The 72,089-nt window shown below is 34.9% G+C and overlaps 4 protein-coding genes across 4 annotated transcripts in view; 3 read left to right on the top strand and 1 right to left on the bottom strand.

Moving 5' to 3' along the window:
* The window catches only part of LOC132563285 (uncharacterized), a 16,331-nt gene extending 3,863 nt beyond the window's left edge, over window positions 1–12,468 (top strand). The window contains exons 4-12 of the mRNA XM_060228045.1: window positions 1–3,837; window positions 4,116–4,304; window positions 4,783–4,832; window positions 4,987–5,124; window positions 5,632–5,732; window positions 8,126–9,194; window positions 9,246–9,460; window positions 9,873–9,980; window positions 10,930–12,468. The exon at window positions 1–3,837 is cut by the window's left edge and continues 1,147 nt beyond it. Of these exons, the coding sequence (XP_060084028.1) occupies window positions 1–3,837; window positions 4,116–4,304; window positions 4,783–4,832; window positions 4,987–5,124; window positions 5,632–5,732; window positions 8,126–9,194; window positions 9,246–9,460; window positions 9,873–9,980; window positions 10,930–12,468 (7,246 nt within the window). The remainder of the gene's footprint in view (window positions 3,838–4,115; window positions 4,305–4,782; window positions 4,833–4,986; window positions 5,125–5,631; window positions 5,733–8,125; window positions 9,195–9,245; window positions 9,461–9,872; window positions 9,981–10,929) is intronic.
* A 20,402-nt stretch (window positions 12,469–32,870) lies between these two features.
* On the top strand, window positions 32,871–44,425 carry LOC132563292 (translation initiation factor eIF-2B subunit delta-like). The gene is made up of 12 exons (XM_060228051.1): window positions 32,871–32,943; window positions 33,670–34,011; window positions 34,491–34,566; window positions 35,116–35,314; window positions 36,148–36,265; window positions 37,608–37,684; window positions 38,157–38,259; window positions 39,991–40,124; window positions 40,995–41,086; window positions 41,474–41,559; window positions 42,799–42,979; window positions 43,879–44,425. Exons 2-12 carry the CDS (start codon window positions 33,682–33,684, stop codon window positions 44,085–44,087), a joined length of 1,605 nt encoding a protein of 534 aa, XP_060084034.1. The 5' UTR covers window positions 32,871–32,943; window positions 33,670–33,681; the 3' UTR covers window positions 44,088–44,425.
* A 3,376-nt stretch (window positions 44,426–47,801) lies between these two features.
* Window positions 47,802–54,163, bottom strand: LOC132563294 (adenylate kinase 2, mitochondrial-like). The gene is made up of 5 exons (XM_060228055.1): window positions 54,010–54,163; window positions 50,618–50,663; window positions 49,535–49,725; window positions 48,701–48,868; window positions 47,802–48,163 (listed from the first exon to the last, which is right to left on the bottom strand). The coding sequence occupies exons 1-5, from the start codon at window positions 54,097–54,099 to the stop codon at window positions 47,936–47,938; spliced, it is 723 nt and encodes a 240-aa protein (XP_060084038.1). The 5' UTR covers window positions 54,100–54,163; the 3' UTR covers window positions 47,802–47,935.
* A 283-nt stretch (window positions 54,164–54,446) lies between these two features.
* Window positions 54,447–68,592, top strand: LOC132563298 (sorting nexin-17-like). Its single transcript, XM_060228059.1, has 15 exons — window positions 54,447–54,549; window positions 55,721–55,795; window positions 57,150–57,267; window positions 57,736–57,800; window positions 58,580–58,690; window positions 59,229–59,319; window positions 59,615–59,705; window positions 60,319–60,388; window positions 63,961–64,053; window positions 64,656–64,796; window positions 65,429–65,491; window positions 65,897–66,010; window positions 66,430–66,507; window positions 67,277–67,381; window positions 68,501–68,592. Exons 1-15 carry the CDS (start codon window positions 54,490–54,492, stop codon window positions 68,573–68,575), a joined length of 1,350 nt encoding a protein of 449 aa, XP_060084042.1. The 5' UTR covers window positions 54,447–54,489; the 3' UTR covers window positions 68,576–68,592.
* The last annotated feature ends 3,497 nt before the right edge of the window (window positions 68,593–72,089 follow it).

Genomic DNA, 72,089 nt, shown 5'->3' with positions numbered 1-72,089 from the left:
GACAGAGAAAGCAAAACAAGGACTAGTTTCTCCTATTATAATTCAGACTCCAAGTCCTGTGACGGCCCCCACCAGTGTTTCAATGAAAAGAACAGTGATACCACAATCCATAACCCAATTTTCTGGCAAGAAAGAAGACATATCGGGTGTTACAGGACCAAGCAGCGGTGTTGGTGAACATAAGAATTCTCGCCTCCATGCTCTGTCTTTGGGACTTCCACACCTTACAGGAACTCCCACATGTCAGGTACCAGTAAAAGACTACTCCGGACCTTTAGAGACAGTAAAACTACCACAACCTAATGCTAACCCTGCTGTCGCGACAAAAGCTTTGCGAGATCTTGAAGCATTAAGTGAAAGCTTTAAGAATGCATCACGTGCAGGATTGAAACTTTACACTTCTGTTAATAACCTCCCTGATCGCTCTTGTCAAATCACCATTGAGGTCCTACCATCAAATTCAACAGGCAGCCAGGTAATGGCCTCCAGTGTACCATCACAGACTTCCATTAGTGCAGTAAAGCCAATGACACCAGTCACAGGGGATCTGGAGCCACGGAGTGCTGGTGTTGAGTCCAAAGGATTCACATCTGAGATGCTTAGTGAAAGAATACAGAAATTGATTTCAGCGAATGCCGCTATTGTAAGTACTCCAATGGCGGACCCTCCTCGCCACAAAAGGATCTCGCGTCAAAACAGTGAGGTTTCCACACCAGGAATTAAAGTAGAATTCGGTCAACTCGGTACCCCTTCATCCCCTCGAGTTTTTGCCCCTGTTACAGCAAACACACCACTGCGGTCACAGAGTTTAGACACAGAGGCCAACTCTATACAAATAACACAAGATCAAGTTACTGCTAGTCCTTCTTCTGAACCCACACTGAGTAAAACCCTAAGTAATGAAGGACAAGTTTTACCAGACTTTGGGGCGCTAGGTCATAGAAATAAATCACAGGAAAAAAATACATTGAGGGAAATTCAGGAAACTGAGGAAGTGATGAAAAATGATGGATCAGAATATCAGAAAGATATCCCACAGGCAGTTGTACAAGATTTCAAAGATTCTGATATTGCAACTCATGAAATACATGTTGTTAGCTCTGATGGACAAACTAGGAAAATGGAATTAAAGTCTCGACCACCTTTAGTCAGACAGAACTCTGTGTCCAGTTGTCCACTCTCTACACAGTCTTCCGTACTGTCGGATAATGGTGGAAATCTGCAGCAAACTCAAAATGTGTCTGTAGCTAACAGCTCTCCTGATCATCATACCAAGACAATGGTAGGCAAGAACCAGCAAGGCCAGGAAATTACAATAAAAATACAGCTGTCAAAACCAACAGAAGGTAATGACAACAAGAAAGTTGATAACATTGTGAAGGAAACCAAAGAAGGAGATAGTTACGGTCCTCATTGTTGCCCTAAATGCTATGTTTCTTTCAAGAAAGAACAGACACTGGAGTTACATAAGTTGTATTACTGTAAGCCGTCAGGAACAGCCTCTGTGACCAAACCTGTTCAGTCCCTTACATCAGCTCGTAGTTTGGAGATGATTGATCAGGAAAAGGTTGTACGTCTTTTCACTCATGGAGAGAATGTCATCAGAAAAGTGATTCCTCAGGGCACTGTAAGCTTAGCAAGTACTATAGCTGGAATACAGGCAGGTGTTAGGCCAGAGGTCAGCACTTCTCAACCCAAACCAAGTGATCAAGGTCAAGTTACCATGGCAACACCTATGGCAACACCAACTACACCAATACAAGTCATGATGCCATCTTCATCACCTTCTGCATTTGCAATCACCATGCCAATGACCCCAACGACCCCACAGACTGCAGATAATCAGGAACTTAGTATATTTCCACGTAAGAAAGGTAGGCCAAAAGGTTCTAAAAACCGTCCAAAAGACATGACAGATTTTGATCTTCAGGGGTATGTCCCTGTTCAGATTATTGGCCCTGTGGCAGCACCCAGTACTGCTGGAACTACATCTACGCAAGGCTCTGTCCCAATTCTTATCAATTTAGGAACACAAAGCAGTGTCGCCCGCATGTTGGTGCCCGCTTCTCCCGTCATTCTGTCAGAATCAGGTTTAAAATTGTCAGATGTCCACTTTCCTCAAACGCCATCTGTAACAATTGCCTCGTCTCTGCCAAAGGAGCTTGTGACTGGTACAATGGTACAGACGGGAAGTCCACTGACTTCTGTAACTCCTATTACCCCAGTGACACCAGGAATCCCCTCAGGGTTTGACCAAGGGGATTCACAGTCTCATCTCAAACAGAGGCTCAAAGGTAAACTTTTGATGAAGAGATCATTAAGTATCGATAAAGGATTTTCACCAGATGGCACCAAAGCTGATGCCTCACCTTTAATTGAGCTAGTTTCTAGTCCGGATATTCCTCTCTCCATGGCAACAGACTCAGAAGAAATGCTAAATAGAAAGAGGAAATTATCAGAATCTCAATTAATAGCAGGATCCACATTACTAAGGTCCTACTCGGAGCCGGTAGCAAAGATTAAAAGGTTTACAAGTCTGTCTGTGTATGATCCAGCCCAGGTTTCCTGTGTCAGTGTGGAGCAAATACTGGCAGAAAAAACTGATATGTTAGTTGTACCAACAGCAAGAGAGCAGTACATTTTCCACCCCTCTCAGATATTCAGCCATCTTATGTTTTCTTCAAATATTTGTAACTCCAAACAAAGCAGTCCAAAATTAGCAGCAAGTATTAATGATCAAAATTCAAAAATCCTTCGCAGTCCATCCAAATCAAAACTCAAGGCAGCTCTTCTTGGAGAAATGGCTGGAGATTTGTCCTCAAAATCTTGCATAGCAGCAGTAAACAGCAAAACTGAACTTACCTCACCATCACAAAGTGACAAGAACTTGGCATCTCTGACGTTACTTGGTCATTCCTTCCCCTCCCTCAAAGTCAATACTCATACAACGTTTTGCTGTGTACAACGGCCACAGCCTATGTACGTGTTACAGGGCATCAACAAGAAAACATCCATGTACTCAAACTGGAAGCTGTCACAACACGATCCCAACCCTGCTGGCCTCAGCTGTAAAATGCTGCTTGAGCTGTACGATTCCCGCTACACCAGTAATCCTGTGTGTGCTGTTCCTAACTCAGGTATATCAAAGGGAGGTGTACTCACTCACAGCAGTTATTGGTCATACAAACAAAACCAACGCCATAATGATACGATGGTTACCAAGGCGACAGTCACACAGACTCCAGAGTCCACTACAGCTGAAAAAACTGAAAAATCTGACCAGAATGTGTGTAAGATATCTGCATTCAAAGGTGGATATAAAAGTATGGACGATTACACCTACATTAGAGGGAGAGGACGCGGCAAGTATGTGTGTGAAAAATGTGGAATTCGGTGCAAGAAACCAAGTATGTTGAAAAAACACATTCGTAGTCACACTGACCTTCGGCCATACCATTGTAAACATTGCCGATTCTCATTTAAAACCAAAGGAAATTTGACCAAACACATGAAGTCAAAGGCCCACCATAAAAAGTGTGTGGAGCTGGGCATAATCCCCATACCTACTCAAGTGGATGACTCACAGATAGATAGCAATGCATTGGCAGCACAGTGTGCTCTCTCACAGGTCGCACGTATCGTCAATGACCGTGAGGGTAAGGTCAATCTAGGCATTGATGATTCTGATGATGAGGAGGACAACATGGATATGTCTGAAGACGATGAGGATGTGGAGGAAGGTGATGATTCAGGGGAGGTTACTCTGATTGAGGTAGAAGAGGATGCAAGACCTGGCAGCGTTGGGGCTGAAGAAATCATCGATGATACTACAGATAGGTATGTTTGAATATAATATAAGATAAGATAATCCTACAATCACAGCTACTGATGAATTATTCCTAATATTGATCCTTTATATTTGTGGTGTTTACTGCAGCCAACCCATCATAATTTTAGTTGGGAGCCACGATAGTTCAATCAAATATAATTTGTCAATTTGTATTTTGTTTGCTGTTTTACCTATGAATTATATTTATGTTCCAGCATATGTCTTGAGGGGTAATCTATTAAGTTCATTTGTAAAATTTTGACAATGTTTCTCTGATCCATGACAGCAGTTCAGCACCGCCCCTTCCTTCAGTGGAACAAGGTCTGCTTGGCTTGGTGCCAGTCATTTGCTCAACAATACAGCCCATCCTGCAAACATCTGAAAAGACAGTTGTCTCCAAAGCTACGGATAAAGGTGACGAGTCGATGGTAGGCAGGGAAACTGTTACTACTAGCAACCAGAGTGGAACCACGAGGTGTGTAGATATTTTGTTAGCAGATAAACAATGGAGGTGTTGCATAGGGGTTGCCTGGGAACATCTCCTTTATACAATTTATTTACAACCATTGTTGTCTGTAAGAATTCAGTATTGATAAAAGATTGACTTTCTGATTTTTATTTGCATATTTAGTTGATTCTACATATTTTCCATTCATTTGGGCATGAATTTTGACTAAAGAGATACTTGCATGATTTTAAGTGTTCCATCCATTTGATGAATTAAGTGCCTGATAAATACTTAATGGTATATAACAATTTTATACTTTAGATTAATTAATCCATAGTCTTGAAATGCATACAGAAATAGCAAAAAGCTTAATGAGCCAAAGTGCCCTGTTAATATAAAGTAATACTGAAGTAGGTTTGTCGCAGGCTTATCTTCATTCAACATTAAAAGAAATTTTCTTGAAAAAGGCCAGGAAATTGTTGAAACATGATTTTTGTGTTTTCAGATTAGGAACTGTGTATGGATTTGAGCAGAAAGTTTCAAGTACTAGTCAAGGTATGAAAAATAAGTTACTTTGTGGCTCACATTTGTTTCTGAGACAGGAAACTTTATGATAAAATCTGTTGAAAAGGATATGAAAATGTTGTAAAATATTCTTTTTGAAATGAGATGAAAATTTTCATTAATCTTTTTTTGTCTGTCTTGTAAGGAGTGACATTAGGAGATGGTGTGGATTCAGAAATTGCCTGCAGTCTGCTTGCATTGTCTAAACAGAGTCAGCCAAGTGCCACCTCTCTCACTGAAACACCGACAACTGATACCAGTAGTGGCACTGCTAAAAATATAGGTATAATTACAAAGCAGTCCTTGTTAGCCTATTAGGATATGACAACCATGTACATCAGTATCTTTTTAAAATATTTCAGATTTTATATTCTAAGCTTCAACAAGATAGTAGAATGAAAGGAAAAAGATTTAACTAGATATCAGGAAACTCAGGGATAAGGGTATAGACAGGAAGTCAGGGGTAAATCAGTACACATGAGGGTCAGATTGTAGACTGGAAATCAGGACACTCAGGGATAAGATTAGACAGGAAATCGGGACACTCAGGGTTAAAACATGGTAGGAAGTCTGGACACTCAGGGATAAGATTAGACAGGAAATCGGGACACTCAGGGTTAAAACATGGTAGGAAGTGTGGACACTCCAGGTAATACTAGATAGGAGGTCAGAGCACTAAGGGGTAACAGTAGACAACAGATATAAGACTGAAAAAAATATTATATAGGGATTCGATTGACAGCTAGGTTACATTCTATTCACACCTTCATTAAACTTGTGTTGATTACAGAGACTCGTTTGGGAAATCTGATCAGTGAACTGATTATGAGAACTATGACTGATGAGGGTAAACGGATTCTCCTTCCCTTGGGCTCGAATCAAAGTGACAAGGTAAGTTACCTGTAATTGCTCTATAGTAAAAGTAATTTTATGAATATAATTTACTTAAATAGCTACAGAAATGATCTTAATGAACAATGAACAACCATATCACTATCATTGGTAAATTGTTGACTTTAAAAAATAATTTTTTGTTCTCCTGACCTGAAGGGTCATGTGATCTGATACTGTGAAACAGCATTCATCGTCTTTCCGCATCAACTTTTTCATTGAAATGACTGCTTCTCAATAACCAACAGACCAAATACCATCACATTTGGCTGATAGGTTACTGGGATTGCTTGGAAGAAGCCTGACAATTATTGTGAAAAGAAATTACCTTGACCTATGTTCAAGGTCACAGGGGTCTTTTTTGTTAAAACCTTTTAAACAACACCTTCTGACTAACCAGAGGCACAGAAGTGTTAAGCCCGATGAAATGCAAAAAAAAATGACCTTGACCTTTATTCAAAGTCACAGAATTTTTGTTTTGTTTATTTTTTTGTTTTTGTTAAAACCTTTAAACAACATCTTCTGACCAAACAAGAGGTACAGAAGCATGATATTTGACTGACTGGTTCCTAAGTTAAAGCCCAGTGAAATTTGCCTTGACCCTTAATCAAATTGATTAAACCTTAAAAACAACTTCTTCTGACTAATGAAAAGCGTTAGTATTTGGCTGATAGGTTCCTAGGATGAAACTTCACAAAGTGTGCCAAAAAATGAGACCTTGATTCCCCATTGAAGGTCACTGGGACAAATTTGTTGAAACCTGTAAAAAACTTCTTCTGGTTAACCAAAAGTCCAAGATGCAGAATATTTGGTTGGAAGGTATTTCTAGGTCAAAGCCTAACAAATTTCAAGAAAAAGACATTTACCTATAATCCAAGTCACTGTTTAGAGGTGAATATTAGAAGCTCTTTGTTATGGACATTGATTGAGATTGATTGGATAAGCCCACTTTGAATGCCAGTGTCCGTATATTTGATATAAATGCTGAATCTTGTTGTACATGTTCTGTTTCGTAAGGTAATTATGCGCTGTATATATAAGCTACATATGGCAGTGCTAGGACTGGAGCTTTAAAACTTGAGGTCACAGCAAAACCAGATTTTGGTGCCATTCACTAAATACCATAAAAAAATTAGGTTGGTGTATGATAATGTCCTTTTAAGAGCGAGGAGGTGTTCAGATTGAGGAGATGTTACACCCAAACCAAGCTTGAAAGATCAGAGAGGTGTTACACCTAAACCAAGCTTGAAAGATTGGGGAGGTGATACACCCAAACCAAGCTTGAAAGATTGGGGAGGTGATACACCCAAACCAAGCTTGAAAGATTGGGGAGGTGATACACCCAAACCAAGCTTGAAAGATTGGGGAGGTGATACACCAAAACCAAGCTTTAAAGATTGGGGAGGTGTTACACCCAAATCAAGCTTTAAAGATAGGAGAGGTGATATACCCAAACCAAGCTTTAAAGATAGGAGAGGTGATACACCCAAACCAAGCTTGAAAGATTGGGGAGGTGTTACACCCAAATCAAGCTTGAAAGATTGGAGAGGTGATACACCCAAACCAAGCCTCTGCTCTGTGTTTGACCTTTGTCTTCAATGATCATAGTGCACTGGATTTTGTATCTCAAAATCTGTTATTCAGTGAATGTACCCATGTCATGCTCTTGGTATTTCATGTATCATGTAAAACATATTGTGATGTAACTTAAGGTAATGAAATAGCATCTCACATTCACAGATAGCAGTGCGACCTAACAATTTAGATCATAGATATAAATAGACCTAACTTCAAGTTTGATGATGAGATGTCCATTTCAGAAATTTACATATCAAATGAAAACTTAATTAAGATCCTATATACCAAGGTATGTTGAGAGCAAAAATTAATTCTTTTTTTTTAAACTCTTGGACTTCGAAAATGGTTTGTTCATGCGCCTTATTATTAACATGTACTTTGATAAATGAAATACATGTATTTGATTTCAAATATTTGTGTATTTATGAAATATTTTCAATAACAGTTCTGAAACCGAAGTAGCTTTCTGCATTGAATAAAATAACAAAGAAGAAAAATAATAAATCAGGATTGAAATATATAATATATTGGCACATAAAAATCTTGTAAAAGAAAAAAAAAATATGAAATAGAAAAATTTTCTACTGTCAATCCGTCAATAGTATCCATTTCTTTGAAAAGCTGTTTTTCCTTTTCTTATATTAACAGTATTCTTAACAGCTTGTCTTCAGTCTCCTGTTCCAAGAAATCTTTTTCTCCATCGCTTTATTCATGATGATTTTTTTTCAATTTTAACTTGGAAATTTGAATTACTTACGATTCTGTGTTTGCCTTTCTCTTTTGTAAATAAAATTAAGATTATTGTGAAATTTCAGAATACAGATGAGAAATTATGTAGCAGTGAACCTTCAAAGGATGAAAACACTCAACCAGATTCATCTAGTCATGATCAGTCAGACTTTAACCCTAAAACGTCAGAATCCCAGAAAGGGTTCCTAGTTACAGTGCCATTGGGAGGCTTCATGCCTCCAATGTTATCCTCATCCACACCTACCACCAGCAGCGAGATATCTGTTGAACTTGCAAAACTTTTCAATATTGGTTTCAAAGAACCAATCAGATTGCATGTTACAAGTCCCGATCAACCTTCATCAGAAATAAGCCAATCATCAACCTCGTACTTGCCATTTCAGTTTAGTCATCCGTTCCATAGTTACTTAACTCAAGCCTCGGGCTCTGAAGGTTTTGAGAAGCTGATTACTCATTTGAATGATCAAGCTAGAAAGCTCAGCTCTGGGTCAGTGGAATCCATCAAAGTCACAGATACTGAAAACTTGACTTCTGTGTCTGTAGATGCAGGAGATCAGGACTGTGTTTTCATTCGTTCTGAAGTTACATCACCAAAGAAAGAAGAAAACTCTGGAGCTTGTAATTATGTCATTCTAGGTGAGAATTCTTTTGGCAGAGGAGGAAAATTTGTCTGTGATATATGTTCAAAAACATTCCAGGAAAACCAACAGTTGGTACTCCATAGAAATATTCATTTTATTGAGAAACCTTTCAAATGTGACACCTGTCATCAGGCATTTAAAACACATAGCGTCTTCATGAAGCATCAACAGTCTGAATCGCATCAGACTCTAATCCGTGGCGATTTGTCATCCTCTGATAATCCACGTCCATTCCGTTGTGATGACTGCAACATTGCATTCCGCATGAAAGGACATCTTGCAAAACATCTGAGGTCTAAAAACCATGTACAAAAATGGGAGCAATTAGGAAGACTTCCAGTTGGTACGTACAACAAGTATGAGACAGCAATTGCGGGGTTAGAAGCATCTGATATTTCTGTATTTCTACAAACATTACTACAGTTTACAAGAACTGAGGGAACAGTCTTAGTTACTTCAGGGTCAGTAGAACATAGTTCTACCCCAGAACCTAGTGAATCGTCGGGAAAAGTCATTGATTCATTCCAATCTCATCGGAAAGCAGCCTATGAACGACACGAACATGCTTCCAATGAACGTGTGACAGTGGAACTGATAAAACAGGAACCAATCGACATTGGGAACATCGGAAAAGACGAAGATGAGGAGGAGAAGGAAACAGCACGAGGATGTCGTACAGGGGAGGAAAAAGGATTGGTAGAGGGTCCTCATATGTGTGGGATCTGTCGGAAGGGCTTCCGAAACTTGGAACATCTCAAGGTTAGTCAGATCATTTACAACAAATATACCAATATCTTTTATATAAATAACCAACCTCATAAAACTTAAACCCATAATTATGATATTGATCTTTGATAGAATATTTTATGTCAATATTTCCTTCTTTTAATTTTTTGTCTGTGTCTTACTTTTGCTAATTTTACCATAAAATTGTCTTAGAAATGTTGAATTGATGAATTTTAATTGACGTAGTCACATTATATATTTTTCGTTCCTTTGAGTCAAGTGGTTTTTGTAAGAGCAAGCAATATGTTTAATGTATAGGAATACAGGTAACATGTTAGAGAAATCTGTGAATTGTGAGAAAAACTCACCTGTAGAATTAACAGTGTATATCTATAAATTCTTTGTATAAAACAAGAGTTAAATCTAGCACTCTTTATTTCAACAGAGTCACTTGATCACACATGCAGAACTGCGACCTTATGTTTGTGAGTACTGCGATGCAGGGTTCACCAATGCTCAATCTCTGAAGATTCACCTTCAAACTCATGCTCAGGTAAGGACAAATATATCTGTAGACACTGTTCAGGTAAGGAAAAATCCACATACATTTTAAACTTAAAGTTTGGTAAGAAAAAAACCTAGATGTATCTTAAGACACATATTAAGGTAAACAGATGCATCTTAAGACATATGTTAAGGTAAACAGATGCATCTTAAGACACATGTTAAGGTAAACAGATGCGTCTTAAGACACATGTTAAGGTAAACAGATGCATCTTAAGACATATGTTAAGGTAAACAGATGCATCTTAAGACACATGTTAAGGTAAACAGATGCATCTTAAGACACATGTTAAGGTAAGGACAAATAGTCAGATACATGTTCAGACATATGCTCAGGTAATGGGGTTCAGGAAACTCCCATATATATATCTCAGTAACTGAAAACATGTCAACATACACATGCCCAGGTAAAGGAAAACCCCAGATATATATCTCAGTAACTAAAAACATGTCAACAGACACATGCCCAGGTAAAGGAAAACCCCAGATATATATCTCAGTAATGCAAAACATGTCAACATACACATGCTCAGGTAAAGGAAAACCCCAGATATATATCTCAGTAACTGAAAACATGTCAACATACACATGCTCATGTATAGAAATATTGCATGTACATTTCTACATGTTCAGATACTCATTCAGACAAAAAGATCAAAACAGCAAAAAAATAAATAAATCTTAATTAAAAAATTGTAACAGTTGCTACTGCGAAAAAAGGAGGACTGAAACACAAAACTGACATTAAAAAATGTCACTCTGTCCTGTCTGAAAAAAGCTACGACTGTGAATAATGAAGAATGTCCACAATTTTGTTTTATTTACGTTTGAAAGTTTTTACATACATCTGTTATCTCTAACCAGCCTTCAAACAACTGGGGCTAGATTTTGACTGTAGGTACAACATTTGAAATGGCTGAATTTCACTTCTGTTTCAGGAGCGACCATATGTTTGTGGTATCTGTGGAAACACGTTCGCCAAGGCGGAGAACCTCAAAATACATGTGGAGGAACACAACAAAGTGATGTCATCATGGGGCTCTGTTACCATAGAAACCAATTATCAAGGGGAGGTGAAGGTCACTACCGAACAGCAACCGGGGAAAGAGGAGTCTGGGTCTGTAGATGAGGAAATGCATGAAACATCGGTACAGTCAGTCCCTCCATTAACAGTTGAAAAAGGTGATAGTGAAGTGAGTGGTGATGTTGTTGAAGATGCTGGTGTAGCTGAGATTGTTTATGTGAACATGAGCTCTGACACGACTGGAGACTTTGTTGTGGTACAGGATACTGATAATTGTAATACTGAAGAAAATTTTGGTGATGTTGAAAAAAGCACAGTCACTACAGCTGTCACCATGGTTACAAAAAACATTGCTGATAACATTAAGATTTTACAGGATCCCTCTGATATGGAAAACATTTTAATCATAAGTGAAGATGTTGATGGGCATGAGGATGGTTTTGTTATTTACACTGATGAAGCAAACTCTGATGTAAAACAAGCTGTGATTGGACAAAATTTTCTAGCCAATCACAGGGAGGATAAGAAAGTTGAAGCAGATAAACTACTTGAAAAAGAAAGTGCTGAAACAGATTGTAGTGCTATAACTGATGTTACGACTAATCCTATAGATTCTGATAATGCCAATAATGAAACAGTGCTTAACAACAATGTCCTTGAGTCAGAGGTCAAAGCAGTAAGGTCAAATATTGAAGCAGATGTAAGCAAAGCTTCAGCATGTGTTGACCTTCACATTGACGGTTCAGAGATGACTAACACAGATCAAGAGAGTGAAAAAATGGAATGTAGTGCTAGTCAAACCAAGGAAAATACAAATTTTAAAACAGAACATACAGTTTTAAAAGCAGAAAAAAGGAACTTTGAATCAGAACAAACAATTCTTGAAACAGGACAAAGGGACATGGAAACTGAACATACAAAATTTGAAAAAGGACATAATGATTTTGAAACAGAGCAAAAGGACATTGAAACAGAACATACAGATCTTGTAGCAAAACATGACAATATTGAATCAGAATATTTGGATGCTGTTGAAGCATCTGATTCTGGTGTAGAAGATAGGGATCTTTTAGTCAAACCTGTGGATACATCGCCAAAATTTGTTTTAACTGGGAAGGTTACAGACCATGACTGGTCCCAAGTTTCAGGTAATCTCTCTGGCAATGCATCAAATTCAAACGACCAAAATCCAAACAAAGTTACAGTCTCGGACAAACCGTGCTTTGGCAAAATTACAGAAACTGGTGACAATATCAACCAAACATTTTGTGCAACATCTGATTTGACAGGTGGTACCTTTGGAAAAGTTCCATCAGAGAAGGGAGATAACTCTGACATAAGCAATATGCCAGGGCCTGTCAGTCACGAGGCAATTGTTGTGAAAGACAACAATGGAAAAATAATGCACATGGCTGCGATAGAGACTGAGAACTGTGCCACTGACAGTGGTTAATGATTGTCATGAAACAGGTTTGTTGGTGGAATTGTCTGATACATATTGGCTATAATTACAGCCAATTTTGTAGACAAAGATCTTTGAGGACTGTTATAAGATTATGTGAGAACATACAGATGATTCCCTTACTAGGTGATATAGTGAAAGAGAGTTTTACAACATTTCCTATTCTCTAAGTAGAAATACTTAATATCTTGTTATGTAGACTTGTATGTACAATCACATCTGCAGGTCGTAAAAACTACACCGTCACTTATCCTGATAAAGGATAGTGTGATTTTCACCTGGGGCCAAGGATGATGCTATCACAGTCTTATATATTACATCATAGATCTTGCTTCAAAATCAAGTTACATTTGACAGACATTTTCAATATCAAAGCCACTGGTGCATCAGTGCTTGTATCAATTGATAAATATTGTAGGGATTTATAGAGATACAGATATATATGACTTTACATAACATATTTGGTATTTATCTATTGTTTCTATGCCTGGAGATTTTCTGTTGGGGGTTAGAGCAATATCCTCCATGTAAATATTATATCTACAACAAGAAAGAGTTCTAATATATTTGACATTCTGGAGCTGAAAGTGCTGCTACTTGCCTGTTTATAAAACAAAGTTTTGAAAGAAATATATCAAGTGTTTATTTTTAGCCCACCATCTGACGATTCAAATCGTTCTGCGCCCATGGTCGTCCTTTGTCTGTAAACAATTTTTGTTGTTGCTATTTCTTGAGAAGCACTGGATGGATCTTTCTTAGATTGTATATGTAGGTTCCCCTTGGTCCCTGATTCTGCCTGTTTGATTTTGGGACCGATAAAGAAAACAAAATGGCCGACAGACAAGCATCTTGGATTTTTTCAATGAAGTTTGTTATCGCTATTTCTTGAAAAGAAGAGATGGATCTCTCTCAAATTACATATGTAGATTCCCCTTGGTCTCTAGTGGTGCCCATGTTATTTTGGGACTGATCAGTAAAATTAAATTGGCCATAAGGAGGATATCTTGGAGTCTTGCTTTGAAAGTTTGTTATCGCTATTTCTTGAGAAGTATTGGATGTACCTTTCTTAAATTTCGTATGTAGGTTCCCCACGCACCCTAGTTGTGACTGATTGATCTTGGTACTGATCAGAAAAAAAACCAGCGGCCATCTTGAATTTTGACTTCGAAAGTTTTATATCACTATTTCTTGAGAAATACTCTTCAGATCTTTCGCAAATTTCATGTATATGTTCCTTTAGGTCCCAAGTTATGCCTGTTTGAGTTAGGGACTGATCATGAAAACAATAGTGGCCAAGAGGCAGCCATGTTGAATTTTGCCTAGTAAAGATATTTATTGCCATTTCTTAAGGAGTACTGAATGGATATCTCTCAAATTTCATTTGTACATTCCCTTTGGTCTCTCGGTGTGCTTTTTTGATTTTGGGACTGATCATAAGAAACAAAATGGCTTCCAGGATGCCATTTTGGATTTAGCAGGTAAAGATTATCATTACTATTTCTGCAAAGGAATGTTCAAATGCCTTATTATCAAGAGCAAAAACAGAGAAGAGAAGAGAAAAGAATGGAAATGATCCAACTTTCAAAGAGCATATAAAGATCAAACAATGGTGGGTGCCAGGATCCCTCTGGGATGCCTTTTTTTTTTGTTTTTGCCTGTTTACAATTATAGATGTTTTAACTGTAGCATTGGTGGTGCATTTTGCATCGTTTCTGATATTAGAGGTAATTTCAAATAAAACTAACTTTAAACTTGCTTCCCCCATCCATCTTTTTATGTATACTGTAAACCTTTTAGGCAATTTTTGAGAGAAATACTGATTGAGTCATACTACTTAACATTTTTTCTACCTAATCAAAACCATAGAACAAAATTTGTTACCTAGCTACCAATAGATTTTCCAATGCAACATGAAAACAGTACATATGAGGTAAAAAAACCCAACTTATTCATTTTGAAGTGCAAAGTAACAAATATACCATACACTTAAAACATTTCATTGAATATACATGTATTTAGTTAATTAAAAAATTGTGTTTTTATTTGACATTTTGAGTTTAAACCGTTTTTTTATATTTATCAACATCTTTATCAACAGCAGAATATGATATCTTTGTGGTATTGTCTTAATTATTAAAAGAAAGAAGTATGTTTTTGATACTATTTATGGATGTGTCACATTGGAATTTAGTAAAGACTGTTAAATCAACCTTGTAGATATAAGTCCATTTTAAATTAATGTCTTATAGGGCCACACTATCTCATTCCATGGTAAACAAATAACATAAATAGTGTCATTTTCTCAAAGTATAGGAAAATTTGAAATGCAACTGAAATGTGTTTGGAAAAATGTGTTGTTTCCATATTCAGTTTGACACAGAAAAGGATTGATTTAAAACCAGGTAGGAAAATATATGAGTTGCTTCCCTTTGCTTTAGTACTGCAATAAACTCTGCAGCCGTTGGAGGTTGGGAATGCCCACCAGTAGAATGCATGATTTTCTTTTGTATCCAGTTTACCACAGATTAATGTTACCCTTCTGATATGAGATATTGTTTACTTTATTTTGATGCATCTCTCTCTTCAGTGACCTATTTTTGTGGTATTACTATCATGTGGTGTTACTAGAGGTTGTGTTTACGAGATCACAGAGTAATCAAACATTGGATGAGATGAATTCTATATATCTATGTAAATGTTTTTGATATAAACTTCTCCGACGACAATTTGTTCTGTGGCAATTTCGGTGCGATATCTATTTATTCAAAGTTAAAACTGTTTGACTTGAAATCTGTATTTTTTAACATTTCTGACTATTTCAAAGATTCGAGCTCGATTTAAAATGCTATCTTGTTGCCTTTCAAGAAAAAAAATCTGAAGTCACTTATTCTTTTTTCTTTTTTTTTCTCAAGATCAAGACTTTCAAATTGTACACTAACAAAATTTATTCTACTGCTGAATGCCTGAATGGTGCCTAGATATTGTAAAAAGTTAGGTGTTACACCTTTTGTATTTACAGATGAAGCTTAAAGTTTCATATTTTTCTTGTAACAATATCAAAGTAAATATTCTAATATCTGATATTGAAATATATGAATACCTCCATACAATCAGACACCTTAACTAGAGTTAGCCAACAAACTTTAGCTAGAGTTAGCATTAATGCTGATATAAATCTTAACTAGTGTTAGCATTTATGCTGATATAAACCTTAACTAGAGTTAGCATTTATGCTGATATAAACCTTAGCTAGAGTTAGCATTTATGCAGACAACCCTTAACTAGGGTTAGCATTTATGCAGACAAACCTTAACTAGAGTTAGCATTTATGCTAACACGAACCTTAACTATAACTAGCATTTAAGCTGACACAAACTTTAACTATAGTAAGCATTTAAATGCTGATCAAAACTTAATTACAGTTAGCATCAATTCATGCTAATACAAACCTAGCTAGAGTTAGCATTTGTACTGATACAAGAGAAAGTGTCACAAAATCAAAAACATGTCTTACCCCAACAATCTATGTGAACATAAGAGTTTTGTCTTACTGCGGCAATCTATATGAACATTAGAGCTTTTATGTAAAGCAAACACATTTGAAGAATTGAACGTCGTTGTTTAGAAATATTACGGCAGTATCATTTATGTATAATTAGTTTTTTTATAATTGGCAGCATGTGAACTTTGTGTTTTAATGATATGACAATTATTGTTTGAAAAATGATTCTCTTATCAATTTCTTTGTTAATTAGTATGTAAACCTTGGTGACTGCTTGCCAAAAATTTTACATAAATCTATCAATGCCTGAAAAAAAATAAGTTGATTTCTAATGTTCATAATGTTAAAATTTCTAGATATGAATAATATTGGATATATATAATGATGTGTGTATTTCATAGTCAGAAATATTCGTCATATCTGTATAACTATCAGAACCAGTGTTCAAACAAATACTGTTTGAAATCTGGATGATGAATACGTTGACGATATCATGAAATCGTTTTGTACTGGCTAACACAATCGATATAGTTACCCGGTAATTTATATTTTTAGGTTTGTATATCCAACCTTCACATAAGTATAATGTGTTTCGGTTGGATGTGTAGAGACAAGATGACAATTAACATTTTAGCGTTAATACAACCGACAAATGCATAAATGTTTCCGAAATTCAGCATTTAAAATTGTTTAGAAACAGAATTATTTCTTCATCATATGTGTTAAGAGAAAACGTTATCAATAAAAACCTGGTGTGAAAGGGACCACACGTAATAGGAGAAACTTAAGAGATCAACATTTGAACGTTTGTTTGAACATGTAGAAGGTCATTAGATTGACTTACTTGAACCTGTATAAAGAGGTCACTTGTTCGGTTTCAGGATGATGGGCTGGGATAATGCAACATAGATTTAAGATTAGAAATATTTAACATATATTTGTCTTTAGACATTGTATGAGTAGCTTTCAAGAAATGTGCAGAAAAAATCTTCATGATGAATGGAAGTATTATATTGCTGAATTCAGTAGTCAGTGAAGTTAAATCATTAACTGCATCGGGTTATCATATTTTTTCTGTTATAAGTTGAAATATCTTGTCTGCTAGACACGGTCGGTATGTTGACGGTACGGCAATCGTTCGATTTTTCTAAAACTTCATAACCTCTTCTCTTAGATTTTTTACACCAAAAGTAACTTTAAATCATAAAATATGTGCTCTTAAACCTTTGATTAATTCCACAATATGAATCACTGAATTATAATTTTTTCACGTTTGATTAGAGTAGTTTTAAACAACAAATCTTTTAGTAAATAATACAAAGTGTGATGGCGTATTTTAACCAAGGAGATGTATGAGAAACTTATCTCCTTATCTTATTATTTTTGTTGTTAAAGTCATAAAACAGAGTAGAGGCGGTATTTGAAGATTGGTGTAAAAATCTCACCTGTTATATATTTCTAAGAACAAATGCTAATTGCATATGACCTGGGGTTTTTTTGTGAAAATTTCGTGTATTTATTAAGCATAAATGTCAGAAATATTGTTATACATTTATGAATTTACATATTGAGAATTTATTTTGATAGTACACATATTGTTTATAGGTATTGCTGGAATCCTGAATATAACGATATTCTAGAAATCCTTGTTCAATAGATGAAAACAGAATACTGAAATCTATTGGTTAGCAAATCGCCTGTCCTCGAGCAGTGTGAAGTCAAACTGATTATCAATCATGTGTACTCTGCGTCCTTGAAAAGGTGTAGTTTTGTGTCTGTAAACTATAAACTCAAATTAACAAGAATATCATTTGATTACTATTTTGTTTATATCACCTATAAAATTGACACAGAAATTAAACAGATAGAAATCATCAATGTGCTGTGGAGAAATAATTGATTTTATTAAGCTTTTAGTGATAAAAATATGTTACATATTTTGCAAATGTCACTGATAATAATAAAGATAATATCGCTGATGGAACAGTTAATAATGAAGTTCAATGTATTTATAATTTAATCATAGAAAACTCAGCAGAATAAAAGGAAAACAGATATTACCTTGCGGTGATAATACCTGTAACAAAGAACATCTCAATATTATTTAAGCTGATTACATTTCGTCTTGAGATGGGTATATCCTTTAAACGAAGTAATACATGGAAAACGAACACTTTTCGTAATTAAAAGGGGAAAATATCCAGGTTAAAGTGAAGCTAAACGTGTATGTATGAAATGATATCACCCCACCAATGCCATATGATAGAAAATCTGTGATAATCGAGACTTTGTTTGACAAGAAACAAATTTTACAAAAGAAACACAGGTGAAACACTTATAATTCGACTTCAGAGTTAGATGCAGTAGAGAAAAACACTATATAACTGTATCATACAGCTGTTTCGTCCTCCTAGGACTTGTCAGTGATTCAAAGGGCCTAATGTTTGGAGCCAAGTCGACTAAGGAAAATCAACTAAGAATTGTACCTAAAACGGTAGTGATTACTTACAAGAAAAATAGGATCAATTTCGTTAAAATAAGTCATAACATTATGAAAATATGTAGATGTATCGATATACTGTTGTCTGGTGTAACAAAGATATCTTGTTATTTATCATAGGGCGCCATTCCTTGTTTCTGTATATGTATGGACTTATATGGTTTATGTATTGAGAATCTGACCTGTAAATTCACGTGTGATTAGTGAAATCGATTGTAAGAGATTCCATTTTCCTAAATTTACATTCACATAAACATGATTTGTTGATAATGTTGATTTAAAAAAACACACATACTTATTTAAATTTGGAAAAATGTCTTAACTTCTTTAGCCGGTGATGATATTGCAAAGTAAGAAGTCTGTGACGTCATGAAGGTGCGACATAATTCATTAGATATCAACAGTTACTGTTTTTTTCCCGAGTTGTCTAATATATTTATCCTTAAATTGTACATCAATGTAAATCATTGCACTGACCATAACACGTAATTTTCGCATTAGGTGTTATGGCACCGACGATTGAAAAGTTCAGTCACGTATATAACTACATACGAATACATTGCAGCACCTTGTGGACCAACGTCATTTCCAGTCTATATACATACATAACTTCATAGAAAGGGACCACCTTCTCCTATGGCCTGTGTTTACAATGCTACCTTGTTTAATAGTTGTACAAATTTTGAATTACCGTATCATAGCAACGCTCTGTTTACCCTCTGTATGTATCTTTGTTGTATTTGTTGCTAAGCCTTTGAATTTTATTACTAAATATGATGACGTGTTCATTTTGTTACTGTTAAAAACTGACATTATTTTTCATTGAAAATAAACCTTGTCCGCTGTCCTGGAATATACCAGTGTTCTTATTATTTGACTGATATATAAATGTATATATATTTATATATTAGAATAACTAAAAACAACACGTCGAATTAAGCATTAGCGCTTTCATTCTTGAATCTTCATGATGCTTAATAAATTGCCTAGATACAATGTCTGTGACGTAGTAACAAGAGTGATTATGTGACGTCATAAATTATAAAGCATCATGAAGATTCAGGGATGAAAACGCTAATACTTAATTCGACGTGTTGTTTTAAGTTATTCTAATATATTTCACCGGAAACCGAGAATTCAACTTTTATATTTGAATATTTATATACATATACAGTGTTTTGTAGCAGTGAATTATTTAACTACAGTGGGGATATTTTGTAATATTTTCAAATCTATCTATAAGTCACCGACATGTTTGAAGTCTCATACCAATAGCTGGTCGCAGAGGATTATGGAATGCCTTGTAGCCCTTTGATACATTTTATATACATTTTCAGTATGATTTTTATTTCCGGGGCCAAATGTTTACTTTGAATTATCAGTTTTTCGAGTTACCGAGTTTTTATTACTAGGTTTTAGTGATAATTTTGCCGGACCGATAAAGTACTTTTACTAAGTTAAGCAGGGTATTCGAGTCTTGCCTGTTCGAATTAACAAAGTCCGAATGTAGTAAATATCCTTATATTACGAATTTTGACAATTTTGTCAAGATCTTTTTCTCGAATGCTTGAATGACGATGCCAAAATCATAAATCATTGACACTTTAACAACTTCTTTTGGTCATTTCAGCAATTTGAAACATAAATAGGAAAAAGCTGGAATTATATCTTTAGATCCTCAAGCATTGCTGAACTTTGTTGTAAATACATGAAATTTTAGGTTTATTAAACTTAAATAGCTCTCCTTTGGTCAAATATGTTTTCTGTTTGACATTGAAAAAGAAATATTGACATTGTACAATATCATGACAAGCTACAATGATGCTTAAATAGATTTCATCATTGATTTTAGCTAGCATAGATAATTACAGCAAGGCTATAAGTAGCAGTTTTGAAAAGCTTTCTCATCCACATATTATGATACTGGTGAAGTGCTCTTATGAATTTCAACAGTTTAAATACAATCCGATACCTTATGATCACTTAGGCTGGAATTGATTCACATTCACATGGTGAACGTACTCTGGACTAGATACGCCCAATAACTATTAGAGCCGTACATGTAGTTTTAACCCCTGAGGTGTGCCTTACCTGCATTTCTCATTTTAATTCATGCGATAAGTGGCACGGTTCAGAACATACACATGTGCTTGACGTTCTTTTGAAATAATCAGATATATGGAAATTATGAAAATTATTGAATTATGGGGCTAGTGCACCTCCCCATATAAATATTGGTTCCATCAATTGTGGTTTCTCTCATTCGCCTCCTAAATTTTAGTCCTTAGCATCATTGACGAGTCCTAGAAGGACACAACAGTTATATGTTACACTGTAATTATTCGTTAGCCTCTAATCTATCGAAATCTAAATTCATTTTGAAAAGCGCTATGCAGTTGTGGATCGCTTGTAGAACCCTTTTAAGACATGTAAAGCAGTTATCTATCGTTATTTTTCTCGCACGACGTTCCGAGAGAGAAGGACCCTGGGCCGAGGGGAAGATTATTAAGTTGGCAAGCACAAGGCGTGCATATGGACTTTTCAATCCCCAATGTTTGCCGCAACCTGTATGCAACATTTTTATTCATTCGAATTGTGGCACGGTTTAGAATATATTCATGTAATTGACGCTGTTCTAAACTTTTCTGGTTTGTAAAAATTAAGACATTCATTTAATCATGGGGCTGCTGTACCTCCCCGTCTAGATTTTGACTTTTCTGTCCATCACTTTGGATTTTCTTCCGTCTCCTCCTTTGCTTCAAAACTTAGCCAATAACATCACTGTATGATACAGTTTAATTCATTGTTAGACATCAAGGTATCTAACTCTCATTTATCAAAGGGTGTTATTCACTTGTGTTTTTTGTACAATCTTCAATACGCAAGGTCAAAGAAAGAGCTAGTCACAAAATAAATAAGATCTTCCGTACACAAGGAAAAGTTCCATAGTGAAAGTCGTTTAAAATGGGCAATATTTTCAATAAACAAAGTGAATACAAAACATACATTACCATACCTTCAATGCATATGGATAGGATGTTAACATCTTTTCTTACCAAAGGCACCACATCGTTAACTATCACGTAGCGATATTGTATAACACTTGTCGCATCAGTAATATCTAAGGATCTAAAAGGACACATGATGTCGCTAAGGAACCGAAAACGTGACCGATATCTGTTCTAAAATAATATCTTTACAATAAGCTGCCTCTGAAGTGCGGATTCCAGTTTCATTTTGATACACCACATATCCAATGATCAATTAGTCTTCATTGTGTACATGAGGAGCCTTGTTGGTTTAAAATAATGTGGAGATTTGAAAAGATAGTCAATGACAAAGATCGATAAAATGAGTACAGCTTTATGACAAAAGAATATGAATCTCTTCCGTTCACAAAGTATTGGTATTGGTATGAATTTCATGGGCACAAACGCGGTTAGGTCAAAGATCATTGGTCTTCATATATATTAAAACCTACACGTGCTGAGTCATTTTATCATAATAGATGGATGAAGAAAGGACAAGATCTAATTCCAGTTGATGTGCGAAAACAAGAAATTAGTGCTTTTCTATAAGATTTTTTTTAATTAACACATCTGCCGTGTAAAGGTACATTGTAAAAGTAAGTATCATACTTTTTATCAATAGCTTACCGTATAGACGTTTCCGTTAATATACTCAACAACAAAAATTAATAGCCTATGAAATTTTGGGAATTTTGTACAAAATTTTGTATCAATGTGATCATGATCATTGCACTACTGCAGAATAATATTTGTGACGTCACTAATGTCGTCAGTAGTTACTCAAATTGGGATACCGCGGAACAGAAATGACACTTCAGTACCTGGTGTGGGTAAGTCTTGCACGAATCCCTGCATGGATTCGCCAATGCATTGAATTCATGAGAACAATAATTCGCCATAAAGGAATGTTCAATTATTGTGCTAACGCTGTGTTAGGCTCGGTTAGTTTGGGGGTTCTGACTTTTCCTAATACGCCTGTCAAGCTCATCCCACAGATGCTCAATGCGACATGTCACAGCTATATGGGGGCCATTCCAGAGGTTGAAGTTTTTGCCTTGCGAAAACACGCCAGAATCTAGCAACATTCGGTCGAGCATTGTCTTTGAGGAAAATTAGGTTATGACGTCTGAGAAGTGGAACGACATGTAGTTTGAGGATCTTTTCTCTGTATCGAACGGCGTTGAGGTTTATATATATGACCACTAATGGGGATTTTACTCAATGGGAGATGCCTCCCTAAAGTATTGCAGAAGCTCCACCGAATCTATCGTGTTTAACCAAGCATGTGTTGGCGAAACGCTCACCGCGTCTGCGCGTGAGCGATACAGACAGAATCTAGACTCGTCAGTGAACATCACACGCCTCCATCAAAAATCCAAAACGCAATGATTCTCTCGGCACGCACGAAGTTTCTGGCAGTTTGAGCAATAACGGTTTTGACATGATTATCTAAGATATACAATGCATTCTCTACAGCAGTCTTGAATCTGTTGCGCAAGTGCGACAATCGAATCGCCCTGTCTTGTCGTGCGGACGTTACACGCGGACGACCGCTCCTGGGACGCTCGGAAACTAACCCGGTAGCATGGAAACGTGTATAGAGCGGTTATACGGGGCAACGTCAAACTACCGTGCGACAGCAGTTTGGCTATGACTATCCATTAACATCGCGATTTCTCTGCCTCTCTGAATTTGCTCTAAGCGTGGCATCTTGGACAATGGCAAAATCAAAATACCAACAGGAAAATTAAAGTGGCTGAACTTAGAGTATCCGTTGAAATTATTCGTTTGGAAAAAAATCGGCTTGGCTTGATCACTCCGTGTTATTTCTACTCACAAAGTCAGATAACGACATCGTCACTTTTGGCTGATTTTGAGGGTAGATTGTCGAGAAGGGAGATAATTCTTGATGTAATTCCTGACCAAACATTCCATTATTTCCTTACAACTAAGGTGACTGCAGGGAGAGCTTTGTGAGTTTCTTTTTCTTGTTGAGTATATATACATCTTGAAATTAATTCATTTGTATATATTTTAGGAGTCTTCGTGTAAATCTTTCTTTTGCTCATATGATGGCCTAGTTGTATATAATTCAAGTTTGCATTATGATTGTGTTGCCATCTCTTATTTTGATTTTGTTTTGTTTTTTGATTATTACTTTTTTTACAGAAAAACTAAACATAAGTATTATGTAAAGAAAATTATATAGATCGTTTTATCAATGACGCCCTCTTCTGAATAAAAGAGAAAAAAAATGTTTTTAATCAAATTGAGTAAATTTTAGCTTATCTTATAATACATTATATTCATCGTAAAGGATTCAAGCTGATGAAAAAATATGAGAAAGTTTTACGGTCGTCATAATGATCGCATTGAGAAATATTCTATTTCTTCGTGTGATATAAAGCTGGACGTTTTTGATGCTCATTAGTTTGCCTGTTGGTTCCATTGTTGTATACCTTGTCCTCATTTGAGAACATGACATTACTTGCTTGGATTAACCTTGATTAACATGGCTGGTGTCGTCAATGAGGTCACTTCCTCAACCGGAAGACATGATCTTATTCTCCTTGTAGTTTATTGGGAGTCGCCGTTTTAATCTTTTTTTTAGTTTGATTGCATTTGAGTTTGGAATATGATTATGTTGAAATGTTATTTTTTCAGTAGAATAGGTACTGACGAACCATCGAGTCGGTGAAGTATCAGTCCAAGATGTATATCATACAGAACCAATGGCTTCTCTTCCATTGCTGTTTCATCATTCTGTCTGGTAGGTTTAGTTTTGAATGTAATTAATAGTCGGTACACCCACTAACAAGCCAATTATGGTTTAAGACTTAGCATTGTTGAGATTTATTCATCATATCTATAACATTTTAGAGGAAGATGGTACTTAAATGTTCTACATGAAGAGAAATATATCAAATAAAACAAATATGTCGAAGCAGGATAACGCAATGAAATTGTTACTTAATTTATGTTTTATCTTTTATAAGCCAATATTTATTTATGTTTTATTGCAGTTAACTGTTTTGCCGTTGATTCGGGTTGTGTCGATATCCGGGACACAAGTATACCAGATCACCGTTATGATGGAGCCCTGCTGGAGAGTATGTCCCCTGTCGGGTCCCAGCAGTGTCGGACAATGTGTAGGACACGAAGCGCTTGCCTAAGTATCAACTATCATAGGAAACAACTACTTTGTGAGCTTGTTAAGATAACGACAACAAATCCGGAACAACTTACATTTGTCCCTGGTTACTCTTTTACACACCTGAATACTACTGACGTCATCCAGGTACAGCAAACATATTACACTAATTATCCCCCCTCCCACGAACTCTGTCTCCCACCGACTTATTTCCTGTGACAAAGATGCAGTGTAGACTCTATTGATTAGAAAGATTCTACACTAAGCTTAAATCAATTCCGTCTATATGTTTCGAGGTTGATTGGGGGATCATCCACCTATAATAACTACTAAACAATTAGTGATCGAGATCAATATGTACATCAAAGCAAGTATCACCAGATAGTTTTTCCAAATATTGTTTGATCCAGTAGAATTATATCCCTGGATCATTTCAAATATAAATGAAATGTAAAGTTCTAGTTTTTTATTAAATATTTAAACACTCTAATATTCATGTTTTTTTAGCAGGTTGTCAAAACGAAACTTTTTCTTCCTATTTTCCACAATGAAAAGCAATACGGCATATATTAAAGTATCATAGACAAATAAACTTGAATGAAAAACCCTGCCACAAAATCGCTATGCGATTACAGTATATAACTCAAGCTACAGTCTTTTATTGTTATCCTTTGTCCCAAAATTTAGTCCAAAGATTCGAGATCAAATTGAAGGCATAAGTTAAAGTCGGTTATCGTTAATCTAGCGCACAACATTTTCAGTTTCCATCTTCTCAATATAACGTTTAACCGATAAGTCTCTCTTTACTTAGGGAAATGTATATTTTTGAATAGATATTATATTGATTGCGAAGTCCAATAACTCCCATTAATGAACAATTCTTATTGATATTGTATCATTTTGTTCATTGTCATATCACCGGGTAATTATTTATCAAATTATCAGTTAATAAATGTGAATGGAAGTTCTAGTACTTGCACGGAGGTATTCAGTCAAAGACATGGCAATACGCGAAAGTATAATCTTTAGGTGGAAAGTAATGTGACGTGATGGTGAAATTACAAAAAAGGTTGTCGAATCGTTGATAAATGTAATATGGAGACAACAATGTCGATGGAAAGATCACGATCCGTAATTTCATTTTTTGAAAATTATTGTTTAAAGGAAAAATAATCTCGTTAATAAAGTAACGAGATCAGATTTCAAACTGAAATTAAAACCATTCTAGAATTTAATTTTCCCCCCGACAAATCGTCTCCATGCAAATTAAATATGGAAACCTCAAGTTATACCTCGTTAATAACGCTTTGAAATCTTAATTAATTAAAAAAGAAAACAGTGATCTTAACATTTCTATCGTTTTCGTTGACCAGGAAGTTTGCCATAGGAATTCCTGTCCTGAACAGTACATTTGTATATTATCATCAACAGGCAATCGGACATGTGTGGAAGACTTGAAAGCAGGTACGCTGTATTTGTTTAGTGAAAAGAAAACATTTTAGTCTTGAATATTAGTACTTATGTTACAAAACTGCAACTGTCTCTATCTCACTATATGTACTGGCATGTGCTTCTCACTTATAAGATTTTTTAATGTTCTTATTCATTCTTATTTGTATGAAAGATAACAACTGATACTGGCAGACCTATAACTATAACGAAAGATTATTGAATAGAGATCTTGTTTTTTGTAATACATTTTTCACGAATTTCTGGCAAATTGACCTTTATTGATTAGGGGTCACTTCTTTTGTTTTGGTTTCTCTTTGAGAACGTGATATCATATCGTCTTTGTTTACATTAAACAGGCGTCAGTCAAAAACCAAAGATCATGTACACATTTGAAAAGATTACTCTGTGTTTTGGTTGTAGATATATACTTGGTTTATCCTTTATTCTTATTTCCCAAGATTCCATGTCATCAATATTGCTCCACTTAATGTTCTTTTATGTTGTTATTTTCACGGTTATTCCAGTATCGGCAGAGACTACAACCGCAACATATTTGACAACAACAACTACAACAGTAACAACAGCGGCAGCAACAACAACGGCTCTGGTAGCATCCTCACCAACGACAGCACTGATATTTACAGGTAAAACGAGCCCCATAACTCAACCGATAAGGCGCGTGATAAAATTTGTAGCAGACTATTTTGTACGGCAGTCTATATATGAAATTAAAACAGTAAGGTTATTGTAGTTTAAATATTCAATTCGATCTGTCTTGACCATTCCAGTCGACAGACTGACATGCTTCGCAATATACATTTAATTATTGTCGTGACCTTGGATGTGATATCGTGATTATGAGCATGTGTTTTTTATTGAATGAAATTCATTATATAATGTCATTGTAATTAATGATATACATATATAAACAATGTAATGGTGGATGAGAATTATGTATATCTGTCATTCACCTCCTGGTTATCTCAAAGCCCGTCTATATCACTTGGAGTCTATTATTTCTACACTGTTTCTTTAATGGGTAAAGAAACGTTATTCTATAAAAACTGACTAGAAAGATACAACAAAAGATCTGGGATGTAATTATATGAATAGAAAAGTTTCTTTAGTGTTAAATACCATGTCATATCAATCTACTATTGGAGTAAGACTTACTTTTTTTATAAATTGTTTCATTGCTTAAAGTTGCAAAATCTCTGTTAAACCTAACGCGAATTTGGTTTATATTTTAGGCTCAACGCGAACTGGATGCACGCACAGTCATTTCACTCTTGCATTAGAGGCGGATCTTTGCTACTTTGTTACATCCTTTAGACTAACAAAGAGTATCTCGGCGTTTACTTGTTCATTGTACACAAACGGAAGACTCGTCATTTTAGACACCGCTGAGAAGATACAGGTTATAACTAGCATCATTTCGTCAATCACTGATTCAGGTATCTTCAATATTTACTACGATTAATAAAACACAAGATAAGAAAACTAAACGACTTCAGAAAACCAGCAACATCGAAAAAGTGTCCATCTTAATGTTTTTTTGCTATATATAGGAGTCACAATAAGTCTGTATCACTCATCTGATATTCGCAAGGCTGGATACCTCGCTGATCGACTTTAATAGAGAATCTAAGTCATTTCTTTTTCTTTATTTTAAACCATGATAACAATAAACTTTATTCTGTCAATTATTGTCGAATTCTTATCTCGAGATTTTTCAGTTTAGCAGGTGGATTTATAAGAACTTTTCACTCTTACCCTGAACAAATATCCTAACATTCAATACAAACAAGCTGGTTAAATATCATGGTATAATTTAAGAATATTCATGCATACCATGCCTTCTGGATGATTTAACAAACATGACATCTGTGACCCCTCGTATAAGTCAATATTATTGTCATCTTTGTAACGATGCATTAAACATATCGTTTGAATGTGAAGATACTACTTCCTTTTGTATATCATAAAAAAACACTTTTGCTTTCAGACATTTTTATTTTAACAAATCTTATCCCTATGCATTGAATACGGGAAAATGTCATTTTCTTACTAATCATTTTCGCGCTTTTCACCAGAAATCGACCATTTAAAAATCATTATTATACGCATTTTGCTAAATGAGACGTAATATTGAGAGTTTCAACCAACTTGGCCCTGTGACCTTGAAAAAAGATCGGAGTAGATTGAAGAAAAAAACAAGTACCAACGAAAATTCATTTCTTAAACATGAAGTTGTAGCCTGACTATAACATATTATTTCACTATATCATGTGAAAAGAATTGCTTATAAAACCACTATGAAGTATTAGTATAACTTTATATGTCTATACTGAATTGAGCAAACAATTGTGTAGTATAATACAAAAGGCAGACATGCTTATAGTTAACCCTGTGTTATACATTTCCCCTTTTGACAGTATCATGTATTTCTTAAACATGATCATCTACTAGAATATCGTGCCTTATTTATTTTCTAATTGCAAGTAATCATTCAACAATTATTGTTGTGATACAGAGTTTACAAAATGGTGGATAGATGGCTCAAGACAAGGTGCGAGTTCTGAATTCACATGGAGCACAGGCGCAACTGTATCACCAACCCCAGGTTATGACAACGATAATCAACATGACATAGTGATTAAAAAGACAGGCGAATTTTATGGTGAAAGCTCAAATGAATATTTGCCTTACATATGTGAAGAGTATGTAGGGTAATCCAAACCTCTCAGTTTTATGTGATGGATGTTACCTTTATATTAGGTGTTTGTATGTCCCTCGCAGGTGCAGAGATGTCATGACATGTGTTGTGTCCGATTCGGAACTTTTCTGTTTGATTGTTGTATTGATATGACGTTATTTAAACTGTTATGAGTAAAACTAGTAAATCTGATATTATTTTGACTGTTGGACAATTCTTAAATATCTTACTAGAGTGTGATTTTTTGTGAGATCTTATACCACAATCTATGTACATGTATGATAGATTTTATCTTGAGCAGATTTAAAATATATTTCTCAAAGGTTTTTCTGTAATTTTCGTACGTTTTCTTTTCAATAATTGTCATGTTCTAAAGCAATTATCTTTGAAATAAAGAATTGATTTGTGTAATATCATCCCTTACGAACTAATGTGTTTTCACTTATTTATTTTAAAAACTAATGCCTTTTTCTTATTTTCATTTTCAATTTTTTTTTTTCTTTCTGGAAGAGCCGTTATACCTATCTTAGAACAGAAGAATATCTAGAAGGACCTGGAATTATGAGGAATTATGTTTCCTATCAAAAGTTTTACTCTCTTGTGATCATTTTGGACGCCACGAGCTCCTAGGTTTCAAACTTAACACCCTTAGCATCATTGACAAGACCTAGAAGGACGTAATTCATTGTTTAGCTCTATTAGGGGTTGAAGTTAATCAAACTTGTATTCTTCCCTCCAAACACGATATCGATTCCAACCTATGAACCAGGGTATAACAAACAATTCGAAATAAAAATATCGCGGATTCCTGACTTCTGAAAATTGTAACTCCTGAAATCAATGTTCGACATGCCTTTGACCGTCTATATCGCGTGTGGAAGTGTGTCACACCTACTTCAGTTCAATACTGAAGGCCGGAATCTGAGGTCGTGAGCACGGTGAGTGATATTTCAGGCGATGATGACGACATCCCATTAGCTACACTAGCCAATGAATGGCAAGCTATCTCAGAGAACTAAATTTCTTTCGCACACTATTTGCTGACAATTGTCAGTATTTTACCTTCTTTATCCAAAATATTTGACGGGATCATATATGACGAGCCTTGTAAAATTTTGAAACCTGTTTTAAGTCCTATCTTGGCAGCTTTCATGAGTGGTTATGGGAGCCAGTCTGCCCTGCTGCGAGCCCTTTAGGACTGGAGGCAGACCTTGGACAACCATCAGCATGCTGGTGCGATTTTGATGGATCTGTCCAAGGCATTTAACTGAATTCCTCATCAACTGCTACTTGGAAAGCTTCATGCTTATCGGTTAGGTAAGTCGGCTATTGACTTCAGCAGCAGCTACCTAAATGGCTAACAGCAGCAGGTCAGACTGGAGCCCGTGACCAGCGACTGAGCTGATGTTGTGAAAAGTGTCCCTTAGAGTTCTATAGTAGGACCTCTGATCTTCAACATTTTAATAAATGACATTTGTAGCTTTACATATGACTGCTCCGTACATACAGCACTTGCATGTTCACTGCCTAGGATCTTGAATCATCTTAATGTTGTTGTTTTTTATATCTCCTTACCTGATGGTCTACTTTTAATGCACTATATATTAGTGTACATTTTGTCAATTATATCCGTACATTGTAGATAATTGCCAACACAAACAGTCAGTGTGCTTTACGTCTCATTTAGCTTTCTATGCCTGGTTCTTTGCTTGGTAGCTGCATTGTTGCATCATCTGCGAACTTGACATCACACTATGATTCGATAAAGCAGAGGATGAATACATTTTAGAATATTTCCTTTAGGCTGGTAATGTCAATAGAATAAAGGTTCTTAAAACACAACCAGTCGACGGAAGTGAAACGTCATACACATAAGTCATATTCTACTGACTGTGTTATAATAGCTTCTCTTCTAGAAGACGAAGACATGTATTTGCACTACCGGAACACCTGGTCGTATCATCTTGAAATTGTATAATATACAATAATATAATATACGAATATCCGAATAGATCTTTTTGTTGGTTATATTTTGCCCTTACTTAATTAGTCTTGTGTTTTTCGTAAATTATCAGGTTTTATTCTCTCGCTTGCTTGCTAATATCAGAGATGAGTGGTAACTTTTCAGAACTGTCTTGTGTGGACCCCGCCTTTTGAAACCTTATGATATTATGATGAAGCATTCAACTTACTGACAACACCTACAAGCGGTGTGCTGTGAATTGAAAGGTAGGTCACTGTAACGATTATCGTATTGTAAAAAACTCCAAACAGCACAGGGAGGTCACTAAGATCGTATGTTACTAAAAATAGAAACAACAAAAAACTTACCTATATGAAAACATAATTTTAGTTGAAACTCAAATTCAAAGAAATAATGTCGATATATGGAAAATTTAAACATTTTTGTGCAGTATCAGGAGAATAGATCTAGGTCTAAAAGCAAGGAGTGCTACAAGATTAATTTCTATAAAAGGAAATGTCAGTTTTTTTTTTTACAGCTTTCATGCTGATATTGAGGATCTTATGGCAAAGTGTATACATAGACGGTAAATTGCACAAGTCACCACAGTTAATCAAGCGGTAGAATGGCTAGCAAGAAAATGAAAGGTAAATAGCTTGAAATCCAAAGGGGACTTTTTTCTTCATTACTATTTCCTGTTACAATTTACTTTATACGTTGATCAGGACTTTTCACGTTTCTAAAATAGATTGGAGTTCTAAAGATGTTCTCTTGTTATATCGATATTTATCCACAGACTGAAAAAATGGGGGGTGGGGGTGGGGGGACTGGCTTGGGATAACATGAGAAAGATTGAAAATCCTGGAAGCAGGTATCATTTACTTACTATAAGGTATTGTTCTGTTCTATATTTATTTGAGGTCCCGAAATATAGGGCAATCCTTAGCTGAAAATGAGCTGAATGTATGATAAAACGCCATGTTTCAATTTATAAGCATTACGTCATTGCATGTCGTAGGCAATTATAGGAACAAAAATAAAATACTTCAATGTTAACGCTTAAAGCTTCTTGACCATGACCATGTAATCTTACCGTGGTAAGGGCTCCTGTGATGGAGTCAAAGATTTAACAAAGAAATTTGACAGTAAAGTGATAATCGGCTGACTTTGTTGAGTGCTTCTTGTACAGTGGCAGAGGATATTTAAAATATTTTCACGTTCGGAATAAATAAATAAATAAATAAATAAATAAATAAATAAATGCAAAACATAAACTTTTTGCAAGAACACATGTACATCTGGACATCAATTCAGCGTAAGGTCTTTTCTGTGGCGATTGACACGTGGTGGGTTGAAACGGTGGCTGTCCATGACAAGTAGTCGAGTGTGTCAGTTTGTATACCATATATGGTAGCGTAGTTCATCGGTACATTTCTTGAATGAAATTACGACATCGCAATCATCAAATAACAGACCAATTGACCCAAACGCCATTGCGGCTCTATCAACATGGATGTAAACTTGGCAATAAACAAACATTACTAAAATATCCCTTACAAATTATGAGGCCTTGGTATTATATCATAGGTTTTTTCATTCTGTAAAATATGTAGCATGCACTTAAATAAAACCATGGCCGATAACTATATGCAAATACCAACCAAAGATATTTACGGCTTTCCTGACTTAAACTTTGTATGCCAAATCAGTTTAAGCCCATGATAAAAGTATTAAGGATGTTAAAATCCTTTGGACTTTTGTTTTACAATAATTATTTTCTTCTCGTAAACCAGGTACGTGTTATACGTAATTGAGTATATCTTATATATATATACGTATGACAATTATAGAGTACACTGTTAAATGATTATTACATACATCATACTTTTATCTAACCATTCAAAAGTTTTTGATTGGGTTTAATCACAGTTCTGCAGTTCACGTTTCACTCACAATACCCAAAATTCCCCGAAATTGTAATTTAAAAGGAAAAAAGTATACTGTACATCAGCGAGGGCATCTATACCCGGCCACGGCTCGTCTCGTAACTAAATTTATCAACACCGGAAGTTGCATGGGGAAACCCCCGGAAGTTGCTAAATTGATCGCTGTATGCGATTATTTCGACCATATTTCATCAGTTCAACCTAAACGTAAGTCAACGACGTATGCTACACATATAGTGCTTTCATGCCGAGAATGTAAGCTTCAAGTAAACGTGTTATAACCGCGATTTCACATGTCACATATATAGTCTTTCGCCAGGAGGGAATCCTTACATGTGTTTCTTTGAATTTGCGACACGAGTTTTGTATAACGGTAAAGCAATTATGGTAAAGCCATAAAGGCCAAGGCTCCAATCATGCCAGAGGTCTGTTTCTCAGTTTCCAGAGAATTACTAAGCTCCATGGGGAAGAAGTCTCGAACAATGGCCCTTAAATCTCACCTTATCTTACATGAATAGGCCAAGCTTTAAGCGTCAGATCTGTTATAGCACTACTGCTGATTGATTACGAAGGGATATCATTGGATTTGACAGAACTGCTATGTGTCCTTTCAACCTCTATTTCCCTTATTTTCATCCTACCGATTTTTTGTCTAAATTCTTGAAGTGGTCAAATAAGACTGTCACATTATCTTAGCACCAGATAGGCATCGAAGAAACTTGTATTTCCCTTATTTAATAAGCTACACTGAATTCTTAATCTCTTTTTTTCCTTTTCTATATCATTAGCAACAGACTGATATGTCAATTTTGTATATCTGCAATATCTCATCATATTACTAAAGTCTGAGACATTGCCTAAATGTGAAAATTGCATATTTAGGAATTGTAAAAATGATTTGTAAGTTGAATGTTATTTTTATTTTTTTCATAGAAATTTGAGGAAATGGCAGAGAAAGAACCAGAAAAAACCCAGGATGTCAATCCAGTGTTAAGAAAGGACAAGGATCAGAGTCATCCCTCAGAAAAAGAGCAGCCAAAGCAGCAAGGAAGTTCAAAAAAGAAAGATAAAAAGAAGGACAAAAAACCTGTGTCTCCAAGGGATGGCAATAAAGTTCATAATCAGACGAATCAAGGTCAAGATAACAAAGAAAAAGGTCAAGCTGATGATCATAAAGGCAATGATAACCAGGCAAATAAAGGTCAAGGTCAACCAGCAGATGGAGTTCCACAGAAGTCGAAGGCAGAACTAAAAGCAGAAAGGAGAGCTAAGCAGGCATGTGCTTGGAGGCTACAGTCATTCTTAATCAAAAATTTTTTGAAAATGTGTTTCCAGAAATATTCATATTTCAAACAGGAACATATAAATGAGATTTGTTTGAAAACTTCCTCTCAGATGACACTGATGATTTTACTGTAATACATATATGTAAACAAGAATTATGCTGTAAATATACACCACAAAATCAGATTTGTTTTTGTTCTCACCATTCATCCTAAGATAGAGGTATAGATGATACTAGGTATATGGATTTGCATACTGTAGGAAAAATGTATGGTTATGCCTATATACCAATCCAATATATAGGAGTGAGGTCAGATTCATGACTTCCGAAAATTTATTTGTTTTGCTTAAAATCTATTGCTTTTGTCAACTCTAAATTCTTCATTCATGTAAAAGTTTTAGTTTTGCTGAAAGATAAGCACTGATGGTATTAAGCTATATGTATAATTGCTGATATTGTTGATGTTTAGGAAGCACAGAGGGCAGCAAAACAAGCAGCCAAAACAGCTGCAGCAGCAGGAAAGGAGAGTGGGCAGTCAGGACCAGGTGAGAACAGTATTTTGTCAGCAGGTATAATACTACATGGTTCTTCATAAACATCAATTTAATGCTGAGATAAGAATAAAAAAGTAAGCTAATATGTACTTCAAAGAGGACATATAGCATAACATTGTATACTGGTGATTTTGAGGAAAAGCTTTTGCCTGAAAGAGCTTGTTTGCCAGTTTAGATAGGTTTCAGATGTCTTATTTTTTAGGGGGAGGGGAGGAGTTGGGGGTATTTGTTTTTTGGCAAGCATTTGAAATTTTGAAATATTTTTTATATTTCATTTGTATAAATCCAGTCTATTTTCCTGTTGTTGAATGCATTTTATAATTTGAACTATGATAACTATATTCAACATGTCTATAAAAAGCATGATTCCACACATGTTTTTTAAATTACCTTAATCTAACAAGTATGATCTTGATGTATAGTAAACATCACTTTATTGTTTATGAAAACAATAGTTTGTGCATTATCAGTGTCCAGCTTTCCATAACCACAGGTATGAATTTTTACATATTGTTTCTTCAACGTGTATTTCATAAACAGCACCATCTGGTGTCACAAAAAAGGAACCTAAACGAGTACCTGACCACCTCAAGGCTGATGATGCAGAAATCCAGAAAAAAGTGGCAAAGAAATTAGAAAAACAGCAAATACCACAGAGGACTTCTACACAACGCAAAGTCCGACTATTTAACCATTTACACCAATATGAACGGCAGTCCTCCTTAACCAGTTCCCTTAAGTAGGTATTTTTATGGGGTTCTGTCAGCTAATTTCAGGCAGGAATCTTCCGAAGGAAATACAGAAAATTACCAAATATAGTTAACTGCAATTTAGGAAATATTATCAGCATTTCCTCAAAACTTAAAATTTTAGATTAATGTTTGTGGCCAATATTGAAATATCAATCTGAGCTTTCTGATTGTTCATCCATCCATATGTCACTCATCAGTTTGCCCCATAAATAATTTCTTGTTACCAGTATTTCTGTAAAAGAGTTGAAATCTCTTTTAAGACTTCAGCCTTATACTATTCTTCGTTCTGCTTGCAGCAATTTGAACTTCAATGAATATTAAAAATAGACATTTCAAGTTTTTACCACTATTTCTGAAGAGCTGCTTATTAAAAAGAAACACCTTGAAGCCAAATGAACATGTTCAGTACATCAAGCATCATCTTGAGCTGCATTGGATGTTGAATACCAATGTCATTGTACTGTAAATTAAAATACAAAACATTGTGTAACAGACCTTGTTTTTTCCTGGTTTCAGGTTAGATGGAATTTGATCTTTTACATGTAGTTAGATGCAGATAGCAGCTGAAAAATACTAAAAAAATATGATGGTTGAAGACTTGAAATCTTGTTTGTGTTGCTAACTCAACCTTTGGCTCCTTGGGTTAACTCAGAGAATTAACATTAATGAAAATTTCTCGAAATTGTTTCACATGTGAACCTGAATTTGACCTCTTCACCGTAGTATGAACAGGTCATAACCAGATAGTTTAACACTCCCACATACCTATCCTGTCCTGTTAAATAATACCAAGCTTACAATTTCCTCATTTTTCATCCAGGTTTTCTACAAACAGTAGTATCCACCCCACCGTTGTCAAACTTGGTGTTCAGTATGCTGAAGGAATCATCACAGGGTCCAATGCTCGCTGTCTGGCCATGCTCGCTGCATTTAAACAGGTGACACCATTTAATCTATACAGAGCTGCTGTCATTGGATAAAGGAAATCACAAAGAAATTTAAAATGTTCTGTTACAGAAAGATATAACACCATTAGTATGAATTATCTGAAAAATATACCTTTGCAAAAATTTTATTTAAAAATGATTAATATTATGTATCATAAGGCCCAATTTCCTGGGAAACATTAAGATTTATTTTCCAGAAGGTGTAATTTCCGAAGAGTGCAGCATAAAGAGAACTCATTGGACCAATGATATCAAAGCTAAAATAGAATAAAATGGAAACATTCTAAATGTTTTCTTGTTATGATTAAAATAAATGAAAATATGTTATGTCTTTCCATGTCATAATTTGAAAATTATATCGCCATCACACAACCTTGCTGTGCAATAGACCATCAGATTAGACAAAGTTTCACTTATAAATATACAGGTTGAAAATACAGATTAGACATTGTGTATTGTGGTATACTTTAATGTAGATATTTGAAATGTCCTGCTGGGGTATCATAAAAAGGTACTCAATCTTTCACAATCAAACGGCAGACAACAAAGGATCACCTGAAATCAACAGCATATATCTTGTCACATGACATGGTGCTATTTATCTGTGTGTCTTTTTTCATTTGGACATACAGAACTTTCAGTACTTTGATTTTTAGGTCATCTGACCGAAGGGTCTGATGACCTATTGCGATTGCCTTTTGTCCGGCGGCGTCCGTCGTCCATCGTAAACATTTTCAAATTCTTCTGAAGTTCTACATGTATCATTGAGCTGAAACTTACCTGAAATGATCGTGACATGATCCTGATCAAAGTTTGTTAATTTCAAGTTGGTCCGAAATCCAACATGGTCACCATGGCCACATCTTGAAAACACATTTTCCACTTCTTCTCAAGTTCAAAATTTGAAATCTTGTATTTTATGTCAGATGACCGTTAAGGCCCATGGGCCTCTTGTTATGTGTCTGTTTGGAAGTGTATGATACATTGAGGTGTAAGTACATATTTACTGGTGATCCTTAATGTTTAAATAGGAATTTTTACCCATAAATCTTAAAAACCTGCTGTTGGATGTTAATATTAAAAGACATTTGATGATTTGTTTGTAACAGAGGTCATTTTTCATTTCAATGCCTCTGCTAGGATTCGAACCCGGGACCCCTGGCTTACTAGTCTGACGCTCAACCAATCGAGCTAAAGAGAAGTTCCCTCTAGCCGAGTGGTATATTGCGGCTAGTATTTTACCAGGGTTACATGTTTATTATAATCATATGATATTGTCTTTAAAGGAAACTAAGATAAGGATAAATGTTGCTTACTCCTTTATTGATTTAAGGTAATCACGGACTACGTAACACCTCCTCAGAAAGAGTTATCCCGAGATCTCGAAGCCCGTATCAAGCCTTACATCAGGTGAGTGATCGTCAGCTGTAATACGTGTAACTCCATTCATAAGTAGCCTATAATGTTTCACTTCATGATTATATGAGTCGCCTAAAATGGAACAAGCTTTTTTAATTTCTTGGAGCAATCGTATAGCAATATCTGTTCATACTTTGATGGAAAATTTATCTCCGCAGATTTCACACCGAGATATCCAATGTTTTTATATTTGAGAATGATCTAACATTCAAGATGGCTGCCAGTCACTACTGAGAATTTTTGGCACCCTAAGTTTGTGATCAGTATTTCTCTAGAGCCACTTCAGGGGTCCTAATTAAACTTAAAATTGTCAGTATAGATTCTGGTTGTCTTATCACATTTTGTGAATAATACAGTATTCAAAATGGCTGCCTACCATCATTTGATCTTGTTTTCATCAAAATTGTTTTGTATTGTTTTGCTTTCTTTTTGTGATAATGAACAATGTGATTTTTTTTTTCAGTTTCTTGAACCAGTGCCGACTGATTTCTGTTAGTATGGGGAATGCAATAAAATACTTAAAGTGGAATATTTCACATATACCACGAGAAAGTACTGAAATTGAGGTGAGTTGTTTAAATACACACATTTTTGTTTGATGAAATAAGTAAACTTTATTAATATCACAACAATTTTGAAACAAGTTTTTTCAACTTATATTAATCACTTTGGTTGGCCTGGATGGAAGGTTGCAAAGGGTTTTACTGTAGGCAGAAACCAGAGAAAACCCACCTGGTCAGACAGGTGTCCCTATACCTTTTCATGTCTTTTCCAGAAATTGAACCTTTGATATGTAGGCGTGTTGATCCTTGGTTATGCCCATGTAATTTTGGGAACTGATCAGAAAAACAAAATGGCAAAAAGGCGACCATCTTGGATTTTAATTTAGAAAGGTTGTTATCACTGTTTCTTAAGGAGTTCTTTATAGATCTTTCTCAAATTTCTTGTATAGGTTCCTTTAGGTCCCTGTTCTGTTGTGCCTGTTTGAATTTGGGACTGATCAGAAAAACAAAATGGCCGAGAGGCAGCCATCTTTGATTTTACCTAGTGAAGATTGTTATTGCTATTTCTTAAGAAGTACTGAGTGAATATCTCTCAAATTTCATTTGTATGTTCTCTTTCATCTCTCCTTGCGCTCATTTGATCAGAAGAAACAAAATGGCTTCCAGTCGGCCAGTTTAGATTTGACAGGTAAAGATTATCATGGCTATTTCTGCAAAGGCATCTTCGAATGTCTTATCATTCAGAGCAAAATCAGAGAAGAAAGGTGAAAAGAGGGGAAAAGATCCAACATTCGAAGAGCAAATAAAGATCAAACAATGGTGGGCACCAAGATCCCTCTGATATATTAGGTCTCCTGAGACAAAGTTTCATGGTGACTTATTGCGATGACCTATGACCTTGGAAGGAGGTTAACTTTACTGTAACTTTCATAGAAAAATAGCATTTTTGGAGCATGACATTGTTTATTTCCTAATGGAAAACCTTTGTATGATTTATTTGTATAGGATTATAGTTTTGATAGTATGCATGTATTGACACTGGCTTACTATCATCAATGTTGCAATTTCTTTTTCACTGCTTGCCCTTTAACCTTTATATCCAATTTTGCTTACCTCAGGTGAAGGTCAAGGCCACAAGGCCTCATGTTTTATATAGACATAGGACTTCATTTGAGATCTTTTATATTTACAATAATATGGGTACATTTTGTCAGGATTGTATGTTTCCTTTGTTTTACTAGAAAAAATCTTGAAGTGTAGGGATATAAGGATCAAATGTTAAGTTAGATATTCTATAGTTTTATTTACAGAATTCTAAACATTCATGTCCTTTGGTAGATTTCATTTTTAAAAGAGCAGAGAGAAATGTGTCTGAATGTGGTTTTATACCTCTACAAAACTGTTGATTTAGTTAGCAGTACTGAATTGCACATAGAGATTTAACAAAACCCTTTTTTAGATGTATATCTACAGTACATATGAAATACTATCTTTTAAATTTTGATGTGATTAAGTGGTAAGGAGATAAGTATGGTTTAGGTTTATGAGAGACAATACAAAATATGGTCCACAATAATTTCTAAACAAAACAATATATCATTTATATGAAAAAAACCCAGCCCAGATGATAACTGATACCAACCGTTTCAACACATTTCCAAATTCAACTGTCCTAATAAATAATGTGTTATACATTTTTATCATCACATAAATACTCAGTCCATGGGGACCCTTGTTTGTGTCACAGTGAATTATCATTGAGGTTTATACAGAGATTTGTGTTGTTTCACTCAGGCAAAGAAAGCACTCGCAGATTGTATTGACATTTTTGTGAGAGAAAAAATTTTGCTTGCTGGTGATGCCATCTCTAAATATGTGAAGGATGAGAAGAAAATTGCACATGGAGATGTTATAGTAGTATTTGGAAGGTGAGATTCTGCTTTTTTTTCCTTTTTGTTTCTCTTTCTTTAGGATTAGAGATGAAAAACTCAAATGTTAGAGTTTTCACCTTACCTTACGTAAAGTACAGTGAAAAATATGAATGCTTTGATTGATAAAAGATTAATTACAGCAATACTCCAGCTGTTGCCATGTACATTTATAGATTTTTAAATGGTGTAAATAAAAGTCATTGAAGCAATATGGTATTTACTGAATGTAGTTATGGACTATATAATTGTAAGTTTTGTAGATTTTCTGTCATCTGAAAGTATTGTGGTGGGGCCCAATAGGGGAAATAGAGCAGTTTTTTTTTTAAATCCCACTCTTTCAATAGGAATGATTGGATTTGCCAGAATTTGGTCTTCATTATCCTTGTGTGAAGGTCTTGGGGCCCCTGGGATTGGAGAGGTGGGGCCAAAAGAGGCAATAGATATTCATTGTAGTATGTGTTTGGTAATTTCGAAATTCTTTTCCTTTTGTTTGGATGAATCTATTTCACCCAAACAGTGCCAAATGAGCAGTATATGGCCTAATGGCCTCTTGTATGTCTAACTAACTGGTATTGAAGCAGACATTACATTATATACAAATAATTTTGATTAGAAAATTATTATTTTTTTATTTTATTATTTATAATTTATTTTATTATTTTTATTAATTATTATCAGGCATTTTAAGCCTATAAAACCATATAATTTCATAAGGCTTAATCATCATCATCTTTCAAAAAATCTCATGGATAACTGATAAATCTACTTAAACCTAATTGTAACATTTCATGGACATCTAAAATTGTGGACTAAGGGTACCCTCGAATACAACTAAAACAAAAAAAAACACATGTTGTTTACTTTTAGCTCGTCACTAGTAAAGAAAGTTCTCTGTGATGCCCACAAAAGGAAGGTACATTTTCGAGTCATTGTAGTAGATGGTCAACCGCGGATGGAAGGTAAATATTGACGAGTTGGCAATTTTATTGAAAAATTTTGTAAAGGTCTAAAAATTGGACAGATCATATTATGGTTTATAACTGTCTGTCATGAACTTTTAATTGACAAGAGATTTCTACCACAGTTTTTAAGTGATCTCTTTCAGTGTCCGTCGGCCTAATTGCCATGGTATAAAGCTGTGTTTTCAGGTACAGCATTTTGTTTCCAAGAGGATTAATGTTTAATAATAAGATAAAAATATGTGTATTTAAAACCAGGAAGTAAGTTGAGACGACAATTATTTTGAATTAAATTTTAGTTGTAAAACATCCAATCGTAATTTTATCGGAGATTTATGTCCTACAATAATTTTAAGCGTGAATAACTTGTGTTCCATATTGCTATAGGTCGGGAGATGTTGAGGAAACTTGTAAGGGACGGTATCAAATGTTCTTATGTTCTCATGAATGCAGCCTCTTATGTCATGCAAGAGGTAAGTACATAAAATTATTCTTGAGCAATTCCAGTCTGGGACTATAACATCTATTTCCCCGTTGTTTCTACCCTAGGGAAATGTAATTAAGTTTGCACAAAAATCTGTTCTTCATCAATTTATATGAGTACCTATAAAAATGACACAGTTATTGACCATTATTTTACTTACCAAAAGTGTGTGTTATACTATTTCTCATACCAACAGTGTGTGCCAAACTGTTTCACATACCGACAGTGTGTGCCAAACTATTTCACATACCAACAGAGTGTGTTATGTGTGCCAAACTGTTTCACCGACAGTGTGTGTTATACTATGTGTGCCAAACTGTTTCATACCGACAGTGTGTGTTATACTGTTTTACTTACCAACAGTGTGTGTTATACTCTTTCTCATACCAACAGTGTGTGTTATACTATTTCTCGACAGTGTGTGCCAAACTGTTTCACATACCGATAGTGTGTGCCAAACTGTTTCACATACTGACAGTATGTGCTAAACTGTACTGTCTGACCCCCTCAATTCTGATAAAGACTTGTTCAGTCGGGTAAAAATATACTGAAAATTTAGCAATGCAGAGAGAAAAATATGAGAACTTTCCCTTCCTCTGTGAGTAAACGTTTAAAATGTTTCCGAACACTATACCAGGCACTTGTTATGTTCAGAATGTTCATTTGTGTATATATCTGATATACTGCATGTAAAACTGCCAAATTCACGTAACATGCAAGTATGTATCTGATTACCTTGAGATAGCATTGCATCATAATATGTACTCTAAGTTTGACCCATGGCCAGATTTTCAAGAGTTATTGCCCTTTGTTAATTTGTAATATTATTTTTGTCAATGATGAACATATCTTGATTGATTCAAATATATATTAAGGTATTTTGTTGTGATCCGTCAAACTTAGTATTTAATACCCAATCAATTTCATAAAAAGGATATGATTTTTAAGTCTAATAATTTTGAAATAGTAAGTTAAGAGTGGTTCAGAAACAAGTCCTCCCTAAACTTCAATACTAAACTTTTACACTAGGGGAGGCATGATTATTTTAGGATAAAGACAGTAAAGACATACATATAGTGAACATTTCTTTATATTTTATCTGAAGACATCTGTGAGACTACAGTATATGTTATTGATGCAATTTCATTTCCATGCTTTCCTCAATTTGCCAGTTTTAGAGAAGATTGAAAATTTTACCCCCTTGATGATAAATATGTTTTTTTTATAGGCCACCAAGGTGTTTCTGGGCGCCCATGCATTACTAGCCAATGGGTGTGTCATGTCGAGGGTAGGCTCTTCTCTTATTGCTCTCATTGCCAAATCCTACAACATACCTGTCCTTGTCTGCTGCGAGACTTACAAGTTCTGTGAGAGAGGTCAAACAGACTCTTTTGTATTTAATGAACTAGGTAAGTATTTTTTGTTTATTTTATGCCATCACCACATCCCATCCCTCCCCTCCCATTCCAAAGCAACGTTGTAATTTGAGAGACTCTTTAACAGATTTACCCAATAAGTACAACATAAAATTCTACACTTGAGAAGACACTGATTTGTATAGGAGTTAGGACATTCATGTCTGATGGACATTTTCTAATTTGGTCTTCGTTATGTATCTTTGTATCAACAAGGCTCTTAGCACAATAAAATAATGCTAAATCTTCCAGATTTTTATCACACACACAGTGTAACACTTAACAACACCATGACTGTAAATCTTTATGTAAGATCATTGTGATAGTAAAGATAATGATTGTGAAGTCCCAAACGTGGCATTTGACAATGTGTAATGACACTCGGTGTACTTGCTCAAACACATATACCAACATAATTCACATTCGAGGATTGTAATTAATTTTCTGTATTTGCAATGAAGTGTATTTACTTGTGGGGTAGCTCATATAGCTTGATGCATACACGTATATGTTCCCAATTAAACCCTAAGGCAGCACAACTATGGCGTCATTGACAATGCAAACCACAACAAAATAATTTGGCGAGCAAATGGTTAAACTTTTATTTAGATGTATATATCATGTAACATCACATCTAGAGTTTTATCTCATCTGAAAATTTTTGGATCACAACAAACAATGTAACCTGCTCTTTGTTAATCTAATGATACGACCGCACACACCATGTGCCTTTGTAAGAACATTGGGATTGGTAGGTTCATCTAGAGACTATGAAATGCAAATGAAAATATTATAATTTCATTTTAGACTATATGTGTTGTACTGGACATTTTAAATTTATTTTAAATTGTTCAGTAGTTTCCATTGTGAATTATCGCAATTATATTTTACAGGTGACCCGGAGGATCTGGTATCCATCGGCAACAAGACACAATACCTGACACATTGGAGAGATCACACGTCCTTGACCTTGCTAAATCTTGTGTATGATGTTATGCCCCAGGAATTTGTGTCTCTGGTGATAACAGAACTCGGACTTATTCCCTGTACCTCTGTACCTGTGGTTCTGAGGATGCAGCAGATAGAGACCAATGAAACTTGAGGACACAAATCTCTCCTAGCCAATCAAATGTGATATGACAAAAGTAGTTTTTGCTGTCATTGGCTTTCTGTTAATGATAGATGATCAGTTTCAGTACTTTGATGGTGTTTTAAAAAGAAGTAGCTCAAACACCAAGTACAGTTAAATTCAAAGCGGTAAAATTTGTGTGCAATGCCACATTAATACTTTCAATATTTTGGAATAGCTTGAGTTTGAATCCACACATAAATACTGAGTTGGAATTAATGGTATTTTACAAGACACTATGTTCTTGATATGTGAATCTGAATTTGTTTACAAATGTCTTATAAGTATAAATGAATATTAAGTGAATATCCTGTAAGTGTGTTGTTGTTTGTATGTTAGCCGACGTAAAGATAGGGGACAAAATGACTTGGTCAGTAGGGTGTTGGTCTACGTAACCTCAGGTGGAAATCCAAGGTGTATAGTTCAATGTTCCAAACTTGTGACAGTTTGTGTTTCTAAGGGTAGCTGGGAAATTAATTGATCTCTTTTGCCACAGTTGTTTTCTTAGGCAGGGACACTTTTAACTCCAATGTAAAGGACTCCATGTAAGGGGCCTCCAATATGCTTTTCAGTGAGATAGCCACCAGCCATTAAATGGAGTCCCCGTCTCATATGACAGTGTAGTAATCCCAGCACAGTCAGCCTAGACACTTGCAATATAGATGTCTCTTTGTACCTGTGCTTTGATATTTGTTCCTTCGTTGGCATATAAGAAACTAGCTCAATGCAAGTTTGACAATAATGTGTAATTATCAACAGGAGACCCCACATGATATATTCACATGTAGGTTCCACTTTTTCATTTCTGTGTGTTTAATTTTCAGATTGATCAGAAAAAAAATTAACTTGGCAACAGCCTCATCTTGGGTTTGGAATGTTAGTGTTTGTTCATATTGGTTTAATAGGGACCCTTCTCATATTTCATGTTAATGGTCCCTAGTCACACATGCAAAATCTTGAGACTGTTTTGAAACAAGAGGCCATATTGGCCTGCATTTCTTACCCAGTATTCAATTTTAACTGTAAGTTCATAATTGTCTTACAAAGATGGCAGAAAGTGATTTAAACAAACTTTAAGCATATTAACTTTTGGCTGATTTAATTGCCCCATGAACAGTCAGGGTCATTGTTACGCAGGATCTCCTTGTTACTAGTGGCTTCCCCACTGAACAAGATATCGGGAGGCCTGTTGCATGCCATCCAGAGCAATTACGTTAAAATGTCTTGCCAAAGTTTACAATAGCACCCAGGATAATTTGTTTCACAAGATGTGAAACACAAACTGACACAGGTAGGAGGCGTCTTAATGAGCACTTCAGATCTACACCTGAGGTTACATAAGTGACTGAGCTATCACTACCCCTCTATGTTTACACTTATTGATTTACAGTAGAATTCATCACTATTTGACCCTTTGACCTGTGACATGAACAACTTCTTTTCTCACAAAGTTCATATCACTCAGAGCCAGCAAACTAACAGTTTATTGAAAAAAAATATTGTCACCTCAGTTACATTGAATATGGGTCAAGGTCATTACTTTTTAGCAAACTTGATTTTCGCTCATCAGACTACATTAACCTAGTATTCAGCAGTTGTGGAAATTCTTAAAAGTAAAGCCTTTCCCGAGGAATGGAGTGGGTATATCACAAATTTTCCTTGATATTATATACTTCGAGATGATAATCCATAAACAGTCACTTTTATTTGCTGTCAATATTTTATCAAATTGTTTCAGAATTATCTTTATTATTTTCAAGTTAAAGTAATGTTGAGAAAATGCAGGTGAGGGAAGACAATGCCTGCTATATGTTACTTTATGTTGCATGGGGCGACTCATCGTATGACACCCTCTGTAGGTCATGAGGTGGTCTCTCTGATGTCATCTCTTTAGAGGACATTAAAGAATAAAAAAAATAAGGTTTGCTGTATCCCACTGCATGTTCCTAAATCAGTAAATGTGGGCCCACTGAAAATCAGGGTATTTTTTACGTGATTTCTTAAGGGACACTTAACATGCAAAAACCAAATGCTGCTGTACCCCTACAGCATTACTAGGGAAGGTGATTTTTCCTTTCTTTGTTTTCCACAGCTGATTTCCCTCTAACAACTGTTACACGCTGATTCTGGCTAGTAAATCTTGTAAACAGAAACCAAAGGATTTCAAGCCAGACTGAGATTTCTGAATAACTGGAGTGTGTATTATTAAGATCAGACTGTACACCAACAGATTCAAAATAAATAATGGTCAACATATGACTAGCCAGTGATCAGTTGAAACTATGAATAAGAAGTGTATGAAATTTGAGATTGATCAGTCTACAAAATGTAGAACTCATCAATAAATAGCGATTAAAAATAATAAACTGACAAAATCCAAGATGGCCACCAGGTGTTAACTAATTTGTTTTTCCCATTCAATCCAAAAACTAACACACAATTTGTGACTAAGGATACCTACATATGAGAATGATCCATTCAGTGCCTACCTAGAAATAGCAATTACAGATTACAATTGTCAAAATCAAAGATGGTAGACTGTCGACCAAATTTTTTCCTGGTTCTAAGATGGACAATGCACAACTAGGGACAATGGAGATTACCTAAGAATAAGATTTGAGAACAATCCATCAAATGCTATGCAAGAAATAGCAGTGTTTATGATGGCGGGTTAAAAATATGTATGTTATCATAAAAATTACAAATACATGTATATATAAAATCAACCGAAATTTTATCTGTTAATATAAATGTCCTTATCAATAAAATGTATTTTATTTTCATTGTCAATCAGTTTTCAAAAGGGCACAGCACCACTGAAACTCAATTTAGCCTGTTTTTTTCTAATTTAAACAGTGGACGATTGATTTATACTAACAAACAAGAAACCAAAGTACTTCAATGTTATAAAATACAATCACCACTTCTATCCAGCAAGTTTCAAAATGACCATGCATAGTAAAGTTGAGGAGTTTACAAACACAAAAATGGCTGATAGGGAGGTTCAGCAATCAAGATTATCCGTTGCTGAAACCCAAGTAAGAATCATGGAGTTAAATGACCTGGTGAGTATACAATAGGACTAACCTATTTAACTTTCGGGAAAATCAGTGAAAGGTGGAAGACAGCAAAACACATCTGTCACAGATCAGCAGAAAGACAAAACTGGCTATGCTAGACAGGAATTCATAGACGTATATACAGTCACACTAGCTGCCATTTAGTCATAGAACTAAAATTTACTCTTCAAACCATTTTTATGAACATACGATGTGGCCACTTTTTTTCCTTTAAACAAATTTTTGAACATATTTCAACTTTTACATAACGCACATGGTTGTCGCGAGGGGATTGAATACCTATGCCATGCCATGTCTTTCAAACCAAGTGAACCAGTGTGCTTATTTCTGTCCCTGTTACTTCATTTGAACGCTTCAAGTGTTCATGATTTTTGGATTTTGTTAGACACTGTTACATCATAATTTAAATAGCACTACCACATACATGACATTGCTCAATTTTGTCACAATACCTGCTTTTAGGCAGTACAAAGTCCTTGTTACGCATGATTGACCGTGCCTAATAGGCACACAGTAGTATAGAAGACAGTCATTTCTTGTATGATACCATTTTTTTTGCATTACCTGAAAGTTAAGATGGTGGGAAAAAAACAACAACAAAAAGTCAGATGTAACAAGAGCTATATTAAAAATGTTTCCCTGTCATTCAGTTGTACCCTTTAACAAATTGCAAGGTTGAAACCCTGTTCTTAAAAAGTGACAACGTAAAAATAAAAGTACAATATATGTATCAAATTTTATTCAACTGAATTTTCCTTTTAAGTTTGCGAGGATCTGGTTCCTATCGAATATTTTCCTAATGGAAGCAAACACAACTTTGGGTGGTTGTGATGCATCAATAGCTGTGTGAATATTGCGCTTGCTGTAGTATTCCACGAGTGGCTTCGTCTGTTTGTGGTATGAATCGAGACGTTTCCTCAACGCTTCTTCATTATCGTCTGATCGTCTAATGAGGGGCTCCCCTGTCACCTGTTGTAGAGGAAATGTAAAAAAGATTTAAATACCACTTCAAATTCATATTCCTTCAAATGGGTTCAACCTAATTAGAATTTGAATCACTTTAATATTATTCTTCTACTAAAGTCTCATGTCTTAACATATCTCACAAGGAAACACTTTCCTGTAAGTAGTAATATTACACAGAGTTTTGTGTTTGTTAGGATAAATACCATTCTAGTAGTATATACTCCAAACTTGAAAATTCAATGTCTTTCAAATCTTTCATTAGAGAGAACTGAATCACAGATGTAATTTAAACTTTATCCTATGATATACTGCATGCACCACTTATAGACCCCTTTTTTCACATCTGGAATCCTCTTGAATGACAAACATTTAAATGGATTAGACCTAATATAGAAACCTCTAATCAAATGTACTGTGATCAAGTTTGATGTTTCCATCCTATTATAATGTTTAATTATTGAAATTACAGGAAAATTAATTTTAATTTGTTCAGTGCTAACTGTTTATTATACTGTGAAAAAATGTCAAAATGTCACTCACATCATCAGTCATCTCCTTTTTTGGAGGGTTGAACTCGACATGGTAGGATCGTCCACTCTTGGTGTGGATGAGACGACCAGTGATTCTTCGGACGAGCAGAGAGTCATCTATACTAAATTCTACGCAGGCATCCAATTTGGTTTTCCTGCTGTACAATAAACCATCCAACTGAAATAAAAACATTTCTAAATGTCATTCTACAAGGATTTCATATTTATTACACTGAAAATCAACTATTAACCCTTGTTTCTCTTATACAATCAGGGAAAGATAGTAATTAGGGATGTTTATCTTGTTCTTAATCATTATCTGCATTCATTCATATATGTTGACCAACAAGGAGAATTACGGGGTCATTTTTTGTTTCTCAGTCTGAACATATGGACCAAGGTTGTTTGCCTATGAAATAAGAACTGATCTTTCAGAGAAGCACTGATTCAGCCTGCTGAGGCCAGTGTATTATTTCAGCAGGTCTGACATGATTAATGTTACCTTTAAAGTGCAAACAAGCTGCTTTGTCTAAAAAACATGAGGCCCATGAGCCTTAATGGTCATCTGACATAAAATAAAAGATTTCAAATTTTGAACTTGAGAAGAAGTTGAAAATGTGTTTTCAAGATGATGGCCATGTTGGATTTTGAACCAACCCAAAATTAACAAACTTTGGTCAGGATCATGTCACGACCATTTCAGGTAAGTTTCAGTTCAATGAGAAATGCAGAACTTGAGACCCTTCGGTCAGATGACCTAAACAGGGGAAAAAAGCAGGATGTTTCAGGGGAGAGACAAAAAGTAATCTTAAAGGGAGCTAACTCATTCAAAGATTCCACTTACAGCCTCTGCCTGTTTGATGGTTCGTGGAAATCCATCCAGCAGAAATCCATTTTTACATTCAGGTTTTCCAAGATTGTCATCAATGAGTTCTACTACAAGACTATCACTGACAAGTTTTCCTTCATCAATTACGCCCTTGATACGTTTTCCCAACTCTGATCCAGAAGCTATAACAGCTCTCAGCATGTCACCTGCAAAATTTGAATCACAACATTTTGATGTAAAAAGATAATCAGCACTGATCTACTTTATATTCATTCCAGAATCAGCTCAATAATAATACCAGTAACCCCCATGTAAAGGTACAGAGGTGGGAAATTATGCATTACACTTACAAGGTAATAAGTCCACCTTATTGAAATGTTTACTTTTGTTAGTGTTTCAACAAATGTTATTTCTGTGTTCTGTAATAAGTGCTTGTGGGTCATTTCTTTTTTTCTGATCAATACCAAAATCAAGCTGACACAAAGGCCTAAGAGGAACCTTCATATGAAATTTGAGAAAGATCTATCAAGTACTTCTCAAGAAATAGTGATAAAAAAAGTCAAAATCAAAGATCGCTGCCTTTTAGCTATTTGTAACTTTGATCAGTCCCAAAATTAGACAGGCACAACTAGAGACGACCAAGGGGAATCTATATATGAGATTTAAGAGAGATCCATCCAGTACTTCTCAAGAAATAGCTATGACGAAAATTGTTTATGGACAGATGGAACATGGACAGACGATGGACAGATGGAACATAGACAGACAATGGACAGATGAACAATGGATGCAGAGCAATTTGATGTTGGTGGGCTAAAAAGCATCATATGAAATCGATTTGTAGGTTGGCTACCATGACTCTTCCTATTCCTAGGAGGTAATTTAATTTCTGGTGACATCCAACCCCTAACTAACGCTGAATACACCTTTAACTGTGTCAGACCTAGAATTGATCTTTGATTGAGGACCATCACTTTAAGTTAAAATACAATTAACAAAGACTCTCAGACATGAAAACAATACAGAAGAACTGCTAAATTAGGTAATAACACTTATCAAAAAAATAATATAAATTGTTTATAATAACAGTTGTTTTACCTGTAGACAGATGACACACCTTGTACATATCAGCCAGCATTGGAGCCTGAAACAAAACATAAAATAATATGAAACAATGTTATGTTTAAAACAATCATTGAAAAACATAACATGAGAAAGTCATTATAATTGAAAATCAAACTCCATATTTATTATAATTAATATGTTAATAATTAATTTTGTATTAAATTTTTGTGTGCATGGCCAAGCATACACACATGAATTAATCTGTTAAATTTTATGTTACATGTAGGTAGTTTATGAAAAGGTATAATTAAGTTGTAAATAGCCACTTCTAATGAAACTTAAGCTGATGATGATTAAGTGAACATGTAGCCATATGTAATGTCGACCCTGTGTGATCAGTTCTAAATGGACCTTTAAACGCAGTTTCTTAAGAAACTCACCTACAACAAACATTATGGCAACATTTGAGCATAAAGCCCCAACTTGAACTCAAATCTGAGCTCATTTCACCTAAGGATGAGTACATGACAGACTACATGCAGACTCTTGTGTGAATTCTTTTTAAAGAAAATTACAGTACATTTTAAAAGCACTAAAGTTCTTTGGACCATATGATTCATATCTAAAACAAATGGAGATCCTCTTTGTGAAGGTTGTATTATGCTATATTTATTTTAATATAAATGTATTTTCCAAACATGAACAATTCTGAAAACCTTAAGACCTGATATAGGTTAAGGTTTACAAGTATGATCTATGTGTAGTGATAAAGACACACTGATACACTGCTAGTACTGATGTACTACTCCAGTTACTGACCTAAAGGGCACCTGTGTGTACCTTTATCAGGGTTTTCATAGGCCTATAAACCCTGGAGAAGCCAGATTAAAATAGAAAGAGTCATGACATGATTCTCCGTTAGGATGTTTGAGACTAAAGTAAAGATATTTAGCTGGAATAGGAACTGATGTATTGATGTTGTTGTTACAGCACATATTATATGTAAATGATATTGTTTGTTTTAAACAAATGCAGGTAATACCTGATGAATAATATTGAGATGTGAGCACTTCCAAACTGTATAGTCTCTCCATACCAGAAGCTTGCTTTATCAATTAATACATTTATACAATTATATAATGAGTGCTTATTGACAAGTCCAGTACCTTTTTACTGAAAGTTTAAACAACTCACAACTAAGAACAAATGTGTTCTGATAAACCTCTTTTGAACTTTATTGCTATACCATTCCATTTGTAATTTAAATAGTTCTTACCAAAACAAGACTCCAGCCACATTGCCCTAAATCAGAGCTGCAGACTTTAACGAAAATGCTTTGTTCTAATGAAAACTTGAAAACCTTCACGCTACATTTTTGAATTTTGGCCTATAACAGTTGTTGAAAAGTCATCCAAAACTGTTCATCCAGTTAATCTTACCCCATTTATCATAAAACTTTTATGAGTATCTACTTCCGAAAAACTATTCTTTGAAATGTTTTTAACCTTTAATCATGTGATCCATTGGACTACACATATTAGTCCTTAAAATACTGGTAAGTCTAAATTACTTAAATTATGAATTCAGTCATTTCAACTTATTTCAATGTTTCTTATTAAATATTTAGTGGATTATCTTGAAATTTGGTCACGGTTATTGACACAAATGTGAAAGCCATTAACATTCACTGTCTATCCAGTATTATAAACACCTTTGTTCAAAATATGATTCTTGATTCTGAACTATATATCAGGTGAAGTTTTAAATCTAAAAACTCCTGACCCATGTGACCTTGAGTGTAGGCCATTCTGACAATTGAACAAATTGATTATTCTATAGCCTTTCATCCCATCACAATACTATGAATATAGACCTCATGGTTATTGAGAAAAAATCATAAAAAGAAAAAATTTGACTCCCAACAGAAGATGGATAGAATCACTTCACTTGTTTTCTTTCAGTCAGATTACATTATATATATATTTGCTTTAGCATCTCTTCTTGTATATTATATTGTTTTCTTTACTTTCATTCTTCAGAAGTTAAACAATGATTATATCCCATTCTGAATTCTCATTTTCAAAACTTTTCAAACTTTCTGTGTCATGATGATTGACCCATGGCCACAGGCTGTTATTCTAATAGTTTACAGAATTTTCTTAAAATAAGACCAAGATAACATTGTTTTCCAAGGCAAATTAACTTTCATTAGTAAATACAACAATATGTTATAGAACTGTGACCAAAGAAAATGCTGACATTCAGTTAGCTGATTTAATGTTTGTAGTAAATAATTATTATACTATTATTACATCATCTCAATTAAAATCAGCATAGTTTACTTCAATTAAAGGCTAGTGTAGGGCAACTTTGTGTATTTTCGTGTAGCATAGATGTACTAAATAGTTTAGCCTCTAAACTTATCTCTCTACATGATTGTGGGACTTTGTGCCTCCACCCCCTGGTGTTATCCCTCTATATGATTGTGAGACGTTGTGCCTCCACCCCCTGGTGTTATCCCTCTATATGATTGTGAGACGTTGTGCCTCCACCCCCCTGTTGTTATCCCTCTATATGATTGTGGGAATTTGTGCTTCCACCTCCTGGTGTTATCCCTCTATATGATTGTGGGACATTGTGCTTCCACCTCCTGGTGTTATCCCTCTATATGATTGTGGGACATTGTGCCACCACCCCCCTGGTGTTATCCCTCTATATGATTGTGGGACATTGTGCCTTCAACCCCCGCTGGTGTTATCCCTCTATATGATTGTAGGATGTTGTGCCTCCACCTCCTGGTGTTATCCCTCTATATGATTGTGGGACATTGTGCCTCCACCCCTGGTGTTATCCCTCTATAGTTTCGTCTACAGGAAGACATTTCTTTACAACATGATCAATGATGATGTAAAATATCATTGAAATCAATATCCTAAGTCTTGCTACATTACTCTCTGCATTAAGGTAATGAAAGAAACCAACATTTTAATCAGGATGACATGTAAGTATATACTAGCTTTTATTGACATGATGAGATGAAACGATTTGAAGCATAAATTGATCATGCAAGCAATTTCACCCACATTCCATGTTAATGCCAGCTCCTTATGCGGAGAGTAAGGAAGCGAACATAAAGATTTGAATTTTAATCAGATTGGGATGTCCATGTGCTGTAGACGAGTCTCTACTTAGAAACTACTGTAAGGAATATTGATTTAGTAATAAATATAAAATATAACTACAATTATGATATCGAATAATGCAAATTTCAAATAGTAAACAAATGATCAAATCTCAATGATTCGATACGGTCTATCAACAACGCATGGAGTGGTAATCAACAATTGGCCTGCATACTACAGGCACATGCACGTCTCAATGATAAAGTGAAAGTCAATTTGACACGTCATGATATCCATATTTACCTGTGTTCCTTTCCCAGAACCAGGTGGTCCAAGCAGGACAGCATTCACACCTGTCTTCTTACCCTCTGTCGCAACTGGTACTGGTGCCATTTCGTCCTTTTAGTTACAGAAAGGTAAAGATTACAACCGGATAACTTACCGGCTCGGTTAACGTGTTTTCGTACTGCGCAAGTATCGATCTTACAGCTTCCGGTTCTGTATTTCCGGTAAAATGAAAACAAACCACCTGCTACTGTATGTAGCTGTTCTACACATTTTTTACAGGGCTCAGATCATTATTTGATAAATTTTGGACTAATGAACATTTGTTCAAAATGATATATGCTTTTTGGAGTGAAGTTCCGTTTACAACACTTACCTACCGAAAAGTCACGTGATATGACAAGGAAAAACATGGCGGAAGGGGAGTGTTCCCACTACTTGTCAAATCAGTCGGATTGATTATTAACGTAATACAGAGTCTCTGACATAAGATACAAGATGCATTTCTCCATACCAGAGACACAGGAGCAACAGGATGGGAATGGCACAACATTCACGGTATATACAGGGCATCTGACACTAGAGATAATGTCACTCGGTAGCGAAAGATGGACTGCTAATTCATTTTCATTTTCTTATTCACGTGCATGTACCAGAGTTAAACTGCGCATAAGACTTTAGAACCTTGTGTACACCTTAAGAAATTCGTTAACGCACATGCCTGTAATATTTACCTGTTAAACAACCTTTTCATTGTTTCATGATTTCGTATTTTCCATTATTACATAATTAATTATTGTCATCATGCAACTGCATTAGGCATAGCAGTATTGCATTTCAAGTTGCACAAAAAATAGATAATGACAATAACAAAATCTTCACAATCAGGCATTGCCATTTGCCATGTGATTAGGATATGGTGGAATGCTATTGATAGTGGTTTCCCTCAAACTACTATCTTATATGTTTCATGGAATGAAAACATGCATTCATGTCCCAGGCTCATTCTTATTGTTTTGCAAAAACAAATTTTGATTATTTCTTATCATATATGGAACTTATCAAACTTTGGACATTTCAGCTGTCAAATGTCTAGGATGGGACGAGTTAGGGTGGGACTAGCTAACTAGTGCTAACAATTCAAACATTCAGCAGAGAGATTCCATATATATGTTAGTGCTTCAGAGAAGCTGTGTATTCACAAACTGTACCCCCCCCCCCCAAAAAAAAAAAAAAAATGATGCAATACATGTGGATAATACAATTGATGAATACCCATTACACAGATCCACTTTCAATTACCAATCAATGTATTGTAACAGAGGTCATAATTAATTACAATGCCTCCACTAGGAATTGAACCTGGGACACCTGGCTTACTAGTCTGATGCTCAAACGATCCAGCTAAAGAGAAGTTATCTCTAGCTGAGCAGTATTTTGCGACTAGTATTTTACCAGGGTTACATACTCCTTCTCTAGGATAAAACTTGTCCACGGGTCACAGCAGTACGTGTGAAAGTAACACTGGTGGGGCATGGCTAAGTACTATTCCTGGGTCCCTACATGGGCACCATTTTGTAGCCCTTTTTGTCACAAAATTAACAACAATATACACATTTGCCGCTGGGCTACTAAGTCACTGACAATTGACCTTGTACAGTTTTGCTACAATATCTTAAATAATTGTATAAATGAAACAATACCTTAATCATTTCTGTTTTTATTTCAGACGTTTAACATTCATATCAATGGAATGTTTCACTGTTCTGTTCGCTACAGTGTGCTACATACATTTCATGAACAAGTGAGTATATTACATATTTAACCAACAATAGGCCCTGGCTTAAAGTAGAAAATTTGATGGAATTTTGGCAAAATTTAAGTTTGAAATGACATTGAAGTATAAAACCTATATTTCAGTGTCATTTCCCCTTAATTATGTGCCAGTGATAATTACAGCAGCTTTTAAAATTGCTAAAACATTTTTCTTAAAGATTAGGAAGGTATATTCATGACTTGTTTTTAATTTTGGGAAAATAACCCAATTTCTAGCAATTGCAAATAGCAAAAAGGAAATCAATGTTTGTTCATGCAGACATTATAACAGTGTCAATGATAATGGAATTGAATTAGAAGAGAAGATTAAGAGAAATAACATTTTGATCCAAATTTACTTTGGATGTAAATATTGTTTTACAAAATTTCACGATGTTCATTCAAATTTTCTCAATACATGTATTATATACCATCGAAGCCTTCACAGGCAAAACTAGTTGACAGTAAAGAAATCTAAAACATACCATCCCCGACTTGTTGTGTCCTACCACCTCACTATATATTGTATAATTATGTATGTCTAGATTTGATTCAGTAATTTTGTCATATCAAAAAGTATGTTTAAGACAAGTAAAATGAAAATTTGGAATGCATGCTCAAGCAATAAATTTCATTTTGTTTGTGCAATCTTGTGATACAGTACATTTTATATACAGAGACATGTATGCATACTTATATTAGGTTCATGATATATAACTGACCCAGAAATTCTTACCCAAAGTAAGTGTGTACTCTAATATAACATTTTTGTTATCATGTAAACACTGAGTCAGCTGTTTCTAATATCTATATCACTCTCAATTCTGGTCGTATAATTGACTTTATCTTTTTTTGTGATAATTTTCTGAAATTGTCCTAGAGCTCTTTCAGTTGGCTGTTGTGTAGCTCTGCTTAACATTTGTACCCTTTAGTATTATTATGAAAGCTATATTCCTACACTATCAAATAACTGATCATGTGTGACTGATTACCTTGATCAGGTGTGACTGATTACTTTGATCATGTGTGACTGATTACTTTGATCAGGTGTGACTGATTACTTTGATCAGGTGTGACTGATTACTTTGATCTTGTGTGACTGATTACTTTGATCAGGTGTGACTGATTACTTTGATCAGGTGTGACTGATTACTTTGATCATGGGTGACTGATTGCTTTGATCAGGTGTGACTGATTACTTTGATCATGGATGACTGATTGCTTTGATCAGGTGTGACTGATTACTTTTACCGTGGGTGACTGATTCCTGATTCAATACAATAACTGAAAGAAATAAATCTTTTAATAACCACATGCCTTTTTCTTTTTTTACCATATCTTAGTTGAAAAAAGAATTTGGTGCCAATCAACTTCCACATTTTCCACCCAAGAAGCTCTTCCCTCTGTCTCCACTAAAACTGGATGAGAGAAGGATACTGCTTGAGAAATTTGTACAAATTGGTATGTATGGTACTAGGAGTTGGTTTTTGTTGCTTTTTGCGATTAATATCATGATATATTGCATTTAATCTTGAGATGTATTAAGATCGAACAAGATTAACAGCAAACTCTGATATAAATAGGTTTTTAATCAACTTAAACAGGTAAAAGTGATAGGATGAAACAACAAAACTCTGTGCTTTTCTTTAAAAAGTAAACAAAATCTCTTAAGAAAGAAACGAAAGTAAAAAGTATAAAAAAGATCAGATTTGGCACCAATATCAACTGTCAGTGGCAATGTCTGTTACAGACTGGCCCTCTGGCTTCCGTTAAACTAGGACCAAATTTTATTAATGTGCAAAAAAGAGAAGCAGTCGTTAAATAGGCATACATTTTGCTTACATAATTCTATCTCTAACTGAAATTATTTACTTCATTTGATCTGTAAAACTCATATATACGTTGCTATATACATGAATCTCTTTGCAGTAAGCCAAGATCCAAAGATTGCCAACAGTGATGTGTTCAATGGATTTCTTCTCAGTGCTCAACAGGTAAACAGCCACATATATATAGGTATCTAGCTCTGATGAGGAATTGTATTCAGCCTGATTTCAGGGATCATGATAACTCAGCCAGTAAATTCTTGGCCTGCTTCACCTCGGGAAAAGATCCTAGGTGTGAGGTTTAACCCTTACCAATGGTGATTTGTGTTTCCTGAAAAAGTTAGGGTTCTGTGCTTTGATGGATGTGTGTGTGCTTGGGCAAGACTCTATATTTGCTGTAGCTGTCTGTAACATACAGCTGGTTATCATACTTAACAGCGCGGTCAGTGAAGTAGTCATTGGCTACTACAGGGAGATCCTGCGTCAGTGTGGCCCAACAATAGATCCAGTAAACAAATACTGGTATACTTTTATCAATGACTAGGTTATGAAGACATTGTGTCATTTTAACAGGAACACTAGCTGAAAGAATGATCAGGGTTTTCCATAATTTTTTAGTTATTAGGCTGTGTAGTGAAAGTAGGAGGCTGGCCTGCCGTGTATGTGTAGTCGTGTACGGAACATTATTTTGGAACTGGATTGGTGTAGACGGCCAAATGATCAAAGTAGCCGGTCAAATTGGCCGGCGACGGGCTCTTATGGAAAACCCAGAATGCTGTTTGCATACAATATATTTTTTCAAAGAAAGAAATCAGAAGAAAAAGTATGTCATTAAACAGTTTCCCCAACAATAAGGCACAACGTTAACAAAGTCTTCTACAGATTTCATATCCAATTTCACAAAAAACTTTACTTGCTTTTTAAATTCTTTCCATTGTTGATTTTAGGAAACTCAAAAGGAAGCATCAGAAGATGTGACGCTGGATGTGTATTTGATGAATGGCCACAAGATCACGATAAACATTAAGTCAACAGATCAGACAGATGATGTCCTAGAGGTGATTATCAATATAGAAGTTTAATTTGTGTTATGTACAGGTTTTGTCTATATGGTATACTTTGGCTGTAGGCTATGTTAAGGGCAATTATTGTTTTTATAATAACTTTTTACCTAGACTTGTGGACATGAACAGTACTCGAATGTGTGAAAGAAAAAAAATACTAGAAAAAGTTATCAACTTGAAGTATGATTTCATGAGCTAAATATCTGACTTTAAGCAGATATTGCAAATCACAAACCTGTGAAAATTGATATCAAAAGGGTATTGAATAGTTCTCAGAATGATTTGGAGATGTCCATCCCACTCTTCCCCTGTGATGACATTAAATATGATAATCATGTTTAAGGAAATGCAGACATTTTATTTCATGCTTCACAAAGAAATGTGTGGAACCACTGTTTTTGTTTTGATATTGAGAAGTTTTATTGCATGCTTTTCAGATAAAATTTCACCCAATGTGATTTTTTTGTTTTGATATTGAGAATTTTTATGTAGATAAAATTTCATCCAAGATTTTTCATTTGATATATTGCAGGCTGTGGCATCCCAGATAGAACTACCAGATGACTATGTTTACTATTTTGGTCTTTTCCTTGTGCAGAAGGAAGTCGCAGGAGATAACTCTAGTATGTCTTTTTTACATTTTGATTAAGCATAATTATACAATATTGAATTTTAGAATAAAGGAGCCAGTTTGTTTATCAAAAAGCACACAGTTAAACTTAACTACTATCGTTATCTGTATTTTGTTCTGTTAACATTAGAGTTAAGAATATCATTTCACATGGTAGAAATTCAAGATGAAGTATTAAGATAGCACTCAGCAACATGATGTTTGTATCATTTTGTACTGGTCATTAACATTCTTTGTATAGAAACAAATTTTCCCTCTCATGTGATTTGTAATGCATTCATTTTCAGTTGTCAGAAAATTACAAGAATTTGAATCTCCATTCATCTCATTGAAATATGCAAACAAGTCGGGTACACATCGAATAGTCTTCAGAAAAAGGTGAGGTTAAATAGAAAATCCAAATTTATCACACCCACCAATATTTGTATTATCAATCTTTGGAATGCTGATCTACATTAAATTGAGTGTACTGATAAGATATATTTGTTTTAAGGTATTAGGGGTGTGATAGGAAGAAATTTAAACCTTCATAAAACATAAATATTTAAGATCCTTTACCTTTGAGACATCTTTTCACAAAGTCTTATGAGTTTCTGTCTGCAGGATTAAAACACGTACTAGGTACGAGTATGCTATACTCTATATCCTTGATTTTACACCTAAAACTGAGAGGGTACACATTTTAGAGTGGCACTTTCTCTCTCGGCACTTATTTTCCAAACATTCTAGATCAGATCTTTCAACTAAAATAATTATGTTGGTTTTGGAGTTGATAAAATCAGTATTAAGTAATCTATGGTTAAGGACCCACTTTGCTAAATGAATTATCTCACTTTTTCCGTTATTACGAAATAGTATATTCAATCTGTCAGAGAAAAATGAAAGGATCAGAGAATATCTTGTTTGTTTTGACATAACTGAAATATGAAAAAGTACTTTCATTTATTTTGATGATAACAACAAATTGGGAAGTAAACTGTTTTTCTTCCAGTTTTTGGGACTTATCATACGAAGATGACCTTCTGGAGAACAAAATTTCCATGAATCTTCTGTATGTGCAGGTATGTTTGAGTAACTAAAATGTCATCATTTCAGGTTATATAGCATTCACAGAAATGATTTGTTGTCCATCCTCAAAATGTTTATCAGATTTGTTTGTGAATAAACAACCAACTCAGTCCCAATATCACTGCTACAAGATTGCAGAAATATAGGATCATACTTGAGTTTCGATTTAATAATTATGCGGATTTATGAAATGAGTCTTAAGAATTTTTATGTCATCTGACTGAAGGGTCTGATGACCTATTGTGATCACCTTTTGTCCAGCGTCGTACATCGTCCGTCGTAAAGATTTTCAACTTCTTCTTAAGTTCTACATGTCTCATTGAGCTGAAACTTACTTGAAATGATCGTGACACGATCCTGACCAAAGAAATCCAACATGGCCGCTGTCTTGAAAACACATCTTCGACTTCTTCTCAACTTCAAAATTTGAAATCTTGTATTTTATGTCGGATGACCGTTAAGGCCCATGAGCCTCTTGTTCATTTTAGCATGCCTTTAGATCACATGATCAATTTTACAAACAAGTAGGGTAGATAGTAGACATTTCTATGTCTGATATCGACATATGTGTAATCTCCATTGCTAAGTTACAATGCTATCTCTGAATGTGTAATGTCATTTGGTTATCAAAAGTGACTTCACATTTCAGCTATTACAGTACATCTATTCCATATATAAAAATATGTCATGGGTATATTCACTGTGTAACAAGACAATCATGTGATAAAGCAAAATATGTCTGTATGAGACACGAAGTTGTCTGGCCTTAGTTGCTTAAAATGCTAATCACTAATCACTGGTTAACTGTTACTGAACAAATACTTTATATATCTATTGTTTAATCCATATTGGTTACATTAAGTACTGTTTGGGAAGCTGTCAGTTATGATGAAAGGACCAAAGGTCAAACTTCAACACTGTTTTGGAATTTTGGAAGAGAGAGGTGAAGCTGTATCAATTTTTATACCAGTGTCTGTCTTTCTACTCTGGGTTGGAGGTCGAGCTCTATAAATGTTTATACCTGTGTTTGTCTTTCTACTCTGGGTTGAGAGGTCGAGCTCTATAAATGTTTATACCTGTGTTTGTCTTTCTACTCTGGGTTTAGAGGTGAAGCTCTATAAATGTTTATACCAGTGTCTGTCTTTCTACTCTGGGTTGAGAGGTGAAGCTCTATAAATGTTTATACCTGTGTTTGTCTTTCTACCCTGGGTTGAGAGGTGAAGCTCTATAAATGTTTATACCTGTGTTTGTCTTTCTACTCTAGGTTTAGAGGTGAAGCTCTATAAATGTTTATACCAGTGTCTGTCTTTCTACTCTGGGTTGAGAGGTGAAGCTCTATAAATGTTTATACCTGTGTTTGTCTTTCTACCCTGGGTTGAGAGGTGAAGCTCTATAAATGTTTATACCTGTGTTTGTCTTTCTACTCTGGGTTGAGAGGTGGAGCTCTATAAATGATTATACCTGTGTTTGTCTTTCTACTCTGGGTTGAAAGGTGAAGCTCTATAAATGTTTATACCTGTGTTTGTCTTTCTACTCTGGGTTTAGAGGTGAAGCTCTATAAATGTTTATACCTGTGTTTGTCTTTCTACTCTGGGTTTAGAGGTGAAGCTCTATAAATGTTTATACCTGTGTTTGTCTTTCTACTCTGGGTTTAGAGGTGAAGCTCTATAAATGTTTATACCTGTGTTTGTCTTTCTACTCTGGGTTGGAGGTGGAGCTCTATAAATGTTTATACCTGTGTTTGTCTTTCTACCCTGGGTTGAGAGGTGAAGCTCTATAAATGTTTATACCTGGGTTTGTCTTTCTACTCTGGGTTGAGAGGTGAAGCTCTATAAATGTTTATACCTGTGTTTGTCTTTCTACTCTGGGTTGAGAGGTGAAGCTCTATAAATGTTTATACCTGTGTTTGTCCTTCTACTCTGGGTTGAGAGGTGAAGCTCTATAAATGTTTATACCTGTGTTTGTCTTTCTACTCTGGGTTGAGAGGTGAAGCTCTATAAATGTTTATACCTGTGTTTGTCTTTCTACCCTGGGTTGAGAGGTGAAGCTCTATAAATGTTTATACCTGTGTTTGTCTTTCTATTCTGGGTTGAGAGGTGAAGCTCTATAAATGTTTATACCTGTGTTTGTCTTTCTACCCTGGGTTGAGAGGTGAAGCTCTATTATTGTTTATACCTGTGTTTGTCTTTCTACTCTGGGTTGAGAGGTGAAGCTCTATAAATGTTTATACCTGTGTTTGTCCTTCTACTCTGGGTTGAGAGGTGAAGCTCTATAAATGTTTATACCTGTGTTTGTCTTTCTACTCTGGGTTGAGAGGTCGAGCTCTATAAATGTTTATACCTGTGTTTGTCTTTCTACTCTAGGGTTGAGAGGTGAAGCTCTATAAATGTTTATACCTGTGTTTGTCTTTCTACTCTGGGTTGAGAGGTGAAGCTCTATAAATGTTTATACCAGTGTCTGTCTTTCTACTCTGGGGTTGAGAGGTGAAGCTCTATAAATGTTTATACCTGTGTTTGTCTTTCTACTCTGGGGTTGAGAGGTGAAGCTCTATAAATGTTTATACCAGTGTCTGTCTTTCTACTCTGGGGTTGAGAGGTGAAGCTCTATAAATGTTTATACCTGTGTTTGTCTTTCTACTCTGGGTTGAGAGGTGAAGCTCTATAAATGTTTATACCTGTGTTTGTCTTTCTACTCTGGGTTGAGAGGTGAAGCTCTATAAATGTTTATACCTGTGTTTGTCTTTCTACTCTGGGTTGAGAGGTGAAGCTCTATAAATGTTTATACCTGTGTTTGTCTTTCTACTCTGGGGTTGAGAGGTGAAGCTCTATAAATGTTTATACCTGTGTTTGTCTTTCTACTCTGGGTTGAGAGGTGAAGCTCTATAAATGTTTATACCTGTGTTTGTCTTTCTACTCTGGGGTTGAGAGGTGAAGCTCTATAAATGTTTTTACCTGTGTTTGTCCTTCTACTCTGGGTTGAGAGGTGAAGCTCTATAAATGTTTATACCAGTGTCTGTCTTTCTACTCTGGGTTGAGAGGTGAAGCTCTATAAATGTTTATACCAGTGTCTGTCTTTCTACTCTGGGGTTGAGAGGTGAAGCTCTATAAATGTTTATACCTGTGTTTGTCTTTCTACTCTGGGTTGAGAGGTGAAGCTCTATAAATGTTTATACCTGTGTTTGTCTTTCTACTCTGGGTTTAGAGGTGAAGCTCTATAAATGTTTATACCTGTGTTTGTCTTTCTACTCTGGGGTTGAGAGGTGAAGCTCTATAAATGTTTATACCTGTGTTTGTCTTTCTACTCTGGGTTGAGAGGTGAAGCTCTATAAATGTTTATACCTGTGTTTGTCTTTCTACTCTGGGTTAAGAGGTGAAGCTCTATAAATGTTTACACCTGTGTTTGTCTTTCTACTCTGGGTTGAGAGGTGAAGCTCTATAAATGTTTATACCTGTGTTTGTCTTTCTACTCTGGGTTGAGAGGTGAAGCTCTATAAATGTTTATACCTGTGTTTGTCTTTCTACTCTGGGTTGAGAGGTGTTTGAATGATTGATTATGTTATTTATAGGCTGTTAATGATATAGAAAGACACTGGACACTTGGCAGTAAAGACCAACTTAAGCATTTGTCGTCTCTACAAAGTAAAGGATCAAAGCGTGAGGTAAGAAATGAAGATAACACCATACTCAGGTATTCTTTGAAAAAAACATTCTTTTACTGTATAATTAATTTTAGCAGGAGAGTTGGGAGATAATATATTTTGTGGTGATTATTGATCTAGAAATTTATATGTCCTTAAAACAATAAACAGGTGAAAAGGTAGAGTATTAATAGTTTAGTGGATTTATCAATGAAATCAAGTACCTACCAAATTGTATTATTTTTGTAAAAGCACAAAATTAGAGCCCGACAAAAATAAATGGTTTTACAGTATATTTTTCTGATCTTATATATTTATTAAACAACTTTAGTTTGTTATGATGAAATAAGGATCACAAGGCTCACGAGGATCAAATATATCTGAGTTTTAAGCACTTTTTCAATACTGGTAACCAAAAGGCGCAGTGTCATGATATTTGGCTGTTAGTGCGCTGGACCATAAAGTCATTCTGTTTGGTTGAACAAAGTGTTGCAATGTCTTCATCATCTGCAGAGCAGGTGAATAATACAGGACAAGATGTTAAATATATTTTAGTTTCTAAAGTATTGCAAAAGGAATGGAAAAACCAAATATGAAGAAAACAACAACTTTTTTTTTAATAGTATTTACGACTGGCAAGGACTCTGAAATATTATGGCCACCTGCAGTTCAAGCCATGCGTAACAGACTACCCTAATCCAAACTCACGGGCTGTTGTGTCTGTCGGAAATAGAGAAATGAACTTCAGGATACAGACAGCACCTGTAAGTAATTAAACCACGGTCACATATTTTCAAAGTCACCTGTCATGGGTCACCTACATTTGCGGCCACTTGGGGTGAAATACTTACAGGGGTACGTAGGTCATGTACTTTCAAGGTCACTTGGGGTCACATAGATGACACCTGTAAATCACAAATGCATGAACCACCTTGAGGGTCACTGAGGTCATGATCACATAGTGTAGAGTCATTCTGCTATAGATGGAAGTGTTAAAACACTATCAACAATGTAGCAGTGACCATGTTTGACCAAAGTGGACATTACAGAATGTGGTCACAGAGCATCTGGTAATTAACCTAACCATTTAGGCACTGGATCACTTAGTAGTTCATGTTGCTTTTCAGCTGGAGAATCTCTTCCCCAACCCCTCCTCTACCTTAAATGGGTTAAATACTCATTGTTTTCTTGTGTGTGGAGAACTGGAATATTAGGTGTCATTAATCTATAGTCTCAGCCAGGGGATAATTTTCAGGTTCATAATACATGTTTTAATAGATAAAATAGATAAATTGTTAGATGCATGTTTTGGTTTCATGAAATAATTGTGAAGTAGTTAAGAGTTTCTTGAATTGAAGATGTAATAAATTATCGGCAGCATGCTTATCAATTGTAGAACGTGATAAAGGAAGGCAATTTCCGCATTACCAGAATGAGGTGTTGGAGGATCACCACTTGTGTAAGTTCAGTTTCAACTGTAAAATGATTCATTTTCTTGAGAAGTTCATATTCCAAGACATATCCAATGTCCATGGGTCTTTTTTGGAAAAAAATGGAGATTTATTGCCCAATTAATATAGCATATTTAAGAGCTGTCAAGAGAAAATATCTTTGTGAACATCTGTTTGCTACCAAGCTAGGTTATATTTCAAATTTATTGTGTGTTTTAAATGATTACAATTTTGTTCTATGATGTTCACATCAGATGGAATTATTTGCAATCTCAGTATTGATATGTAAAAATGTATTTCATTTTGTTTGATATTCCATTAGTCATTAAAGTTATGATATTGAGAATAACCATGCCAATTTCCCTGTTTCAAATACCCTTGATTTACCATAACCTTGACCTTTTATCATTAAGTTAAGTGACAGTAAAGAGGAGATTAAAAATCCGTCTAGTCCGCGTCTGGAACTTGCATTTGAGTACCTTATGGCTAAGGACTCCTTAAAGTGGATCACCATCACGAGTGATCAGGTCAGTGCTCTCCCTAACTAATGGCTGTGTTTCACACATAGTTTTAACTGGATTATAGAACTTATATTTAAAATTTAGGTCTCTGCAACGTACACTAACTTTGCATTCAGTCATAATGTACTTGTCAAGAGATGTTTGTTGAAAAATATTTGGTTGTTTGCAAAATTTATTGATAGAATTTCGAAATAATATGTAAGAAAAAATTAAGAAAATTTACATATTGAATTTTGAATTAATATGTAAGAAAAAAATTCAGAAAATTTACTGATCGAATTTTGAAATAATATGTAAGAGAAAATTGCTGAAGAAAAAAAAATTAAAGTTTTATGAAACCTACATAATATAGTGATTCTATCCCTAATTAAGCCTATAATTTGACTGATATTATCATCAATAATTCTTCCTTTGTTTGTTTTTAGGCTATTTTGATGAGTATGTGTTTACAGTCTGTCGTGGATGAATTGATCAGAAAGAAACAAGGCAAGAAAATCAAACGAGTATGTATTTTTTTTTGTTTTTTTGTTTACCACCAAATACTTGCATGTTATGATGATTAATTTATTGTTGTTTTTCAGCTTTTAAATCTTATTCAAGATTCGGTCTCTCAGTTTTCAACAGATCTTTTTGAAAGAGAGAAAGGCTAGAGACTCTCAAAAGCATGATCATTTGACTATAAGGTTAATAAACTAGTAAAACAGTGGTCACAGCTTCCCTGAAAAAGTTCTCTTTATTTGCTAATAGTAAAATGCTTTTTTGCAAAGAATAATTTTATAAAATTGATGTTTACTTTTTTTTGTGAATTGATATTTATCAGAAAGTTGTTAGCTTGTTTTGCCCAGAACCTTTTTCACACAATTTTAGACCTTGAGCATCAAGACCAGTGATAAGATTTTCATAAAAAAATATAATTAATGTTCTGTTCTGGTATTGTATTTTTATATCATCAATAGCATATTTTCCTAACATTGTCTTCGTCATACATTTCCTCCATAAATATTTTGATCCTATCTCAAGAATTCAACAGCTGAATAACTTTACTTAGTAGGATGTTTTCATGATCATATCCTTTGTCCTGCTTAATTAAGACAATATTTCTTACAGAGAATTTCAAAATTTAAATACCTGGTACCAATTTGTTCTGTATAACCAAGTACAATGCTTTTAAGGACAAATTTTAGCTGTGACATAAAATATTTATGTAAGTCTTCAGTGTACAAATATTTAAGAAAACAAAAAATCAATCTTAAATTTCTTGTATATATCTAGCCACAAGATAGAAACAAGACAGTATCTGCCATCCGCCCTCTGCAGCGAGGAGACAGCTATGCTGGAGCATTGAGTCGACAAACTTCTCTCCCAAGTCCTATAGAGGTAAGGGCACATAACTCCAGTTAAAGGTAAAGTATGTCAGATTTCCCTCCCTAGTCCTGTTGAGCTAAGGAGTACATAACTCTAGTTAATGGTAAAATAGGTAAGATGCCTCAGGGGCACTGATGTCATCAAGATTCGGGTATCTTTAGACAGGGGCACTGATGTCATCCAGATTCAGATATCCTTAGACAGGGGCACTAATGTCATCCAGATTCGGGTATCTTTAGACAGGCGCATTGATGTCATCCAGATTCAGGTATCCTTAGACAGGGGCACTGATGTCATCCAGATTCAGATATCCTTAGACAGGGGCACTAATGTCATCCAGATTCTGGTATCCTTAGACAGGAGCACTGATGTCATTCAGATTCAGGTATCCTTAGATAGAGGCACTGATGTCATCAAGATTCAGATATCCTTAGACAGGGGCAATGATGGCATCCAGATTCAGATATCCTTAGACAGGAGCACTGATGTCATCCAGATTCAGATATCCTTAGACAGGGGCACTGATATCATCCAGATTCGGGTATCTTTAGACAGGGGCACTGATGTCATCCAGATTCAGATATCCTTAGACAGGAGCACTGATGTCATCCAGATTCAGATATCCTTAGACAGGGGCATTGATGTCATCCAGATTCAGGTATCCTTAGACAGGGGCACTGATGTCATCAAGATTCGGATATCCTTAGACGGGCAATGATGGCATCCAGATTCAGATATCCTTAGACAGGGGCACTGATGTCATCAAGATTCGGATATCCTTAGACAGGGGCAATGATGTCATCCAGATTCAGATATCCTTAGATAGGGGCAATGATGTCATCCAGATTCAGATATCCTTAGACAGGGGCACTGATGTCATCCAGATTCAGATATCCTTATACAGAGGCACTGATGTCATCCAGATTCAGATATCCTTATATAGGGCAATTTTATTTTATGTGAGTTAAATCAATTTCAAGCTGTTTGATATGATAGAAACTATATCTGATGCTGTAGGGCTGTCTAGTAGGATAATTATGACACATATGATATTGTTAGGAGTATTTGTTGTTATAAAATAGACCTTTAAACACGTACACAAGATTACTAACTTCAGATTCTTCTTTGCAGGAGACTCCAAAGAGTAACGGACAAAGTGTTATAGAAAACAATGCATTTGACACAATAGGGGACGATGATTTATGAGAGAAGAGCTGTGTTAAAGTAATAGATTTTTATCACCATGCACGTGCTGTTCAAACCCAGTAGAGTCAATTTTTTGAAAAGAAATGTTTATATTCAAAATTATGGTACTTCTAGTTTGTTTGAATTTACACTGTCAAGATTTTTTGTTGCTAAAAATAGATCAATTTTTTTTAAGCAGTAAAGCATTTTTTACAATGAATGTGTTAGCTATGTCATTCATTACATAGTCACATTCTTCTAGATGAGACGACTCAGTTATATCTGATTTTGTGATAAATAAAATGGAGGATCCATTGATTACTAAGGAAGATAGTTACATTAGTGTACATATAATATGTGCAAGGATGATTTACTGAATCGTGGATACCTATCACTGCAATAGGTTTTTGATAATAAAAACCTTGAGAGAAGTTTGACTCAGAAGTTCAGTGCAGTTTTCCAGTAGGATCTCATAACAGGAACAATGAGATTGTCACGTCAAAAGATGGAAAGTCATAGATAACTTCTATTACTGAAAGTAATGACTTTTTCATTGAGTGCTTGTGTAAGTGAAGATGAAATGGTGATCCTGCAGAAAAGTTCAATGAAAAATCTATTGGATACTGAAGAAAATATTTAAAAAAAAAAAAAAAAAACAGGAAAATGTATTATGTGAGCTTTCTTTAATGTTTTGCAGCGTTACATACTTTGTTACAAAAATACATTATGAAGAATAGTTAAGCGGTCTGAAGTGACCTAGAAACTTTGCAATACTGATGTGTTGACTGTAGCAAATGTCTTTCAGTCATTTACATTTTTGGAATGACCTTGAACTTTGTCATTATTGGAATGACCTTGAACTTTGTCATTATATGAATGACCTTGAACTGTGTCAATATTGGAATGACCTTGAACTTTGTCATGCAATAGTCATGTTATTATTTTACCAAAATATGATGAGAGCAGTGCTTGTTGTCATAGAAACAACGGAACATATATTAAATGTTGATGATTTTAATTAATAATTTTGAATAATTTGCTTTATGATTAAGATGTTTAACTGTGTGGTGTGAACTATGTCTAATCTGACTACCTGTCTAGTCAAGCGTTTCTGATGACAATAACCAAAGTATATCATTTCTGATATCCTTCTTAATCTGACCAATATGTAGTATAACACAGGTTGTCATATTGAATAGTTATGACAGAATATTGATGCTTAATATAGATGGAGATAGCAGCAAGCAAGTTTTATGTGTTCAAGTTGAGCTGAAGTTGCCATAGGATAACTATATTACTGTCAATCTGATGGGTTTTGATTGTTTTGTTGTTAGATGATTAACAAGAAATAAAAGGTCTTGTGATATACATGTGATGTACATACTATATATAGAGAAAACTTCACCTTGACTTTTTTTCCCTCTGGTATAAAACTCGTCATTTTTACCCAGTGTCCAATCAAACTAGCATCCTTGCCATAAAGAAAAAAAAGAATTAAAGTTTTCTAGTAGACAGTATGATTCAGTTCTGTGTAATTCATATGATTTTTTAAGTTAGTAATTTATGTGTCAGCATATATTGAATATTTGATCAAAAATGATTTTTTTTAATGTCTTAAGTTAACATGGATATGTAACAGAGGGACCAGTTAAAACAATGCTACTGACATAAATGATTATCATTATATAAAGATAAAATTATATGTTATACTACCATTCAGGACTGGTTTTGACAAGTTCATATAAACAACAAAAGGCCTTCTGAATGTAACAATTATTATAATTGATTTGGATGGAAGTTATATATATATACTGGCATATCTTACTAAACTCACAAATGATTTTTTGAAGGTACATCTTGTAATTGTTTCAAATAAAATTATTTATTCATTAAATATTTTACATATGCACTACCAACTAATTTTGGGAAATATTGTTACTTTACATTGAGACCAATGTCTGTTATAATATCATTATTACACTGACCATATATCATATCTGTTTATATGGAGTAAAACAAAAACTTATACAGTGGAGTAAATCCAGTAAAGGGAACAGCTGAACGCTTAATCATTTAATGCATTCAACATTACGTTAATTAATCTAAGTCTCAATCTCTATATCAAAATATACAGTGATTCTACTTAGAAGACATTCTCATAACGACGTACTCCTCCATAATCAACTTTTTAAATTATGCAATTTTATATTCTCATCTTTTTATAGAATATGAATCAAGCATAATGATTGAGTTTTGTTTTCTATAAACTTTGTTTATGTTGCAACAGTTGCAAAACAAACTAGTATATATATCATTCACTCTTGATGGCCCAGATTGAATTGCTTAATGGGGCACTCTGAGGGTGGAAACTAAAGTACCTGGAGTCTGGCACATGACCTTTTCACATCCAGTTATATTGGGGAATCAAACCACTTTGCTATTCGACCACCAAAATTGACTTCTTTATAGAGGATGTCAGCTGTTATTACTTTGTAAATATTATCAGTGTATAATATGGAGGTTTTCCTGGTTATGGTGAGAATACACTAGATTTTTATTTAACATCATCATCTTCATTTACTAGGTTTGAAAATGATACCTTCATCTCTCAAAAATATTGATTCATATATCATTGATCTGAATAATGTAGATTTATTTGATGTACTTATATGATATACAATGTATATATATATATATATATACATTTATTTATTTAGAAAGATAAAATCAACACAGTAGTTCTCTAATGTTTTCAGGCCTAGCAGCCATCTTAAGGCAATGGTTTTAATGACTTGGTAATGACATTATAAAGAACTCAATAGTTACAATAGGGGAGGTAATAACATTACTAGGTATCATGTCACTAAATAATATGTTAATGAAAATTAGTAACAGTTTGAATTATTTTATGTATATATCCTCTTTTTTTTATGATACCAGTATCGGCTTTCTGTAAAAAAAAAAGGTTATACTGTATATTCTGGGTTATAAGCCGCAGAGCCAAATTAATCAATTTTCAGATTTTAATATAAGCCACGCCCTTTCTAACAAAGTAGTAATCATTATGTTGACCAAAGTTTGTTGATATAATCAGGAAAATATGATTTTTTAAAAATATGATACACATAATGTATGTACATTTGTTGTGGATACTGAAATATCATATATTGTACTGTAGAGTTGTTTATTTTCCTTGGAGATTTATTTTTTGTTGATTTCGGGGATGATCTTAAACTGTGAATGCATGTCAACGAGATGTTGATTTTATGAATTGTGTAAATTGATTCACAGAGCAATGTTTATCCACAAAATCAAATATCCACGAAATAATAATTTTTTAGAAAAACCACAAAAATTCATCACCACAAAAAGATATGATTTTACTGTATTGCAGAATATCCATCATGAATTTGTCTTATAGAGTTAGACCTGTGTCAGAATACTGACATCCTGCTTAAACAAATGCATTCAACAGTAATGAAAACTATCACTTTAAAAAAATCTTGTGTATTCAAAAATTCTATTTAATCTGACA

The sequence above is a fragment of the Ylistrum balloti genome, unplaced genomic scaffold (assembly GCF_031769215.1).
Source record: "Ylistrum balloti isolate Yb309-2 unplaced genomic scaffold, AGI_CSIRO_Ybal_v1 Utg371668, whole genome shotgun sequence".
Lineage (NCBI taxonomy): Eukaryota > Metazoa > Mollusca > Bivalvia > Pectinida > Pectinidae > Ylistrum > Ylistrum balloti.
The sequence above is the reverse complement of the archived record's forward strand: the minus strand, read 5'-3'. Positions and strand labels throughout refer to the sequence as shown.

Excerpts from the sequence above, each read along its gene's own strand:
- LOC132563292 (XM_060228051.1), top strand. The coding sequence starts at position 33,682 with ATGGCAGAGAAAGAACCAGAAAAAACCCAGGATGTCAATCCAGTGTTA. Across the intron at positions 41,087-41,473 it reads TGGTCAACCGCGGATGGAAG|GTCGGGAGATGTTGAGGAAA; the intron begins GTAAATATTGAC and ends ATATTGCTATAG. Across the intron at positions 41,560-42,798 it reads CCTCTTATGTCATGCAAGAG|GCCACCAAGGTGTTTCTGGG; the intron begins GTAAGTACATAA and ends TTTTTTTTATAG.
- LOC132563294 (XM_060228055.1), bottom strand. The coding sequence starts at position 54,099 with ATGGCACCAGTACCAGTTGCGACAGAGGGTAAGAAGACAGGTGTGAAT. Across the intron at positions 50,664-54,009 it reads GTTCTGGGAAAGGAACACAG|GCTCCAATGCTGGCTGATAT; the intron begins GTAAATATGGAT and ends GTTTTGTTTCAG. Across the intron at positions 48,869-49,534 it reads CCATCAAACAGGCAGAGGCT|TTGGATGGTTTATTGTACAG; the intron begins GTAAGTGGAATC and ends TTTTTATTTCAG.
- LOC132563298 (XM_060228059.1), top strand. The coding sequence starts at position 54,490 with ATGCATTTCTCCATACCAGAGACACAGGAGCAACAGGATGGGAATGGC. Across the intron at positions 57,268-57,735 it reads TGAGAAATTTGTACAAATTG|TAAGCCAAGATCCAAAGATT; the intron begins GTATGTATGGTA and ends ATCTCTTTGCAG. Across the intron at positions 59,320-59,614 it reads AGTCGCAGGAGATAACTCTA|TTGTCAGAAAATTACAAGAA; the intron begins GTATGTCTTTTT and ends ATTCATTTTCAG.